Genomic DNA, 72089 nt, shown 5'->3' on the forward strand with positions numbered 1-72089 from the left:
GAGGCCTCGCACTCTGGTGCTATTTTGTGTGGACTTAAATCACAGTACAGAAAATATTGAACACCAATTGTGGTGATGGGACAGCTAATGCCAGTCTTTTGCAGGGTTTGCTTCATGCCCACTCACGCTCTCAGCCACACTTGAGGGTACCAAGAAGAAGGGAAAAAATGGGATAGCTAATGACAATGGCACTATTGATTAAATTAAATAAAGAACATGAACATATACTTTAGCAGGTCTGACAAGAGTAGACTGAGCTAAACCAGTGAGTGTTCAGACTTGACTAACATGGTGGGACTAGTGAGGTACATCATTCTAGAATTTTGATAGCCTGATACCTTTGCCTCCTACACTCTAAAATGCCAATGGAAATTTTAGGAGGACCTGCATCCTGTGATTAAATTGTGTACACTGTAGAGTTTAGATATTAATAGGTTCTATATAGTTTGGCATGTCGAAGCTGTTTATCATTTTATATAAATGAAGCAGGATGTTATCTGTGCTGTAAACAGGTCGATTTAAAATCAAAAACAAATTCACCTCAACCCATGAATAGCACACTTGTTGTATTATAGATGAGAACGTGTGACTGCCTCATTGTGTGGCTTTACTACTTGCACTTGATGTCAGCGGTCCACCTACGCTGTGGTTTGAGGCTTATTTCACCTCGCTGATCATCTAAAAATCAGACGTGCTGGTTTGATACTCGAAGTCAGTCTGGGGCTGCTGTGCCGGTGATATGATGAGGGTCTACTGGGCAACTATTGCTGCCATCTGCTTGGGGCATGCAGGTAAACCTCATTGAGGTACACCATTTGTTATTCGGCTAAGGAGCTTTACACACTCTTTTTTTTTTTTGAAAAATAAAGGTGATAAACTGTGATCACTTGGCATCTTATTTAGACAGGACCCAGCCTTGTGCCCAGCGCTGCCAGGTTGGGGGTCCATGATGAAGTGGAATTATGTTGGTTTGATGATAAATGAAAGGATATTGTTAAATAGGGTGAATTTTATTAAAAAAAACAAAAAAGAGAATGTAAGGGTTGTTAGTAATATGTTGCACCATTAAATACTCAGAAAATCTAACATAAATGTTAATGTATGGAGAACATGCAATGAAATATAATAAAGGCTCACAAAAAACTGTAGATACCGTGATATTAGATTTATTTGTATTCTTCAAAACAGTTATCTGAATTAATTCTGTTACATAAACCTTTGTATTTATGACTGCTTAGAGATTTATTTTTTCCTATGCTGTGGTGTGCAAGGGTGGTCCGAAGAATTAACAGAGTTTTAAAGAAGGCAGGCTCAGTTACTAAAAAACAGGGGAAAGTAGTAGTGGACAGAGTGAAGAAAAAAAAATTTATGGCCATTATAAATAATACTTCGCCTTGTCCTTATTACACATTAGCTTTGAAGTGTGTTAGTGAATTTTTCCAGAGCTCAGTCATGCCTAAGGAAGTCATAAAAATAATATCTCACTTTGTCTGCTTTCTTTTTCTTGAGGCAGACCCGAAGTCGTATGTGTTCCTTTTAGTGCCAAAACCTCCCTAGTTGGAATAAGTTCTTTTGTAATTGCGGCGTTTTAAGTAACCGAAAACTATATAGATATGATATTTAAAGGCGATATCCCTCCTATAGTGTACGGCGGTAAAAATCACATAAGGGAAAATAACTTAGCTTTCTTTAATGACAATTTACACAGCATTACAGACGGGAAGCCTATAGCAAGACAATACCAAGGTGGGATCTCGATGCATACAGTCTGCCATTTTGTCTTTTTATACTGTTTTCTCCATGTGCCGGCCCTTACTTAGGTTCCAACCAAGGGAAGGAGAGGATTCAGTTTCATCTCTAACATACAGAAATAGTACAATGCCTATTTTCGTAGTTGTACCTTCCCTCTTCAAATGCTTGCCTAGCAGTTCTAAATGCTGAGAGCCCCTGTGTGCTAACTTTGGCCTGGCCTGTACATGTGAGTGGATTTATAAAATGATTATTGTACAGAGCACAGTGACATTAAACTTACATTCTTATTACAGTATGTCTCTATGTGAGAACTGTATGCTTGTTAGAGAACTGGGAGTGAAGGGTTTCTTTTTGTAATATATTATGATGTCCTTCTGTCAGGCCTATATTTTCCCATTTGGTACCTATAGAGTATTCGGTTTTCTTTTATTTATTTATTTTTTACAGCAAATGTGCCTTTTTCACCTGTGGCCTTGCTTACAAAATATTTTCCTGCAAATCTGTTGTGTGGCCAAATTCAATGAATTTTTTTTTATTTAACAGTGCCCCATAATGCTTTGCAAGGCCAGTGTGACATCACAGTTCTGTAGCGGCCATATTTAAAACTTTTATGCATGCGTACTGTAAGACCACTGCCCCATTTTGCTTGGAGCTGGACCCCATTCAGCTGAGTGGTACCCCATAGGCATTTTAAAATAAAATGGCAGCATTTTAATTTGAGGGGTACATTAGCATATCCGTCTAATGCTTGATATGACAAAGTACTACCGAACCACCATGATATGCTGGGTGAATTTGGTCGTGTGAGGGTTCAGAGTGGTGCAACAGTAGCTGTGTGATAAAAAGGCAAAATAATTGCAATCAGGTTCAAGGACTAGAAAAATGTTTGTCCCCTAAGCATGTGTCACAATGTGACAACTGTTAATTATGCCTTGCACTGTGGTAGCCTGAAATAACACAAGGGACGCACCGATCATGCAAATCAGGTACTGACATTCTACCATTTCATGTGCAAGTGACAGACAAAATATAAGAAAAGTGCTTCTTGTGTCCTGATTGTAACATCAGGCTGTGCATTGGTGACTCTTTCAAAGAATACTTCATGAAGGGCAAGTACTCTGAGTGCGTCAGAACATTTATTTATTTTATGTATTTATACTGACATTTTGGTATTTATGTGTTTCTGTTACATGTAATAATACTTTTTCTTTTTTGTTTGTGGCTGGTTTTTCCTGGAGTAGACATAACTCTAAGGAGGTAAACAACACTCTTTACCTTTACTTCATCACTTCTAGTTTCACATTCAAAGGAATGGCCTTTTGGTTTTTCTTGGGCTTTTCCAATTTGTTCTCGATCTGCTTTGCAACCCTGATGTTCAGGATAACACGAGAAGACATGTCAGCAATGCACGTGACAAGGTGAGAGAACCGCTGCACATGAACGCAGCACAAGGACTCCTCGCTGCAGCCAGCGGCTCAGTTCTGTCCAGTTCGACAGTCTGCCATGTGGACAGTATTTGAACACTGAAATACTGCTTCTGTAATGGCACTTCACTGGATTGTTCGGTTTCTCATACACAAAAAAGGATTTCATTTTGAGAAGGGTTCTTTGCAAATTAATTTGGCTCTTTGGGCCTTGAAAAAGTTCCTGACATGTGTACAAAACAGGAGTCTTTCATGTTTAGTAGGCTGCTTAGTAGTATACTGACTGATCAAGGAAACCTGAACTTAGCCTGAGTTTTTATATGCTGCAAGAGGCTTTTTAAAACCAGAATCCCATTTTTTTCTACAAACTTATCATCAATTCATGATTATTTTTGGAGCCTGTTATAAATCTGTATGAAAGGTTCTTTGTCAATCCTTCATGTTCTTCAGGAAATCAGAGATGTCATCACGCTGAAGAACTGCTTTGGCATCTTTATTTTTAAAAGTGTATATAGGAACATCAGGTCTCAGAATGACTGAGACTGGGACCGCCCATGACCATCGTCCACCCTCGCCCCTCTTCCCATGAAGAGTGTCTGAACTCAGCATTTGCTCTGAGAATGATTGACACTGAGACTGAGACTATGCATATCCAACATCCAGTCCTGCCTCAAACATCCAGCCTCGTTCGGTCTGCGGGGCTGCAGCAAGGTACACTTGGAATGTTTGCACAGATAAACAAGTTGGTCTTGGTGCCAGTGGTGCAAATTTGGAAACCATCCCAAGTTTTCATATACACATATTTTCCTGAAGCTGGTGAAGGCCTTTTGTTTTCTGGTTTAATATTTCAGTAACAAAATTACCTAACAAAATACATAGCAGTAAAAGTAGACTTTTGAGTTTAAATAATATAGTAAAGTACAAGTAAAAGTAGGCGGAAAATTGTATATTCAAGTACAAATATTCTAAAAACATACTTAAGTACAATAATGTAGTATTTCTACTTGGTTATCATATTTGTGAATTTCCCCTTGGGGGTTAATAAAGTTTCTATCTATCTATCTATCTATTGTGGACTATGGCCGGCCAGTCATCCCGGCCAATACCCCCAGGCCACCAGGTGGAGCCCTCCCTGCAGCATGGAGGTGCCCCGAATGCCAGCAGGGAATTCTGGACATTGGAGTTTTCATCCACAGACCTGCTGGATACCACAGAGGCCCCTAGAGGACGCTGCAGGGAGGCCCAAGGATTGTTACGTGCCCTATAACCCGGAAGTACGTCTTAGTCACAGCGACAGGGGAAATTACATACTTCTGGGATGAAGAGGAGGACTTTTGATCTGACCCGGAAGTGATAGGAAGTCACATGGATTGAAGGATCGGAAACACTTTCGGGTCAGGGAATATAAAATGACTGTGGGAGATCCCAGTCATTGAGCTGAGCTGGGTGGCAGGGTGGCAACGCGTCTGGGAGAGTGGAGGATTTATTGTTATTGAGAATTGTATTGTGGATTTATATGAGTATAGTGGAGTGGAGGGTGCTTGTGCACTATAATATTGTCAAAATAAATAATAATTGGACTTTTACCTGGTATCTGGCATATTGTCTGAGGGTTCAAGGGGAAGACAGCGCCCCCTATCTATCTATCTATCTATCTATCTATCTATCTATCTATCTATCTATCTATCTATCTATCTATCTACAGCACCACTTTAACAGTGAGTGAAAGTTCCATAAAACAAACAAATGAAAAGGTCAGGTTATTGATGACCTACAAAGAGTGTACAAAAATCTTTTTTCTTTGTAGACTGGTCCTCAAGCCCAAGGTTTGATGGTTTTCCTCTCTCTGGAGAGGTATTTTGCTATATTTTGGGACATTTGAAGTATTTTGAATATTGTAAAGTGTGTTCCCCATTTTTGGAGCCTTGTCAGGCCAAAGCCTGCTAATAGAGTTTTGAGCTAGGCTGCCTGGGATAAGGTCTATCATTAGATTGGCCATGAAGGAATCTGGCCTGGTCTTGTAGGCCTGTTTAGAGGCCTCACACGGTTTTCCTATTTTTGTGTTCACTTGATTCACAGCACAGATGGGATATGGGACACCATCGTGCCAAGATAGCTAATTTCAGCTTATTGTGGGGCATGCTCATGCCACACACATCAAGGGAACCAACAGGAGGGAAAAAAGTGAGATGGCTAATGACAAAGACGGTGTTAATTCAAATTACTTTGTTAACATACAACACTAACAGTGAGTAAAATTTCCATAAAACAAACAATCAAAGGTCAGTCAACATTGATGACCTATGAAACGTTCACATATAATGAGAAAGTACATATTGTGATTGACCTGCCTGCCTGTCCATGTGTCTGTCAGCATGGCCCACCTGCCAGGTGGTTTTGCCTGCCTAAGGTAAAGTCATCCCTAATGGACGATCGCAGGAATAGTGTGGTAGAGGGGTCCTTTCATTGGATTGGCTGGCTCAGCGCTGTTTCAGCTATGGAATGGACAAATGGGGAGGCAGCTTGATGGCTGAGGTCTCCAGGACTCTAAACAAATGAAAATCATATTATGTGATATCATATACTGTTAAATTCTGCTCCGTACTTTTTATTTTTATACTGTATTGGGGATTTGTTCTGTTCTGTGTATTGTATTGTATTGACCCCCTTGTTTTTGACACCCACTGCATGCCCAACGTACCTGGAAAGGGGTCTCTCTTTGAACTGCCTTTCCCGAGGTTTCTTCCATTTTTTCCCTACAAGGTTTTTTTGGGGAGTTTTCCTTGTCTTCTTAGAGAGTCAAGGCTGGGGGGCTGTCAAGAGGCAGGGCCTGTTAAAGCCCATTACGACACTTCTTGTGTGATTTTGGGCTATACAAAATAAATTGTATTGTATTGTATTAAACAACTCTCATTAGATCAATGTTGTTTTTTTTTAATGAATTCTCACACCAAGGTAAGCCTGACCCTAGGAAGACATGAAGCTTCAGGCCTGCCTAGGCCTCAGAAGGAAGGTCAGGATTTGAATTCAAAACAATACCAAAAGTCTCAAAAAAACTTGAGAGTATGCCTTACCAGAGACAAAACTGTGAAAACTGGCTGGAGAAGAGACACGTCAACAAATGACCTTCATGAAAGTGAATGTTTATTAACAAAAAGGAGCAAAATACACAAAGGCTTTAAGGAGCAAAAAAAAAAATATATCGTCAAAAGGCAATCCTAATAAACAAAATCACAAAAAACAAAATCCAAAAGAATATTGTTAATCCAGAGCCACAGAAAACTGGCAACCAAATAATTAAAATCATAAATCACAAAGAGCTCAGCATTTACAGTTACACCAAATACCAGAACTCATTCGAATGAACCTTATGGACTTCATTTCCCAACTTGCCTTTATAAGGATGGGGGTGTTGGGGGTGGAAAAGGCCTTAAATGGTGATAGATGAGTGGCCCCCGCCTTTTGGGGATTCACCCACAAAATACACAGAACATGAGAGAACCACAAAAAACACATAGATAGCAACTACACTGTGTGCACAATTATTAGGCAAGTGAGTATTTTGACCATATCATCATTTTTAATGCGTATATTCCAACTCCAAGCTGTATTAACTTGAATGCTTATTGGATTTAAGCACGTCAGGTGATGTGTATTTGTGTAATGAGGAGGGTGTGGCCTAAGGAGATTAACACCCTATATCAAGGTGTGCAGAATTATTAGGCAGCTAGTTTTCCTCAGGCAAAATGGGCCAAAAAAGAGATTTAACTGACTCTGAAAAGTCAAAAATTGTAAAAGTCTTTCAGAGGGATGCAGCACTTTTGGAATTGCTAAGATATTGGTGTGTGATCACAGAACCATCAAACATTTTGTTGCAAATAGTCAACAGGGTCGCAAGAAACATGTTGAGAACAAAAGGTGCAAATTAGCTGCCAAAGATTTGAGAAGAATCAAACGTGAAGCTACCAGGAACCCATTATCCTCCAGTACTTTCATATTCCAGAGCTGCAACCTACCTGGAGTGCCCAGAAGTACAAGGTGTTCAGTGCTCAAAGACATGGCCAAGGTAAGGAGGGCTGAAACCCAACCACCACTGAACAAGAAACATAAGTTGAAACGTCAAAACTGGGACAAGAAATATCTGAAGACAGATTTTTTTCAAAGGTTTTATGGACCGATGAGATGAGAGTGACTCTTGATGGACCAGATGGATGGACCTGTGGATCAGTAATGGGCACAGAGCTCCACTCCAACGTGGAGGTGGGGTACTGGTATGAGCTGGTATTTTTAAAGATGAGCTAGTTGGACCTTTTTGCATTGAAGATGAACTCAAAATCAACTCCCAAACCTACTGCCAGTTTTTCGAAGACACTTTCTTCAAACAGTGATACAGGAAGAAGACCATGATTTTTATGCAGGCCAATGCTCCATCACTTGCATCGAAGTTCTCCACTGCGTGGCCAGCCAGTAAAGGCCTTAAAGATGAAGGAATAATGACATGGCCCCCTTCCTCATCTGACCTAAACCCTATCGAGAACTTGTGGGCACTTCTTAACGCTAGATTTACGGGGGAGAAAAACAATCCACCTCTCTGAAGAGTGTCTGGGAGGCTGTAGTCACTGCTCCACAAAAAGCTGATCGTCAACAGATCAAGAAACTGACAGACTCCATGAATGGAAAGGCTTATGACTGTTATTGGAAAGAAGGGTGGCTATATTGGTCATTGATTGATTGATTGATTTTTTGAAATGTCAGAGATGTTTATTTGTAAATTTTGAGGTGTTTGTTTATTATTCTCACTATAACAGATGGAAATAAACAAGTGAGATGGGAAAATTTTCATTTTTCCTTTAGTTGCATAATAAATCTGCACACTAATAGTTGCCTAATAATTGTGCACATATGTATTCCCCTGATGATGTTCACACTCACATTTCCATTGTGAAACATTCAGGTTTCAGGTTTATTAACATTTTGGATTGACTGATAGCACTGTGTTTGTTCCATATTAAAATTAATCCTCAAAAATACAACTTGCCTAATAATTGTGCACACAGTGTATATAAGAACTAAAATGAACAGATATCACATAACTGGACAAATGGTGAATGAACAGAACAATATAAAAAGAATGAAAAACTTGATCAATAATGAAAAGATCACAAGGAAAACAAAAATATGCCCTTTAAACAGGAGGCGGGGAAAAACTTTAGCTTGACTATAGCAACGTCATTAAAGTGCTTAACACATTATCTGAAAATGCTGGCGCATGTCATGGTTTGAGTTCTTTTCATTTTTGAACATTTTTCCTTTGTTGGAATTGTTCTTTCACTCTTGATTATTTTTCATTATTATCACAATGATATCATTTCCCTCCATGTGTTATGTATGTGTCAGCCTGAGTTTGTGTATTATTGTTGTCTTTGTTCATTTTTAGTTATAGTATCCATCCATCCATTACCCAACATGCTATATCCTAACTACAGGGTCACGGGGTCTGCTGGAGCCAGTCCCAGCCAACACAGGGCGCAAGGCAGGAAACAAACCCCGGGCAGGGTGCCAGCCCACCGCAGGGAACACACAAAGCACACACTAGGGACAATTTAGGATCGCCAATGCACCTAACCTGCATGTCTTTGGACTGTGGGAGGAAACCCACACAGACACGGGGAGAACATGCAATTTAGTTACAGTGTTGTATTTCTATTGAAGTTCTGTCAATTTGTGTTTTAACATCAGTATAATGTCTTTTAAAATATCCCTGTGTTCTGTGTAATTTGAGAGTGGAGCCCAAGAAGGTGGGCCTACCCTAATGTTACAGCCTCCTTTTGCCTTTATCTGGAGGCCTGAGCGAGCCCCCCATCTAGTGGTGTGTTAGGTTTGTAAGAAAATGTACAGCGAGTATTTCTTTTGCTTGGAATTTTTGTGGTTTTGTTCTCCTCTCTTTCTTGGATTTTGATCTTACATAATATTTTGGGGTGTGTTTGCCTTTGACTGCTTTTTAAGCAATTTGTTTTGCCTGAACATTTTGTTATTTATTTATGTCCTTTAATAAATATTTTCCTTACACAGGTTTGTTTGTGGGGTTTGTCCCTACTAACCACAGTTTAATGGTTTTCTCTCTTTTGTAAAGCAGTTCTGTAAACTTTTAGACTTTTATAGGCTTTATAACGTTTCAAATTCAGCCCCCTGTTTTGTGGCCTGCTAGGCTGGAAGCCAGCAGTTAGTTGTTGTAATGAGTCTCTTCTAGCCTGCCTTGTGGTCTGTTTTGGTGGCCTCTCCCCACTTTACTATGTATGCAACTGCAAATCACAACAGTATTTTGTTTCATGATTATCCCCATTTTGTATGGTGATACCTGTCTAGCTTGTAGAAATGCCAGCATTGCCAACCTATCATTTCTTCCATTTCATTCTAACCTTTTTCTTAATCAGTGACCTGTTTTTGCTGCTAATTAACTTACCACCGTGCTGCCTATGAAAACACTAGTGTGGATGGAAAACTTTCATTATGAGAACAGCGTTTTTTCAAATGTATTCTTATAGGTGTGGACTAAGCTTTAAAATATTTCTAAAAAGACAGGTATAAGACGATGGTCAAAGGCATCTAACAGAATAATAAAAATAGACATCCAGAAAAGTCTAAGTTCAGGCCAGAGTCAAAAAACATGGATAACTAAAATGTTTTACCTCACTTTCAGATTTTACAACTCTTAAATTCTTGTGATTATGGCGATTCAAACAGGTTTCTCACGCTTTTGCCTTTTTAAGCTCTCACGGAAGACACATGGAGTAAATTTGTTCTCACTTTAAACCTTAAAAAGCCTTAAAAGCCTTAAAAACCTTAAAACCTTAAAAGACTTACAAAATTAAAAAAACACTTCAAGGTAGACCACTTGGTGTATTTTTCTTCTTAATATTTTCAGTAAGGCAGCAAACTTCAGACGATCATCCACAGTGGGCAGCATCCACTGTCTTCAACAAAACTAATACTCTTCTTTCTTGCCAGCGAGTTCAAGAGACTGGATCATCAATGGACGTGAAGCAAAACCAAACAGTCGACCCTACATGGCTGCTTTGTATGGGGGATTAGAAACCACACGTTTTGTTTGTGATGGATTTCTAATCCGTGAAGACTTTGTGTTGACCGCTGCTCACTGCAAGGAAAAGTAAGTGTTATTGAATTCATCATGCTTAACTAACCTCCTGAAAATCCACTTTAAAAGCACAGGAGGGAGAGCATTGGGCACCGTGTATTCCCTCTGTCCCGATGAAGCTGAACTTTATTTTCCTGACCACCTTTATTATACAGAAGATTAATTTTATTTAAAACTTTTGGGATTGCTACAGGGCCTTGCCTTTCTGCTGGTCTTTGCGTTTCTTTTTATTTTCCCCACTTCTCTTGCCTTTCTCCTCAACCAGCCTGGCTGACCAGTACGGGGTCAGAGCCCCCCTCACAGAAGTAGTCCTTTGCTCCCATGATAGCATTGAACAGTTCAGATAGACAGTCAGAAAAGGCCACTGTGGTTGAGTCTTGTGGTTTAATGGAAAGTGTTGCACACCAGTAAGATAAAAAGGGAAAAACAAATCACTATTAACTATTTTTAGTCTTCCCATTTCATTAATTTTGTGTGTTGCTGAAATATAGTTGTACAGTATTCTGATCTTCTATTACAAGTAGTTTTGAAATACACAGACAAATTATCCACTCTGTTTTTTCATTTGCAGGTCAATGATTGTGAAGCTTGGCGTACATCGCTTGTCTAAACCCATGAAGGCCTGGCAAGTGATAAAAGTTAAAGAGGTTTTCACTCACCCAAAGTACACCTTGAAACCAATGAGGAATGACATCATGTTACTAAAGGTAAGAGGAAACGGTTCAGTCCGTCCGCCTCATTTGGTTAGTAAATGCTTGGCAGGCAAAGAATCACTTGCGGCCTCCTTCTACTGACAATGCAGTGTTTCTCCCACCTTCAGTGTTATTCTGAACCTCCCTCACCGATTCTCTTACTGAAATTTCAAAAAGACAAATGCAAAACTTTACAAACGTAATATTCAGTGTCTGTGTAAATTGTAAACCTTCTTGTTGTATCCAGACACAAAAATTCGTCACACTCGGGTTTTGCCCAAATGTTTTCTTACTGTTTTTGTATTTCATCCTTCTTTTACCCACAAACCATCAGTTCACCACACCCTCTTTATTCCCATCCTGCCTTGTCTTTTAGTAAATCAACTATGTACAAAGTCTTAAAGAAACACAGGGTTAAATTCTGGACATAACACTTCTCATGCTTATCAAGATTAAATGTAGAGCATTAATCTAATTTAATTTCAAAACAGCATTAAAATAAACAAAAATAAGATAAGGGACTCTGGAAAACTTGCCACTCTTGAAGAAATCTGGATTCTGCCGTAACACTACATCAGATGTTTTGTGTTAAGCCCTTCTAATGTAATTACTCCAAGAATTCACTAGTAAAATGTTTTTAAGTGAAACACTGTGGATGTTCTGGACTGTAGTCTAATAAGCATAAATAATAATCTAAATAATATCAGCACTGAGTTAAGCTAATGAAAACATTAGTTGACCAGTAGCCAATATCATGAGCACCTTTGATAGGCTGGTCCTGGATTACGTGAGTCCTCCTGTGAAAGTCCGTTCATCCCCCTTGCATTTTGCCTGTTGGAAAAAGATTGGAGTGGAAGATGCAATTATCTGTCTGCTCCATAAGGCTGGACAAAGCAGGCAGCACTTTGATGACTGTGTTTTTTGATTTCTCCAGTCTCTTTAGAACCATCCAGCCATCCCTGTTAATGGCTAAGCTTAGAGATATGCTTGTGGCATTCTGAAAAACATGACTAGCTAATGATCAGACTACAGTTTGTGATGCTGAAAGACTCTGTGAGCAAGACTGAACCGCCACAATGAATAGTCCATCCATCCATCCATTATCCAACCCGCTATATCCTAACTACAGGGTCATGGGGGTCTGCTGGAGCCAATCCCAGCCAACACAGGGGGCAAGGCAGGAAACAAACCCCAGGCAGGGTGCCAGCCCATCGCAGACAATGAATAGTCCAGTCTCCTTTTCTCTTTAGCCTGTATACTTCATACTATAAATATAACACCAGGTTAGGTCACACACAAAAGTTGAAGCTGTGATTCTTCACTGACAAGAGAGATGAGACAGAGTATGGAGACTTTGCAAATTGTCTGCAACTCAATTTCAGTTTAACCAGGGAATTGGTTATTGATTTTCATCACACCAAAGATCCTGTGTGCTCCATCACTATTCATAAATGAATGTAGAGGTAGTGCATTGCCATACTTGGGGGTCCACGTCAGTGACAGGCTGGACTGTTCTTGTAACACAGAGGAACTATGAGAAAGGGAAGATCAGACTCTTTATTTATTTGGAAATGTAGGTATGTGACCTCCTCTACATGTTCTAGAATTCTATGATGGCCATTGCAAATTTTTACTCTGTAGTGTTTTGGGACTGTAATATCACTTCAAGAGAGGTCCACCAGATCAACAAGGTGATTGCAGAGTCAGGCCCAGTTATGGGATGCACGGTTAGTAGTAGCAGAGGAGAGAATGAAGACAAAGCTGAGTGCCATTATGAACAATGCTGCACGTCGTCTTTAGGACAGACTAACATTGAGGAGGACTTTCAGCCAACGAATTATTCAGCAGAAGTATGTGAAGAAACACTATGAGGTCTCCTTTATACCAACGCCTCTGTAGTGCCTCACTGGGGATGCTCTTGTTATCTTTAGCCAAGTCAGACATTTTCTTACATTTTAGTAATTCTTATGTGTACTTGTTTATTAAAATATTTGTTTATTTATTTTTTGAGATTCTGTAAAAAGACAAATTTTTCCTTTGGGACAAATAAAGCTACATCTAAGTCTAATATAATGGGTAGAATGCTTTTAGCGATAAATTGTAGATAAACCACAATTAAGCATTTTCATTGCTTTGACAATTCCACTCTCCTTGTTGTCACACCTTTTTACTTCCATGTAAATGGAGGTTTGGTGATGAGCACAAGAATTCATATCCAGTTAAATTCACATTCTGATTCTGTGAAGTTCAAAACATCGAGAAAAGTTCATTTTTCACAACTTAAAATTACAGTTTTCATCAAAGAATTATGAATTATTTTTGGCGTTCTGCAGTCTTCCTGGATAACTACATCCAAGCAAAGACACCCTGAATGCATACACCTACTCACAGGTGGGTAGAGTAGCCAAAAATTGTACTCAAGTAAGAGTAGCGTTACTTCAAAATAATATTACTTAATTAGAATTAAAAGGTAGCCTTCCAAAAATTTACTGAAGTAAGAGTAATAAAGTATTTGGTGAAAAGACTACTCAAGTACCGAGTCACCGTTTGATCATAATAAATTATTTACTTTTTAGAAATGTTGTAATAAGACAGACAAAAATATAAAATAATGTGCAAATTCTGCTATTTCCAAATAATAAATAAAAAATGAGTAAAAATAAATAACATCTTTACAAAATAAAGATGCACAAATAACACAAAGTTCCAAATTTCAGTTTTTCACAACAAAGCTTTTGAAGCCAATACTTACAGTAGGTAGCATGTATGTTATCCATCCATCCATTATCCAACCCGCTATATCCTAACTACAGGGTCACAGGGGTCTGCTGGAGCCAATCCCAGCCAACACAGGGCTCAAGGCAGGAAACAAACCCTGAGCAGGGCGCAAGCCCACCGCAGAACATGTATGTTTAAACAGTGCAGACTGCTTACAGTGACGAGATATGCTGTACACTGACAGTATAATGCTGCATATTCACTTGCCCTCCAAATAGCACAGCTGATAGAAAATAACATTAAAACAAAGCAGCTTGTGCACGTACAAGAAGTCTCACTTTACCTTGACTGTCTATGTCTGTGCTTGTTTGGTTAAAACGTGCTTGTTCTTCACTCAGTGAAGTGATGGTTAAGCTTCAGCAGGAGTTGGCTCTCATTTTTCATGTATTCTTTCCTTCCCTGTCTGCTGTCTGTGAGAAATTTGTGCCATTATGCCGCCACATTTTGTGCGTGGTCATGTGACTGCATGGCTACATCTGATTTGTGAAACGGAGCCATGTGATTATTGTTGCTACGTCTGATTGGTGAAACAGAGTCTTGTGATTATTGTTGCTACGTCTCATTGGTGAAACAGTCAGGCAGTAGATCCACAGGCAGCTTCTCTCTGGCAAAAATATAGCGTATCTAATGGAAAAAGTAACGATTCGAGTGTTGCCCAATGTAGCGCAGTAAGAGTAGTGTTTCTTCTTCACAAATGTACTCAAGTAAAAGTAAAAAGTAAGGTGCAGTAAAACTACTCTTAGAAGTATAATTTTTTAAAAAAAGTCAAGTAAATGTAACAGAGTAAATGTAACTCGTTACTACCCACCTCTGAACCTACAATATTTCTAAAAAAATTAGCTGCATCAGGGTTGCCTTGTTACAGGCTCTGGGCCTATTGTTTTTGATCCAGTTTGGTCCAGAACTTCTCCGATTGCCCTTTAAAAACCATTTGACCTACAGTATGTTCAATGATAACTGCAATAGAAATTGTTTAATTTAACCGAGAACTTTGCAGTCTGCTCCATTTTGTCTTGGGATCTATTAATTTGCAAATTTTTACAAATTGTTTTTGAGTACATTATTTATTTAAATTGTTGCCACTAGATGACATTGTATAACCCCCTGTCCCCACACACACATAATTACATTCTATAGATGTTTTTCTCAAAATCCATGCAATTTTAACTCCACTTCCTTCCAACGTTGACTCCCTGTTCTGTGTGGACCACTCCCTTTCAACCTAACCTAGGAGTTTTTCCAGTGCCTAATTGTCACACTTCCAGGTCCGGTAGAATCACGACAAGACAGGGTACTCATCTCCCATTGGTGCCACCCGTTGAACCAAACAGTACAAACCCTATGTTACCACAACTACCACGCTGACCTTTGATTATCCAGACAGGGACAGGAATGCTGTCCCTTGTGTATAAGGAAGCAATATGAGAACAGGAGGCTTTTCACTCATCTTCACCTTCCAATCAGGAAAGGGAATGATAACTATCCTGACCGGGATGCCCTCACAGGGTAAGAAACTGCCAACCATCTGAGACCATCCATTTTTTTGACCTCCCTCCCATGTAAGAGAAAAATGGGATGCCCATCCATCTACGACATTGCCCCCTTCCAAGCTAAACAATAAAGGCCATCGCAGCAAGTCTTGCAAGGGTGTCTGAGAGTGCAGCATCTGATTTAGGTTTGCAAATGTCAGCTGATCTGTTTGGGGAAAAAACAGAGCCATTATAAGCATGCACTTCCCTGTGTCTCCTTCCTGACCTCTATAATCGGGGCTGTCGTCTACCTAGCTTTGGGTGCAGTCATGGGCAACCTCTTGGTTTGTATCACTGTTGGTACTAGTAATACTCTGCTTCCATTACATCTATAAGGAGCCCATTCATACTGCATTCCCTTATGCTTTACTGCACAGGATTATCTTACCTATACAGCCTAATCACCTTTTAGCAGCACTTCTATTCCCACCCTTAGCAAGCAGACAGTTACAGTTTCAAACAGTACTTTTGTGCATGAAGCGCTTGACCGTATTCAAGGTATGTAAAATGTGCAAATCAGCTGGATGAGAATTTTCACTTCACAGCTGACTTTACTTAGGCTGTTCAGCCCACCTGTCTGTCAGATTAGATTCCCTTCCACATACAGTATATCACAAGAGGGGTTAGGGTTTTTCTACTGGAACTTGCCAGCATGTGTGCATCCTCAGTCGTGAGACAAAGGGCATCCTGCAAGGTTGAGTCTAGGTAGCTTTTGATGTGCAGGTCCCTGTCAAGCAGATGGCAAAAAAATCCTGCCGACTACACCAATTTTGGAAATCACTCAGTCTTTCGTTTGGGGTTCAAATGGATATTTTTATTTAAAAAAAAATACCTCCCATTGGTTTGTTTTCATCAAAATTTATACAATCACAAAATTTACATTGTGCATTCATGGAAGTACATGAAAGTACACACATACACACATATACAGAAATTATCAAGCACAGATACAGTAGCTGAGAGCTTGTTTGGATTACCAGATCCTATTCTGGATGAAGAAGAGAAAGAAATGACCACACACAAACACACTCACACACACCACAGGAGATCTGTAAACACTCTAATGGACAGAGGCATTATGCCACCTCTTACCAGTCTGTCACTTTATGCATCTTGTTTACTACATTTGACCCAAAGTGTAGTTTGAAATAAAAAAACAAATCTGGCTGTTTACTTCTTTCAGTTTCCTGTTTATTTCTAGCTGCATTTATTAATATTGTGACACCTGCAGGGGGCGTGCCAGCCACCCAACCTGACACAGACAGACACAGGAGGCACACTTGTAAAAGCACATGTGATTTTATTTTTCTCTCTTGTGGGTAACACCTTCCCCGTTCCCAAAAGTTGAACACAGTCCAAAATAGCACGCACAAGCACAATACACATTTTATATTAATTTTTCTTTCTCCTCCACTCCTCCTCGGCAAGCTTTGTCTCCCTCCTATTGACTCTGGCTCCCTGAGTAGTGTCTGCTGGCTACTTTTAAACGTTACCCAGAAGTGCTCCTGGTGCTTGATGACCTACTGCTACTGCGAAAGAACTGCCCACACGGGCTCAGGAGCAGCTGTAACACCCCCTGGCGGCGCCCCCAGATCCCAACAGGGCTGTATGCAACTCCAACTCCCATGAAGCCCATCGGGAGTCCGGGGCACCGCTTCAACCCAGGGGGGCAGCCATCTTGGGATTAATAAAGTATCTATCTATCTAGCTTTCCAGAGGAGGTAATGCTATGACCACGCTTGCTCCCCTGGTCATTCTGCCGTGGTGGTGTCCCGGCCGTCCACGACAATATACATAACAAATATTAGACGTTCACGTATTTGATTGTACATTACAATCGGTTTTATTGTATTTTAAAATCTTGCACTGAGTTACTTCCTGTGGTATCACTAAAGTGCAGTTTACTGTACATGATAGTACTGGACCATTCCATACCGATTTCTTCTTCATATCCTCATTACAATTTTCTGTTTTCTTTATTTATGACATTCTTAGTTGAAGTTTTCATTTCACAGAATTTGTACTGAATACAAGTTGTATTTGATTATTATCATGTGATGTTTGTCCTACAATACAATTCTGGTGCAGCCATTGTTATGATGCAGTGGCCAGTTGCTAGGGGTCGGCTACAGGAAGTCACACCTGGTAACGTCATAGATGCAGTGATATTTAAACTGGCATCGCACCAAAGGTAACTATCTAAGATGATGTAAAGATTTTTGCAGTAGTTAGGAGTGAATTAAAATGTGTTCAGAATAAAGACGTATTCATGTTTTGCTGACTTTGATTTTTGTTTTGGCTTGGCTTAATTGTTTCTGAATTTTCTGTCTCCTGATTTTGACCATAGCACTCCATAACCCCCAACTCCTGTCCCATTTGCCTTTGCTTCAATCTCCCAATTTCCAACATAGCAAGACAAAAAAATGACGTTAGCAAAAATATCAAAAAAGAAGCACAAACAGGTACTAATACATGCTGATGGAGGGTCTAAGCTACTCACTGGTGTGTCTCTGGTTTTCTTCTCCATCAGCTCGCCAGTCCTGCCAAGTTGAATCAAAATGTGAGTCTACTTGCACTTGCTGAGCGAAAGGACAAAGATGAACGAACTGGAATGTCCTGCTTCATTCTAGGATGGGGTACAAATGAAACGGGTGGGTCACCAAGTGACGTCCTGATGGAGGCAGACATCAGCATTACTGACCAGAAGAAATGCATTGAGATATGGAGCAAAGACTTAGTGACGGCAAATATGATCTGTGCTAGAGGTGCTCGTAATCAAGGGATCTGCCAAGTAAGTGCCAGCATTTCTTCACTCTCTATACAGAATAATCACATGCATACCCTATTGCTTTTTCAGGTTTTCACGCATGTCACCACTCATACTTTCATATGTTTAAACACCTGGACCTACGTGATCCTTGGTCTTTAGCCCTGTACCAAAGAGTTAAGGGGGCTGACAAGAAATAAGAATATGTGTGCACCAAGATCTTTCATCACATGAAAACACTTTGAATCTGTGATGTGTGGTACTGCATTTATCTTAAAGCGCACCTTACTTTTGAGAAAGTGCCTTTTAATAAAATTAAAAAATAATTATTACAAGTTTTAAAGGAATCCTCCATGTATTTTGTAATGATAGCCAAAAACAATTTTTCTCCTGTTTTCATGGAGAATGGAGATAAAGTTTCTGATAGAACGGGACCAAAAGGACACAATAAATAGTATAAAAGCATTCATGAAAAAAATCTCATGTTTTTCATATTCCATAATCCACGTCAAGTCATCCAGTTGTATGCTCACACCATGTACAACATGTATTTTTTTGCTAAATATTCCTAATGTATACCTCTGGAAAATGAATGCAGTACACAAACTGGAAGCACCTTTACATGGGATAGCTCCATTGAATTCAACTCTCACCTCATCCTTTGGTTAAGAATCCTGTTTAAAATTTAAAAATGAGATCCCATTTGAAAGGGCTTCCTATTTGAGTGCTGCTATCATTTTCAGTTTTTTTTTTTTTTATATCTTAGCCAAAAGTTCATTCCTTTCATGAACTGATGTATGGATTATGCAACAGCTAACATATTTTTTTCATGGATATTTTTATATTGTTTGCTCTTCTCCAGCATTGGTCACTATTGGGTCCTGTTCTATCAGAAATTCATATGCTCTTTCTCCATGTTTTCTTCACCATTTATAGAAAGTACATGGGGTCAGTATCATTTGAATATTTGAATATTTTTGAATATTTGAACAATCTAGACGAGAACAGGCCATTCAGCCCAACAAAGCTTGCCAGTCCTATCCACTTGCTTCCTCCAAGAAAACATCAAGTCGAGTTTTGAAAGTCCCTAACGTCTTACTGTCTACCACACTACTTGGTAACTTATTCCAAGTGTCTATCGTTCTTTGTGTAAAGAAAAACTTCCTAATGTTTGTGCAAAATTTACCCTTAACAAGTTTCCAACTGTGTCCCCGTGTTCTTGATGAGCTCATTTTAAAATACAAGTCTCGATCCACTGTACTAATTCCCTTCATAATTTTAAACACTTCAATCATGTCACCTCTTAATCTTCTTTTTAAACTGTAAAGGCTCAGCTCTTTTAATCTTTCCTCATAATTCAACCCCTGTAGACCTGGAATCAGCCTAGTCGCTCTTCTCTGGACCTTTTCTAGTGCTGCTATGTCCTTTTTGTAGCCTGGAGACCAAAACTGCACACAGTACTCAAGATGAGGCCTCACCAGTGCATTATAAAGGTTGAGCATAACCTCCTTGGACTTGTACTCCACAGATCGTGCTATATAACCTAACATTCTGTTAGCCTTCTTAATGGCTTCTGAACACTGTTTGGAAGTTGATAGCTTGGAGTCCACTATGACTCCTAAATCCTTCTCATAAGGTGTACTCTCGATTTTCGACCGCCCATTGTGTATTCAAACCTAATATTTTTACTTCCTATGTGTAATACTTTACATTTACTGACATTAAATTTCATCTGCCACAAATCTGCCCAAGCCTGTATGCTATCCAAGTCCTTCTGTAATGATATAACGGATTCCAAATTATCTGCTAATCCACCTATCTTGGTATCATCTGCAAACTTAACCAGCTTGTTACTTATATTCCTATCTAAATCATTTATATATATTAAAAATAGCAGCGGCCCTAGCACTGACCCCTGTGGAACACCACTCTTAACATCGCCAGTTCTGATGAGGTTCCTCGCACCATCACCCTCTGCTTCCTGTGTCTGAGCCAATTCTGCACCCATCTAAAAACATCACCCTGAATTCCCACTTCTTTTAACTTGATGCCCAACCTCTCATGTGGCACCTTATCAAATGCTTTCTGAAAGTCCAGATAAATAATATCATAAGCTCCACTTTGATCGTATCCTTTTGTTGCCTCCTCATAGAATTCCAACATGTTAGTAAAACACGACCTCCCCTTCTGAACCCATGCTGACTGTTCAGAATAACTCCTGTCCTTGTCATGTGTTGCTCAATCTTATCCTTAATAATTCCTTCCATTAATTTTCCTGTGATGCTTGTTAAGCTTACTGGCCTATAGTTGCTTGGATCTGCCCTGTCACCCTTTTTATATAATGGGATGATATTTGCCATTTTCCAGTCCTTTGGAATCTCTCCAGTGCACAGTGACTTCCTAAAAATATGTGTCAAGGGTTTATATATGTACTCACTAGCCTCCTTAAGAACACGAGGATAAATATTATCTGGGCCTGGTGATTTGTTTGATTTCATCTTATTTAATCTGAGCAGCACTTCTCCCTCTACAATTTCCAAATCCCTCAGTACCTCCTTAGTAGTTGTGTTTACCTCTGGCAGGTTATCCACTTGCTCACTTGTAAACACCTCAGAAAAATGTAAGTTTAGGGCATCTGCTATTTCATTGTCTGTATCTTTTAATTCCCTTTACTATTCCTGATGAACTTGACCTCCTCCTTAACTGTTCTTTTACTACTAAAATACTGAAAGAATCTCTTGGGGTCTTCTTTCGCCTTATCTGCTATATTCCTCTCCAACTGTCTTTTAGCCTCTCTGATATCCTTCTTAATGGTTGCCCTCATTTTCTCATACGCTCTACGGTTCTCTTTGCAGTCATTAGTCTTATATGCCTTATACAGCAGTTTTTTCCTTTGCAACTTCTTTTTAAATCTTTATTAATCCATCGTGGAGTTTTTTAGTTTCCTATTACTTCCAAATTTAGGTATGTATCTGTCCTGCATTACATGTAAAACATTTTAAACCTGTTCCACTGCTCCTCGACTGTCTCCACATTTAAAAGCTTATCCCAGTCTATCCTACTTAGACTTTGTGCATCTGCTCAAAATTAGCCCTACTAAAGTTCAACTTAACAATTTTAGTCTTTGCATCTGTACTCTTACAAAATACTGAGAATTGTATTACATTATGGTCACTTGACCCTAGTGGTTCAATCACCTCTACACCCTCAATTCTATCCTGATTATTACAGAATACTAAATCCAGATAGGCTTCACCCCTTGTTGGTGCTTTAACATGCTGTGTTAAAAACAGTCTGATTACTTCTAAAACTCCTGCTCTTGTGCTCCTCCATCTGTAAGGTTATCCCAGTTAATATTTGGATAATTAAAGTCCCCATGACTATAATATCCCCTGTAAACTTGCCTTTTGATATTACTAAAAGATGTGTGTTGAAATTACTGTCTGAATTGGGTGGTCTATAACACACTCCTAAAATGAGACCTTTTTCCCTAATATTTTCCAGGCGAAGCCACATGTCCTCACTAAGATGGGGCTCATCATCCAACTGAAGATGACTTACATTTAATTCCTGTTTGGCATAAACAGCAACCCCACCTCCTTTTCTGTTCTGTCTATCCTTCCTAAAAAATGTGTATCCCTCTATGTTACACTCATCCCCATCTTTGTTATTTAGCCAGGTTTCCGTTATTGCTATAATATCATAATTGTGCTCTGCTACATACAACTCCAACTCACTTACCTTATTTTTGATACTTCTAGCATTAAGGCAAGCTATTTTTAATGTGTTAATCCTTCTATCTTTACGTGTTTGCTTAAAATTTACATTACTATGCATTTTTATTTCTACACCATTGTTTGTTCTTCCATGTATAGATCTAAACTCCCTGCCCCCCCCCATTCCCTAGTTTAAACAATCCTCGACTAGCCTACACATACGCCTCCCCAATACATTGGTGCCCCTCCGGTTCAGATGTAACCCGTCACGCGGAACAGGTCCCATCTGTTCCAAAAGGAGTCCCAATGCCCCATAAACCTATACCCTTCTACCCTGCACCAAGATTTGAGCCACGCGTTAAGCCTTCTAATCTCCTCAATCTTACCTGGACTGGCGTGGCACAGGCAGAACTTCGGAGAAGACTACCTTGTCAGTTCTGCTCCTCAGCTTGGTACCTAACTCTTTGAATTTGGATCGCAGAACTGACAGACTACCCTTATGTATGTCATTTGTTCCAACGTGGACAATGACAACTGGATCCACCCGCTCTGGCCAAGAGCCTATCCACCCTTCCAGGAGGTCTCCCACCTGTGCTCCCGGAAGGCAACACACCGTCTGAGACTCTCTCTCTCTGGAGCACACCTGCGCTTCAATCCCCTAATGATTGAGTCCCCAACTATCACTACCTCTCTCTTTTTGGGAACTGGTTTTGAGGTGGCCCGTTGGGGCTCCTCAACCCTGCCTACCACCTCAGAATTATCAGAGTCACCGTCCAGCTCCGCCAGGACATGATAACGTTAGACACTTCTAATTCTGGGGTTGATGCCCCGGACAGTGTGCACCCTTTACCTTACGCCTTGACCGTGACCCACCTATTCCTACCTGTCTGGTCTGGAATCTCCTCCCGCACCACCTTAGGGGTGCACACTATCTCTCTAAAGGACACCTGGGCCAAGTCCACCAATTCTCTATTACACGCAGGTCAGCCAACTCCTCCTCCAGTTCAGCGACCCTGAGCTCGAGGTGCTGGATCAGCTGGCATCTCTTGCAGATGTAGCCCTCATAGACAACTGGCTCTTCCAAACCATCATCTAAAAGTCCAACATCCAACAGGACTTGCATTGCACTGGCCTCATTATTAAAATTTGATTTGGGATTACTAAGCTGCCTTAACTATTTTTTTTTTTTCTTAAAATTAAATTTCTTCTTCTTTCAGCTGCTCCTTAACTTAAATGGTAACACTAAGATCTGCTACAGATATTTTACACCTTTTCCCCTTAAGCTCCTGTACTGTTCTCCCTCTCAGCTGCCTGCTGTTTGCCTTTCTATGAGGTTAACTTTACTTTTCTCTGTCTCTTCTAGCTTTGCTCTTCTTACTTATAAGCTCTTCACTCGCACTGTTTGTATTCCCCCGTATTAATGAACCAATACGCTGTCGCCCACTTAACTGTTCTGCCTCTGGACCGCTAAGGACTGTTTAATCTAAAATAAACAAATAAATAAAACTTTACTACCTTATTTGCTCCTACTGCTCCTTGTGCCTGATCGGTGTCTTAACGCAGGCCGCTTACCTGCGCACTACTGAGTTTCCACCTTTTACTGCTTTGAAGTCAGCCGCGGCCTTTTTTTTTTTTCCTTTAAACTAAGGAATCGCTGTTACGACGACGCGGTTATTTATTTACAAATGCCGATATCAGTTACTGCTGCTTTCTACCCTGCCGCCTCGATGCTAATTCAAATACAGATAACAAGAAAAAAACAAACAAGTACAAATAACTTTTCCAAGCGCACTTCCAAACACCCAGCTACTTTTGCTCTTGTGCGGGCAAAAAAGCAAAAACCCTTCTAAAGGGAAAAAAGCTTTAAAAATTCCCACACGGTTCCTTAGAGGCAACCAAAACCCAAGTTTTTAAGAGCAAAATGTATTTTTTTAATGTAAATCTCACACCACAGAACAAACCAACACTCTCAACAGACTCTAGCGTTTGCAAAGCACACGTCAGCACAAAGCACACGTGACTCTCAGCTCTCCAATCCCAATCTCCCAATTTAAAAATACATATAATTTTTGGGCTAAGTATTCCTTTATACAGGTATTTAAAAAATGGTGGTGAGTTCCTGCCCCAGCTCCCAACCTACAGTTAGTTCCTGCCTTGGACCCAAATGATGAGCTCTTAGCCAACTCAATTGAGGGAAACAAAAGTTAATCGATATTCTGATAATCGATATATAAATATATTATAAACTAGCTGTGTAAGTCCATGCTGTAAAAAGCCAGTGGCTCCTAGAAACTATTGAAATCGTCAGAAAAATAATTGAAAAAATTGAAATGCAGAGTCAGTGGTTTCGTTTTGCTGACGTGCTCAGCCCTGCTTGTTTATCAGCGACTACGCAAGTTTCTCTCCCGTTTGTCTTTCCTCTGTGGTTTCACTTTTGTTTTATATATGTATATAAAACACTCAACCTGACACAGACAAGCATGGGAAAGAAGTTCAAGGCACACATTACTTATTTTTTTTCTTTTTACCTCGTGGGAAACGCCTTACCCCATTTCCCACAAATCTATCACAGTCCAAAGCACAGCACAGCACAGCACAAACACAATACTCTTCCTTCATTTTCTCTTCTTCTCCACTCCTCTGGGCAAGCTTCATCTTCCTCCTTCCAACTCTGGCTCCCCGAGTAGTGGTTAACACTAATTTCTCTTCAAAACTGTATGTCATATAGTATACATCTATATATCTTTTTTTGTCTTCATTAGGAGAACATAACAATGATACTCGCTGTCAGTACAACCAATTTAATGCACATACATCAAACAAAATACCTTACATGCATTCACTCCACTAAGAACAGTAGTAGTTCAGTTGTGTGTTAGTAGTTGACAAATAAAGCCTATGTAACAGCACACACTTACAAATTGTAAAACTGCACAAACATTACATTGCAGGAGAAGTCGTATTCCTTTCACATATTAAGTTAGATGCTGGTGATTCTTCACCAATTAGATTACCATTAATATTTGATAGACAAAAATTTAAAATATTTGTAGCATTTTCTGTAAATATAAATAACTATAACTATAAATAAATCTCAGTGCCAGAGATCTGACCGCGTCTGAATATACCTGTGTACCGATAGCGAGCAAAGCTCACTATCTAGGGGGTTTGGGCTACCATAGGTAGACAGGGGACACCCCCCCATAGTATTAAATAAAGTATATGAAATAACACAACAAAATAATATTATCCAAGCTATTTAATACAGTTCAGGGTTGTGGGGGAGTTTGAGTCTATCCTGGCAGCCTTGTGTCAAAGCAAGAAAACAAATCAGTACAGAGAGCTGGCCCATCAGTGCTTGTCATATTTATTATACATTGTTAATATTGTGTTTTTATTATTCAGAAGAATGGGAAATTTTCTTAACTATTAACAAGTCAATGACTGAAATAGTGGTTGGTCAAAATAATATAGTGGTAACTGAAGTTTAAGTCCTCTAGTGACCACAACTGCAAGTGCATAGAAAGAATAAAAAATTATGGTATTTCAATTTTAAAGCAGCTGTACACTTTGTGACTTCTAAAATGCTTATTAACAGTCCAGGTTAAAGAAATATTAAAGTAAAAATTCTGGCTGTTGTGGAAAATTGGGGGCACTCTTGAGTCATCCCACTACCCAACTATTGCCATGAAAACAAAAAAAGCAAAAGGATGAATAAATATAAGAGATGGGTATTTTGTGTCAGGAGAACAAAATGTATAAATGAACAAAGTCTCTCTCTGTCTAACATTACAAGATTCTGTGTTGTACCTGTCAATGAAGGGTGGTTGCTCCGCTTTCCTATTTCGTAGTACATTAAGTAGGATCTTCTCCTGTCCTCATCTGCCAGTTGTTCTCTTCTTTCTGCAAATTGAGTCTGTGAGAATTGCTATTAATAACTTCCAGGCATGTCTCAGAAATAACATTCAGAAGTGACCATGCAAATTAATGACGCCTTCCTTAGAGAACAAAATCTTGGCAGCTCCAGGTGCCCATGGCTCTGTGGTCAAATAGGCAATGTATGCAAACCTTACAAAGCCGCTCTGCTTCTACCTATCTGACTTACCTTTGATGGGTGTTCTCCATTCCCCCATTACGGTACAACCACAAGGTTCTCCTAAGGTTCCTGCATAATTACAGTATATCTAGCACCATTTCTATGGCCAGAAGAGTTGCCAAAACCAGTATACAATCTTGTATGGCATCTTATTTCCCAGTTCCTGTCCTGAGCAGTCTAATCTCAGTTTATATGGATAGACTCCTACAACCAACAATTGGATTAAGCAGGTTCAAAATTGGATTCAAGTTTTTCTGTCTCTAATTCAGATTAGTCATTAAACCGACTGGTGTCCCAATATTCTATCCACTCTTTACTCATGCCTTTATAACTTTTTCTGTTTACCAGTAGAGTCTTTATTTCATACTACATATGATCCCTGCTAGACATCTACTTTTATTTTCTATCTAGTAGCATGAGCTCCTTTCCTCTAAACTAACTATATACTTGTACTTAACTTATACTTAGTAACATCTCTGTATCCATTACAATCCCAAATTATCTAGACTTGTTAAGAGCGAGAATACTTTCTTTCTCCTTAATTCATAATTGAGACCCTTGACATTTCAGCTCACGAAGTTCACTATTTGGTCTTAGAAATATTTCTTCTTCTTCATCTTCATCATCATCATCTAGTATTTAGTAGATAGTAATAATAGTAATTTTATTTATAGGCACCTGTCAAGGCACACAAGAACACCTTACAGAACACATTAATAGCAATCGAATATAAAATTTAAAATATTAAAGTACAATAAAACTGGAATAAATAGAAAATGAAAATAAAATTTAAATTTATCAACTAAAATTTATATCAAATAGCATAAGCCAGATTAAAAAGGAAGAGAGTCGATATTACAAATGTCTTGTAGGAGAGAGTTCCAGAAGCGAGGGGCCACTTGACTGAAAGCTCTAAACCCCATGGTAGTCAAGCAAGTAGGAGGTATAATAAGATTAATAGATGAAGAAGATCTAAGAAATCGACAAGGAATGGAGATATGAAAAAAGGTCAGGAAGATAAGGAGGAGCAAGATTATGGAGGGTCTTGTAAGTATTAAGCAGAATCTTAAAATCAATGTGACATTTAACATGGAGAGAGTGAAGCTCCTTCCTGAAGGACAAGAGTAATGTGTTCTATGTAAGGGGTTCTAGTAATAAGATGAGCTGTAACATTCTGAACCAATTAAAGTTTGTGAAGAAGTTTGTGAGGAAGATTAGAGAGGATAAAATTACAATAATTAATACAAGGTGTAACAAGAGCATGAACAAGAATAACAATGCTGGTAGCTGAAAGACATAGGCATAAACAGCTGATATTACGTAGATGGAAATATGCTGACCAAATAATATTATTAATATGTGCCCAACATTTAAGGTGCTGTCAAAAATTACACCTAAGCTTTTAACCTGGGAGGAGGAAGAGATTAGAGAATTTTCAATGGTCAACAAAATATTAGCACATTTGCCCAAAACAGATTTAGTTCCTACCAGAAGAACCTCCGTTTTATCACTATTTAAGAAAAATAGCAGATAGACATGATTTAACTTCAGAGGGAAGAGGATGGAAAAGTGGAATCAGGTTTGGTAGACCGATAGAGCTGGGTATCATCTGCATAAGTGAAAATGATTATCAAATTTCATAAAGATATGACCAAGAGGCAGGAGATAAATAATACTTGTTAATAGAAGAGGATCCAAGACAGAGCCGTGGGGAACACCACAAACAAGTGGACAACCTTGTGATCTGAAATTTCTTAGTTGTACAAGCTGTGTATGATCCGAGAGATAAGATTTAAACCAGGCATATGGAGTGCCAATAATACCATTCAATTTTAATCTCTCTAGGAGAATATCATGAGAGATTGTATTGAAGGCAGAGCTCAAATCAAGAAGTACAAGTATGGTTAACAGCCCAGAGTCGGCTGCCATCAGCAGGCCTTTGGTGATTTTGACCAGGGCTGTCTTTGTTCAAACAAATGATTGTCAGTAAGGTAAGAGTGAACCTGCACAGCAACAGTTTTTTCTAGGGTTTTTGAAAGAAAGGGTAAATTTTAAAATTGGACAATAATCATTTAGGTTGTAGGTATCCGCAGCAGATTTCTTGAGAACTGGAGCTATCACAGCCATTTTAAGAGATAAAGGAACAAGACCAGACATAAGGGAAGAATATGTGATGTTCGTTATTAGAGTGGAGAGAGAAGATAAACAGAATTTAACCAAATAAGTAGGAACTGCATCCAGCTGACAGGTAGAGGGCTTGGATTTTCTAATAATACCAGATATTTCCACCAGTTTAAAACTAGTAAGAAAAGAAGAAGGAGGGGATGCACAAACCAGTGTGTTTCTTTGTGCCGGTCCCAAGCCCGGATAAATGGGGGGGGTTACGTCAGGAAGGGCATCCGGTGTAAAATTTTGCCAAATCAATTTGCGGACAACAATACAAATTTCCATACCGGATCGGTCGAACCCTGGGTTAACAACGACTGCCACCAGTACTGTTAGCCAACAGGGTGTTGGCGGAAATTGGTCTACTCTTGGTTGAAGAAGATTTTGGAAAAAGATGATCCGCTGTGGCAACCCCTAACGGGAGCAGCCAGAAGAAGAAGAAGAAAAGGAAGTTCATAAAATGTTCCATTTACACAGTTTCCATGACAAGTCAACTGCTGGTGGATATTTCCAATTTCCATAATAAACATGTCATAAAAGATTTACATTGATAAGTGCAGTAAAACTGAGCTGGAAGATTGTCTGGAGGCTGTAGGATGTTGTTTACAGTTTTTAATAAAGCCCTAGTATTCCCTTCACCAGATCCAATTAGTGTTGTATAATATGTAGCTTTTCCTTCAGACAAAGTATCCTCATAGTCACTCATGTGTTCATCATACATATTCTTATGGACAGCAAAGCCCGTCTTTTTATGAAGGCATTCCAAACGTCGGCATTTAGCTTTATGTTGGAGTTCTGGAGTAAACCAGGGGGCGGAGTGGGTGAAAGAGACAGTCCAGGTTTTCAGAGCAGCAAAATTATCTAAAAGGATATAATCCATCGTTACTGTATATTGGGAAACTAATTCACCAGGGGTAAATAAATTGTCACTACTGGGCAGACTGTTAACTCCATTGGAGAAGGCAATTAAATCAACATTCTTAGCATTATGAAATGAGATCGATTTGATTTAGATTACATTAAGTCGACAGTGAGACACTAGTTTGTGACTGTATATTGACAGGTCAGATGCTGTACAATTATAAGGAGTAACACCAGAGCAACAAATAAGATCCAGAATATGGCCTTTAGAGTATGTAGGAAAGTCTGCAAATTGCTTTAGACCAATATTATAGAGGCATGATATAAAATCCATCATTAAGTTATTAATAACAGTGTCCATATGTACTGTATATTAAAATCACCCAACAAAATAACATTAGATGACATAAAACAAAGGGAATTTATAAACTCAAGACAATTCATTTAAAAAGTCCTAATTCACCTTAGGTGGTCGATACATAGAGGCACGTACAGTATAGTTGGAGTAGGTCCATTGATTTGCAAGGTAATGGATTCAAATGAGACATACTGAGGCATAGTTTTAGAGGATACTTTCAACTTCATGCTGTAGAATATAGCGAGACCTCCACCACAACTAGAGGAACAGTGCTGGCAAATGTAAATGAACCCTGGGGGAAGAGCTTGATTAAGCTGCAAAAAATCACTGGGTTGCTGCCATGTCTCAGTTAAACAAAGAAAATCAAACTTACAATCATTTAACAGATAGAGTATATAGAATATAGGCCCCTTACTTGTGAGTGAACTGAGGTTGAACAGCCTAAAGGCAAGTTTGATTTTCCCAGGTGATGCCATAGCCAACCTCTCTAGGTTAGCCTCTACACTATGGTCAACAGTCCTTCCAGATCTCCATGAATGTTGTGGAAAAGTAGACCAAAAACACTGTATTGACTTATGGTCATAATAGTTGAAGTTCCATCAAGACCCACAGTGAAAGTATTTCCAACGAGAAAGGGTAGTAGTATTTAAGATTTTTACAGGAGACTCGCTTATTAAGCAAAGAAGTTTTGTTTGCAAACAGAGTGGTCTGACCAAATTTTTCACTCTACCTACACAAAGAAAACTAGGGTTGTGGGAATCTTAATACACAGAACTATTCCATTTGTAGTGCCAGATGTAATATCTGATTCTGAAGGGTGATATGTCATGGTGATGGGCAATTTATCTAATACTAAAATGATTTTGATTAATATCTACATACCTAACGCAGATAATAGAGCTTTCTTCCAAAATGTTCTTGCATTTATCACTAACGTGAACAATCACACATTTATATAGGCCGGAGACTTTAATTGTGTTTTAAATCCAGTCCTGAATAAAACCTCAGATACAATGGTGATAACATCTAATACTGCAAAGATAATTACATGGTTTGTAATGGACCATAACTTATCAGGCCCGTGGAGGTTTTTAAATCCTAACCTAAGAGCATATGCTTTCTCTTCTCCTGTACATCATTGTTCCTCAAGAATTGATTATTTCCTTATAGACAATAATTTTTTGCTCACTGTCAAATTTTGCAAGTATGATGCTATTATTATGTCTAACCATGCCCTAGGCGGCACGGTGGCGCAGTGGTAGCGCTGCTGCCTTGCAGTTAGGAGACCAGGGTTTGCTTCCCGGGTCCTCCCTGCGTGGAGTTTGCATGTAATCCCTGTGTATGCGTGGGTGCTCCGGTTTCCTCCCACAGTCCAAAGATATGCAGGTGGGAGGCATTGGCTATTCTAAATTGTCCTGTGTGTGTGCCCTGTGGTGGGCTGGCAACCTGCCTGGGGTCTCCTGCCTTGCACCCTGTGTTGGCTGGGGTTGGTTTTAGCAGACCCCCGTGACCCTGTAGTTAGGATATAGCGGGTTGGATAATGGATGGATGGATGGATGGCTAACCATGCCCTTCTGGTCATGGAGTTTAAATTACTGGGTCCTACACACTTATCTCATAGTTGGCTTCTTAACCCCCTTGTCATTAGCTGATGAGAACTGTATAGAATTCATATCCAAGCAAATTTATTGGCAAATCCTTAAATTGGCATCCTCAGAGGTCTCAGCAGGTATACTCTGGGAAAACTCTGAAGGCACTTTTAAGAGGACAGATTATTTCATATCTTTCTCACAAAAATAAATTGGAAACTAAGAAGGCATCTGAGTTAATCAACAAAATTAGTAGAATAGATCTAGATTCAGGTCTCCAAATGAGGCACTCTATAGGAAAAGACAGGCTTTGGAATCACAATTTAACCTCTTAACTACTAAAGAAAGAGAACAGCTTATCTTGAAATCATGACCTCATTATTATAAACAAGGAGGAAAGGCCAATAAGATCTTAGCCCAACAAATCCACAAGCAGGAAGTCCATAATGCAATAACAGCAACCCAAACCCAAATTATCAGAGTTTTTAACTTAAAGCTGTATATTGCCTATACCTTACCTTACCATTTAGTTGCTGATTCCATTTGTCGTTGTTGTCTCTTAAATGTTCTTTTCACATTTCCTCATATGCACTGTATTGGGGTTGTCCTCCAGGCTTTACCTTTTTTTCTGCCATCTCTGACAGCCTGCCTTCCACTCTCTATTACTACAGTATTCCCTTTCTACCTCAGTCTATTCCCTTTCTACCTCAGTCCTTCACCTACACCTCTCCACACCTACCTTCACTTTATCCAGCGTAATTACTGCTAAATTAATTCATATCCTTTCAATGGAAATCTCCTGATTCTCTTTTCATGGCTGTTGTTTTCCTGTTAAGCTTTGTTTAATGTAAAATGCCTTTCCCATCTGCAACTTATCCTCAGCAAGACCAAGACAATAGCTTATCTTTTGCCGCACCAGAAAGCCTCTACGCTTGAAAACTTTTCATGGAGTAAAGGTGGTGCGCTGCTACCTGTATTTGAAGGTCCATATCAATGACAGGCTGGACTGATCTCATAACACAAAGGAAATATAAAAGAAAGAGCAGAACAGACTCTATTCTTTGGAAAAGGCATTCCTTTAATGTTGGTACTGACATCCTTTATATGTTCTACAACTCTGTGATGGCCAGTAGTGTTTGCTGGACAGGTAACATCACTTCAAGAGATTCACATCAGATTTAACAAGGTGGTTAGTTATGGGATAGACTCTGGACCCCCTGGAGATCGTAGCAAAGGAGAGAATGAAAACAAAACTGAGGGCCATTATTAACAATACTTCACATCAACTCTTTTTGATATATAGACACTGAGGACTTCCAGTCAAAAAAACATTCAGCAAACGTGTGTCAAGAAACACAACTGGAGCTCCTTTATAGCAACAGCAATACGTCTTTAAATTGCCCGTCCAAGACTGCTTTTTTATCTTTGCCCAAGTCAGACTTTTTTTCTTTCTTTTTTTTTCTTTCTTTGTATTCATTTAGGTGTCGAATTGAGAAGGGGTGTGTCATAAAATAATAACATTTAGTTATTCATTGAGGTATTGAAAAAACACATTTCCTCCAGTGGACAAATAAAATGCTTATCTATCTATCTATCTATCTATCTATCTATCTATCTATCTATCTATCTATCTATCTATCTATCTATCTATCTATCTATCTATCTATCTATCTATCTATCTATCTATCATATAGTGCTTTTTCATTATCTATCTATGACACTCATATAAATATTAACTTATTTTTTACTTATTTTCAGGGCGATTCTGGTGGCCCAATGGTATGCAAAAAGAAATCTATTGGCATTGCATCTTTTACTGGTCCAAACTGCAATAATCCATGCTACCCTAATGTCTACACGAGGGTGTCTTCATATCTGGTCTGGATAAAGCAAATGTTGAAGAATCATCCCCTTAACTAATGCACTTTCATCTTTTAATTAAAGCTTCTGTTCATCAGTTTTGAAAATCATTCTCTTACGTTCTGCTGCCACACAGCTCCTGGGTTCTGGCTTCAAATCCCAGTCAGGGCACTCATTGTGTGGGATTTGCATGCTCTCCTTGTGTCTGCATGAGTTCTTTTGCATAATGACTCACTCTACAGACAAGCAGATTAGGTGAAATGGTGACTCTAAACTGGCCTGGTGCCTTGTGACAAATTCACATCTCATACAGGGTTGCATTTTTCTCTAGCACCCAGTACCACCAGCAAAGGGTCAGCGCCCTACAATCTTGATCTGGCGTTTATAGATGACAAGCCAGAAGAGCTCCTTTGCAAAAGACCTTTCCACTTTTGAAAAGACTGTGCATTACTGTTGTCTCAAAAACAAGTTATATAAAATTAAAGAAAGCAAGGTTTACTGGTGTATGTCTTTTTTCTTTCATTATAGAATATAAATAACAAGCTGTTTAAGTTTGCAGAAGATGCCGAACTAGATAGAATAGCAGAAAATCTAGACTCAGCCTAGTCACTGAAGAGGGATCTAGGGTGAATACACATTGGGTATGATTTATTGCAGACAAAATGTATTGTAAGTTCAATAAAAATAAGGTGTTAAAAACATAGGAAATGAAAATGTTAGATATGAAAAAACAAGTGTGGCAGGTGTGAAACTTGAAAGCACGCCTTATGAGAAGGACCTAGGAGTCATCACTATCTACATCAATACAGTAGACAGAAGTGATCATAAAGTCTAAAGGGATGTTAGGTTACAGTATGTAGCACGCCTGATGTGTGGAGAAGTCAAGAGAGGTTATGCTTAAATTCTGCAAAAGACTGTTGACGCTAACCCAGAGTGTTATGTACAGTTTTGGTCTGAGAGGTAGGAGCTTTGAAAATTACTTTCAATTTACTTTATAAAGAATTCAACAAAAATACAGGGACACAGGTAGAAATGGGTTTCACACAAATATTAAAGTTTTTCTTCACACACAGACCCAAGTAAATCAGGGACCTTTACAACCCATCTTGACGTTATTGTGAAGAAATCAGGCTGCTAGGATTAGCAAGATTGTTGAAATAAAAGTACTGTTCTAATATTCTGATATGCAGATGGTGTGTATCCTGGAGGATCGTGAATTCAAATGCTGCTATTTGTCCTCATTGTCAGTCTGTCAGACTTTACTACAACAACAAAAAAATGACAAAAAATTATGTGGTGCTGAGAATTTCAAAAATATCTCCCATGCCCCACTATACTGTATTGCTTAGCCTTCTAACCTAATTGCTAAGCCAATTTAACTTCCAAGCTCTTCTGCTCCATAAATGCCGGTCAGCATGAAAAGTAACACACGTGCACGCACTTGCTGTCCCACCCCGACTCCACCCATCATTTTGCATATTTTAATATGCAAATCAAAATGACCCGAGTTCGCTTCCCTGGTCCTCCTCTGCATGGAGTTTGCATGTTCTCTCCGTGTCTGCGTGGGTTTCCTCCGGGTACTCCAGTTTCCTCCCACAGTCCAAAGACATGCAGGCTAGGTGGATTGGCGATTCTAAATTATCCCTAGCGTGTGTGCTTGGTGTGTGGGTGTGTGGGTCTGCAGTGGGTTGGTGCCCAGGATTGGTTCCTTAAGCGAATACGATCTGGAGGCAAAGAAAAACATAGCATTTGTTGGTGGTATAAACAACAAAAAGAAATTGATAGAGTGATACAGAGTAGCTAGATACTTGGAAGTTCAAGTTCAGAAAGTCGTACAGTGCCTGAAGTAAAAAAGAGGTGGTCGGATATCAAAGTTGCCGTGAAAAGGCGAGTCGTAGCTCAACGTCTGATTGTCATATTGAAGAAAATTACAGTACAGAGAAAAGAAAAAAAATAGGGACACACTGAAGAAAAAGGTTGAAATGTCGACTTTAATCTTGTAGTTTATTTTATTATTAAAGTAAAACGTCGTTGTAAAAAGGCTTGCGTGTCTTTAACGTCTTTTCATGTGAAAGCCGCAGAGTGTGGAGTGAGCGAGTGAGTTTGAGAGACGAACCACGTGAAAGCCGTAACTACTGGAGACGCTAGAGAAAGTCATTAAAGCAATGTTCCTGCAATGGTTTGAATTAGTTCCTGTGTTGAAACTGGCACACCACAGTGACTACAGTGAACTGCAAGTCTGCCTTTTCACCTTCCTTTCCAATAGTCGTAAACTTAATCTTAATATCAATGTTAAATTTACTACACTTTCTCAGATCCCATCTTAACTAAAGTACACATTAAATGCTTTGTATTCGGTGTATTCTGTGCAATGGGATGGTGCAAAGTATAAAAGTGCTTTTATTAAACAAATCAGAGTCAAGTGTTCAAAAAGAAAGTACAGTGCTTCAACTGCCAAATAAATAATCCATTAAAACGGGTGAACGTGGAGGTTAAAAATCCAGTAAATAATTCTATTAAAAGTGAGGTTTAAATGACTGGCAAGAAACTTCCCATTAAAAATGAGCCATGGTGCAACCCTTCAAAACCATTGTCTTGCAACTGAGGAGATGCCTCCTCGACAGACACAGCCTTCCGTCTATGCGGTCAACAGGTCCGGGTCCCTGCCGCTTCCATGGCTCATTGCAGGACTCCCAATCCCAATCTGGACCCAGGCTCGGGTCCCTCTCGTCCATGTACACGGTAAGACTCCCTCTCTGATCCTTTCTCGCCAGCTCCCACTTGCCTTTCCGGCCTTTAACGGCCAGCGGCACAACTCCTGGTCACTCTAAGCTCTCTATATTTCTCAGCTACAGCAATCCAACACCGCAGCCACGAGTGTCGCCCACTCTCTCTCTCGTTTTCCTACACCTGCTCTCCCTCACTCCTGCCTTCACTCCATGTACTTTCCATCCAGACTATTCCTTGTTGATCTTTCTGTTCATTGTTTTCTCTTTTTACAACACCCTCTCGTACTCACGCTGCTTCTTTTAAAATAGGGACATGGCAAATAGCAGCTCCCAGCACTTAAGTGTGGGAATGCCCGCGCCTGCATTGCGCATGAGAACAGTTCTAACCATGCTACCACACCCCCTTTAAGCTGGGAGTGCGGTGATTATTTATTTAAAAAAAGATGCAGATCAGCTGCGGACCTGCCTTTACCACAATTACATTCATAATATTACAGCTCACTGAACAATTTAAATACTAAGATGTATACTTGATATCATTTTCATGATGAAATAAATTAAAGTATGTATTAAACATGGGGGCATGGTGCCGCAGTGTTAGCGATAAGATGGCGCCCCCACCAGAGATTGTTCCTGCCTCTGGCAAGATGCTTGCTGGGATGTGCGCGACCTTCGATGAAATAATCTATCGCAACAGTACTGTCTCTTTCAAACGTACTAACCCCCAATTCCTATCCTTCTATTTGTTCCTCCATGTAACCAATCGCCACACAATAAATTCTTTAATAAACATCAAACTATCTGTAAGTTTACGCTGATTCTTCAAAACTTTTAAGAAACATTAAAATATCTTCGTAGTACTTGTTTAATTATTCCATCCATCTATCCATCCAGGGCCACTCCAGGCCCATCAAGCACACAGCGCAAGACAGGAACAATCCTTGACGGAGAGCCAGCTCATCGCGATCGCTGCGCCAATGTGTCCACATTTGTTTAATTATTAAGAGTATCAAAATGAAGTTAAAATGTATCTGTATAATATAATATACATACTTTAATGCATTTCATCTTAAAAAATCTAATTCGACTTAGAAGCCAGGCATGATAATCTGTAAATATGCACTCTCTTCTATTGAATTGAATTGAATTCGTTTATTATTATTGTATGGTACAATGAGATTCAATATGCAAATCCTCCATAAACTTATTTTCATGTACAATGAAAAAATAAAAATAATAAAAACATAATAATAAAAATAATAATTTAATAAAAAACAATGAACAATATTCAATATGAAAGCATGAGTACAATATACATGTACATATAATGCAGATAGTGCATTATTAGTTTGTAAAGTGCCTCAGCTTGCGCAATATTACAGTTGTAATGCAAGTTTAAAGTAAGGTAATTGTAATTCTAAGTACAAACAGGTCTACCAGGAGCACTTGATGGATTGATTGAGTGTGTTTATAGCTCTTGGGATTAAACTGTTTCTGATCTGCAAGGAAAGGCTCTGAAGAGTTTGCCAAATAGGAGAAGTTCAAATTGACTGTGTGCATGGCTGAGGCAGCATGTGCTTTAAATGTTCTCCAGGGTAGATGCTGTACCCCGATAATCCTCTGCATTCTCGACACAGCACTTTCCAATCAGCTGCTGTAGAGCTGTGGTTCCACACTCAGATACAGTCAGCTAAAATACTCTGAGTGGTGCACTGAGACTAACAATGCTAAAGCAGCTATGGTATTTGGAATAGTTTGACGATTTTGTGGACCATTATATTGTTACAGGTCGATTACAATCAGATGTCTTAAATTTATAAACGATATGCAGCTAATTTCATTGTATTTGATAAAACTGCATCAGTGATGTGAATCTAAAAAAGAAACGGAAATCACACAGGAACAATAGCACTGCTTTGACGCTGGGTGCCAGTGTGGAAAATGGAACAGAAAACGTGCGTACGCAAGGGGGATGTTGTTATGAGAATGTGTGTGGCTTTCCGACAAGTTTAGTTTTTACACATCATGATGTAGGTGTGGACACGGGCGTACACAACATTTTTGAATGCACCAATTATACATGAGGCCCCAAATACCCTAGTTGTTCACCCCATACATTTCCAGGCGACTTAGTTAAAATCCTTGTCTGCTCGCTATCTGTATAGATTTTGTATGACTAGCCTGTACCCTCATGGAATTTTTGTCAGACTTCTTGCTTCTTCCTTTACAAGTCAGCTTGACTGATGACTCTGAATTGGCCTGAGTGACGGTGCCTTGCATTGGAGTTCATTCATGAATTGATCCGTACTTTAGTATCAGCCTTAGCAAACATTCTTGACAATCCTTTAGAAAAGCCTTGAAGGAAAGACATGTATTGATAGGTGCTCTCGATATCAACAAACTGGCTTGTAGTTCTAGTTGTGCTAGTAGCAGCAGCAGTAGTCACATTGCCATGTGTACACAGTGCAGTGAAATTCTTACCTGAATCTCTAACCAACGTGTAACACTCTGCCACTACGTGGCATCATGAAAGACAATTAGAGTATGCATCCTTCATGCTTTTCAGATGAAATATGACATTTCCACATGCGAAAATGCCACCAAGTAGTTAGCTTTTCGATGATGGTCTAAAGCAGGGGTGTCCAACTCAGGTGCTGGTGGGCCACAGTGGCTACAGGTTTTCATTCTAACCATCTTCTTAATTAGTGAGATGTTTTTGCTGCTGATTAATTTGTTTTGCCTTAGTTTTAATTGATGTGACTCAGACCCCATAGTTGTTTCTTTTTCCTGAGCAGCCAAACAATAATGAGACACAAAATGACCCGTCTTGTTAGCCATTAACTTGAAAATAAAGAAAGGTGAAGATCTCCGTCACATTGGTCTGCTCAGGTCACCAAAACATCTTGATGGTGGTCTTAGAATAAACAGAAAATCAACAGTTTACTGTGGCAGAATGAGAGCTGCAACAAGTCATGATATTCAATGACGGCTTTAATTAGCAGCAAGAATTGGTTTCTTATTAAGAAACTGGTTTGAGTGAAATTGGCTGGATTAGAAATAGAGGAGAGAATCTGTTTCCTCATTTTAAAAGCTTATTCTAAAATGTTACTGATCAGATCCTGACAAGTTTTGAAAAAGTCCTGCACAGATCCTCTAAGTGAGAATTAGATTTTTTTTCAATTTCAAATAGTACTTAGACTTAGAATAGGTGAGTTAGCATTCTTCCAGTTGAGCAAGATAAGTCTACATGCCAATAGTGTAGTAAAGGCAATTACAGTTTGTTTGTCCTTCTCCACTTCAAGTCCATCTGGAAGCCCACCAAACACAGCCTTTAGTTGATTAGGAGGGGTTGTGATACTAAGGCTGTCTGAAAGGCATTAAAAGATTTTAGTCCAAAATGATGTTAATTCGGTGAATGCCCAAAACATGTGACCCAGTGAAGTTGGAAGTTGATAGCAATGTTCGCAGGTTGGATCTTGCCCTGGAAACATTTTGGACAAGTTTAAATGAGAGAGATGTTAACCTGAATAATTGTTATTGCTATTTCTACTTCTCTACAATCACATTGACATTAAATACATCAGACCTGCTAACGTTATTGAGATTAGCCATTGCACTGGTTTGTATTGTGATAGTTAACGCTCCTTACTAGGTGTTGGGGGAATTAAAGGGCTTTATACAAATTATAATACTTTTTTGTGACCAAAACATATACACTTGATTTTCTAAAAAAGGAGAAGAAGAAATGACATCCATTCACAACTGAATCATTTTTAAAAATAGCTATGGCTATGAGGGGAAGGGTGTCACAAGACTGAATACAGTGTTTTTAACTATCAGTTATTGTCAGAAGATGCTGAGGCCCAAACAAAGGATACAGAGCAGTGTCAGAGTTCAGAAGGACAGAAAGAGAGACCCTCACTGGCAGTAAGGTAAAGGGCTGTTAGCATGTTGTTAAACTTTATCATTCATGGTACGTCAAAAGTGAAGGCTTTCTATGCAAGACAGAAAGTAAATGATGCTCGGTAAAAAAAGCATGTGATACACTTCAGGCATACAAGTGAGCAGGTAAGCAACTAGTGGCCAGTGTTATCTGGCTCTTTACAGAGAGAGTACAAAAAAAGATTATGGAGGGTCCAGCAGAAGTCCACAACACCTCCTATGCAACAGGTAGAAACACCTGACAGATGTTAGGACCATGTCGCTCCTCACTTATAAAACAAGGTCAGGATGGATTGACAAGTGTTGCAGAATAAAATCCCAAACCAATAATATCCAAAGTCAGGAAATCACACAGAGTCAGGAACAGTTGGTTTTCAGTGGCTTTATTAACACATAGTAAAGCCGTATTCTGTCAGCGGAGAAAGTCGCTAGTCCTGTGTTCAAAGATATTTTTATGTATAGCTTAACATAGCTAATATACTGTCATTGTGTAAAATTATATATTTAAGTTGATAAATATTTTCTAAGTCAGAAGTCAAGCAAAAATTACACATGTTATTGGCTAACTAAAAAGACTACAATATGCAAGCTTTTAAGACAACTCTTCAGGCCTTCTCACTATACAATGGCTAACACGCTACAACACCCTAGTACTACATTTATGTGTAAGTCAGACAAAGTAAATGTAATATTAGTGTTTTTTTATTCATATGCTTTCATGTCTGACCAACACCCGCCACCTGCAACCCTAAGTCTTAGGACTGGCTTAGGAAGTGAATTTTGTGACAGAGTTTACAGAAGTGTCTAAAACCAGTTTGGCAAGTGATTCTCTCCAGGACTCTCTCAACCAATCCCCACACTGAGGCCAAACCACCTAACTGGCAAGCTTGACCTCTTGACCTGAACAAATGGTATTGGGAGCAGGTGTGAAACCCATTGTGTTGCACCGGAATTCTATTTGTTTAACGTTGGCTGTTTGGTTTGGAATCAGAAGCCATTCTAGACCACAACACTCTATTGGCCATAGGATTTGAACAGAAAGTGTCTAAATTCTGTTTCTTTACTCATCCCTTTCTCTCTTGTTACCATGAAATGGACAACACAATGAAGAGCACAGCTCAGCAGCCATATTGAGACAGGCATGCGGCCTGTCCTGAAGAAAGGTAGAAATGAAGACTTAACTAAAGACATTTCAAGTAATTACAAGTCTGTGTGCCACCTGAAACTACACATCAGCATTTATCAGGCTGCATGGTTGCCAATATTCACATGTACTTTGCTTGTAGTTTTTATTTTATTAGTATTATCAATAATGCAAACCCAGCCGCAGGAGATGCACAAACCAGTGTGTTTCTTTGTGCCGGTCCCAAGCCCAGATAAATTGTGAAGGTTATGTCAGGAAAGGCATCCGGTGTAAAATTTTGCAGACAACAATTTTGGATGATCCGCTGTGGCAACCCATAACGGGGGCTGCCGAAAGAAGAAGAAGAAGATCAATAATGCACTATTTAAGGTTGTAACTTAATTCCTGCTCGTCTTTTACTCTATATAATTGCCTGAGGCTATAAATGTAGAAGGGAACGTGGTGACAAGTTAAAAAGAACAATACCTTATTAACAGTGGTAAATATATGGGATTTGAGGCATTCTGACAAAGGATACACAATAAATAATACAAAAGTGGAAAGTAGAGTAAGATAGAACTCTACTAAGACAAAACAGATACTTTGACACTGCTTATGCTAATGGACAACACCTAATGGCATTTTGTCATGTTTGTCTGATCACTTTCAGTCAAGCCCAATTTCACTTTAGGTCATGCATTTCTATGCCCAGTATTTATTAAGTTAATAGTGTGGACGAAACTCAGACCCGACAGCAGGTGCGGTTATAAAGCAGCTTTATTTTCAGAGTCACGGTGAGAAGAGTTTCAGAAAAGTAGACAATCAAATATACATGACAGCGTCAGGGCTCTTCTGAACCCCGTCTGTTGGGTGGGGTCCAGTTTTATACCCCTAGAATGCGTAATTTAATATCATTATAAAATGTAACAGTCAACACATTTATTATACACAAACCTTGAGCCCCTTTAACGTCCCTTGTAAAACTTGATTTCTTGGCTGCTTTTGTTATGGCGTTCAGATGTAAGCTAAGGGAAAACCTGATAAGGCAGACTCATGTGTGGAATGCTTAGACCTTGAGTCCTTTGTACAAACATTTTTCTGTTTGCTAAAACAAAGCATTCTATTACATGGTTTTGTAAGGCTTACTTCTCAGACATGAATTAGTACAAGGGAACGAAGAGAACATTCGTCTTCCACATTCCCCCCTTTTTTAGCAAACAAAAAATATTTGATCAGGGAGAGTTGAGTAGGAGAGGGGGATGGAGTGGAGTGGGTGGAGGAGTGTGGGGTGGCTTTGCTGATCTGAAGCATTTTGTCTTTGTGTAAAAAGTAAGCCTTTGCCATAGAGGCAGTAAAATACTTGGATACAATGTATCTTATCAAGGGAACAATACAGTAAGCTACAAGCAGGAGAACGATTAAAGGAACTGTAAGAGAGATGAAAACTGACTTAAGCCATTTAACCAGGTTGAGTGGAGGTGTGTTCTGACTCAGGACCCACAACAGTGGCTACAGCTAAGCTAAATGAGCCACCAGAAACCTGCAAACAGGAACAAAGCACAAGAAGTCCCCGGTGACTTGAAAATAAATCACCCTAAAATGTCCAAATATAGCTGAAAGTGCATACAATTTTTACTATTATGTTCTAGAAAATAGTCTGTAGGAAGAACAAAAAGCCAGTTTTCTTTCAAGCTGTGCTTAATATAGCGTCTTTCATACATTTATCAGTCTATCCATTTTCTAACCCACTTCAGTTCACGGTCATGGTCATCTGGCACCTATCAAAGTTGTGGGCACTGGAACCCTTGAACTGGATGCCATCCTATCACAGGGCACACTCGTTCACATGTCCATAAGAAACACCAGGCAAAAGTAAATTATCCAGTTAACCCAGTTTTACATCTTCAGGATATGGCAGCAAACAAGGATACCACAATCAAGGGTGCCATCTTTTGCAATGTGAGATGTGAATCCAAGCAGGCAGTCCCTCAACTTTAACAGCGTGTGGTGTTAACAGCAGAACTTGGACGGTCCTCTCCACCGAGGGTGATGCCAATGTTTCCTTCGAGTATCTCTAGCCAGAATCCAGGTTCCTAATGGAATCGGGGAGTCCTTTGATGGAGGACTAGTTCTCCAGGCCTGATTCACCTGCTCGTGGACTTCCTTCAGAGAAGCTCGGAGACCTGTAAGACTGGAAAGAAGATCATTGTCCACAGTATGCAGTGTAACATTACCTATGACCATGCCGACTGGCATGGGCCGTCCGGTCAGAATTTCGAATGGCGACAGCCCTAACTGCCAATGTGTTCTTCCCCTTAATCCCATCAAGGCCAGAGGCAGAGCATCAGGCCAAGTTAAATTTGTTTGCTCACAGATTTTAGCCAATTTAGATTGCAAGGTACCATTGCATCGTTCCACAATACCTCCACTCTGGGGGTGGTATTTGCAATAATGATGCACATTTATCTGGAGCCAGGTGGTTAATTCATTTATAATGGAATTTAGTGGGTGCCATTATCAGTTTGTAATTTCTGTGGTATTCCCCATCTAGGAATGATTTCCTTTATCAAAGCTTTTGCCACAGGTTTGGCATCTGCATGTTTGGAAGGGAAAGCTTCCACCCATCGGGAGAACACATCAACAGTTACTAAACAGTATCGGTACCCCTTTGATGGTGTTAATTCAATGAAGTCCATTTGAAGGTGTTCGAATGGACCCATTAGGTTAGGTGTAACGGTGGGACTTACCTGGGTGCCCTTTCCTACATTAAACTTTTGACATAATGCACAGCACCTGCAGAACTGCTCTGCATATGTAGAGAAACCTACAGCTTCCCAATGTTTTTCAACATCTTGAACCATGGCGTCTTTTCCAGAATGGTCTAGGCCATTGGGTGATTTTTGCCATACCTGGGAAAGAAGCTTTGGAAGGAAAGGTTTGTTAGTTTGCTTATGGGTCCAAACTCCATCAGAGAGGAACCCTTCTTTGGACCATTTTCTCTTTCTGTGTCCGTGGCTGCACTCTGTAAAGAAATAATTTGATTATCAGTGTCCTGGTCATTTCTCTGTTGGAATAAAGAGATTGGTGTGTTATTATACGCAGCCCGTTTAGCAAAATGATCAGCTAATTCGTTTCCTTTGCTGACAGGATCCTGTTTTCCTGTGTGAGCTTGACATTTAACGATCGCTAGCTTTGATGGTTTTGTTATGGCCTCTAAGAGGGATTCTTTTAGTTTTTTATGCTGAATGGGCTTGCCAGTACTGGTCTTGAATCCCTGAGTTTCCATAATGCCCCATGATCATGGCAGACTCCAAAAGCATATCTAGAATCAGTATAGATAGTTACAATTTTTCCCTCTGACAACTGACAAGCTCGGGTGAGAGCTATCAACTCAGCTGCCTGTGCGCTTAAACTTGAAGAAAATCGGTTGTTTCCTGTAGGTCTGGTCTAGGTTTTATAACCTTAGTTATTTCATCATGACAGTTGTGGGGCTCCCCTTTTTCAGTTAAGCAGTAGCTGGATTTAAGGTGGAGCACCTTTCTATGGTAACGTTTGACAATGTACAGAGTACATTTTGATAGTGTATTGCCCTAGCAGTAGTGAGATGTGAGGTTTTAGCCTGTACTAAAATGGAGTGTACGGCGTGAGGCACTTTTACCACTAGGGGGCTCATGAGCACTATATCTGTACTGGCTAGCATGGCCTCTGTTGTGGCTGCTACAGCTCTGAGACAGGTTGGAAGTCCCACAGCCACTGGATCCAATTTTTTTAAAAAATAGGCTAAGCCTTTGTTTTTTCTCCATGGAGTTGTGTAAAAAATGCATTCATATATCCCCCCTTTTCGTCCACAAACAGAGTGAATGGACGAGATAGTCAACAGTCCCAACGCATGCGCAAACAGTAGGGCACTTTTTTTTTTTTTAAGTCACATAGAGCCTTCCCAGCTTGATCATTCCATGCCACCTGACCAGAAAGGGGGAGATCAGGGGTGACCGCTAAAGTTTGCAAAAGCTGTGCTCTTTCATTGAAGTTTAAAATCCATTGCCGGCAGTATCCTATAATGCCTAATACAGACACAACCTGTTGCTTTGTAACAGGTCTTGGTCTAGGAATGGTATTTATACGATCGCTAGAGAGAGAGAGCTCTTGTTTCACAAGAAATGTCATGACCTGAATATTTCACAGTTGTTTGAATTAACTGCAGTTTTGTTTTAGAAACTTTGTGGCCATTTTCTGCTAAAATAATAACAATTGCTGAGTATCCCGTGCACAATCTGCTTCGTAGTACTACACAACATTCCACATACTGTATCAATACACTGTCTTTTTCCGGCCAAAAGCCTTTTAAATTTTGAGCAAGAGCTTGTCCAATACACAAGGGCTACAGTATATCCCTGAGGCATAACGGTCCATGTCCAATGGCGGTTTTGGAAAGTAAAAGCAAACCAGAATTGAGAGTCGGGGTGCAAAGGAATACAAAAATAAGCGTTAGCAAGGTCAATAACAGAGAAATAACAGGCGGACGAGGGTATCGTAGAAAGAATAGTGGAAGGATTAGTAACAATAGGTGCCCTAGGAAAAACTGCAGAATTAACGTGTCGAAGATCTTGAACAAAAACGCCATGAACCGTCAGCCTTTTAAACAGGTAAAAGGGGGAGTTGACTGGAGAGTGTTTAATTTGAATGATTGCTCCACATTTCACGAGATCGGAATATACGGCAGGAGATGCCAGCCTCTGCTGCTGGAGACAGAGGATACTGGGCGATCGGGCGGAAGGACGATTTTTGGGTAAATCACCAGTGGCTCACAGTGCGCTATCCTTCCATAATCATTTTTTCCCCTGGGACCAGAGTGCGTCGGGAAGTGAGGAAAGCCAAGAGGGAGAGTGGTTTGCAATGAAAAAGCAGAAAGGGAAGGACGGCACAATGCACGATGTACTAAAAAATCATTTTGAAGCACAACTTTAGTTATCAAATGATCTGAGGTATCAAAATACCGAAGCAACATGTAGCCAGTCCGTCCTATTGAGACATTGTTCCACCCATTCCCCAATTTCAACTCAGTGAACGGTGCTAGAATTGGCTAAAGAAAACATGGGGAACCGAACCTCCTAAATAGAAAACGCTTTGGGAATATGTGAAGTGCACTGACAGCAGCAGCTGTGTTGGCATGAGAAAAAATGCAAGGGATATGAAGGGTCTCTGGGCTATTACCTGAAGAGAGAAAAGATTCTAACCAAGGTGTGTCCACTTCAGCAGGGAAGTACTGGGCAGTGCAGTGGAGGGTGTTGGGGACTTGCAAGTGGGGAAAAGAATATAAAGGAAAAGAGTGTAGGGCTTTAAGGAGAATGGTGTGTGAGGAGATGTTCAGGATCCAGGCTGCAAAAGAGGGCTTAGTGTGGGGGAGGTTTGGCACAGGAATTTAGGAATAGAACAGTGAAACCCTCGTTTGGTTAGAGAAATAGAGAGGGAGAGCTTAGTCATCATCCCTTCCTAACAGATTAACAGGGCAGAGCTGATTTAACAAAAACCGGTGCATCAAAGTGGAACCACTGAAATGAAGCTGAACCCGAAGAGGTTTAGACACCAGCAAAACATGAGGTTGTCCAGAAGCAGTAAGTACAGTCAGTGTATCGTTCGAGGCAGACTAGAAAAGCAGTTTCAGTGCCATTCAGCAAAGTCAATAAAGGATCTGTGTCCGCATGGCAAGTGAGCAAAGGCAACTGAAGAGAGTGGCTGGGGTCCCTGTGAAAGGAATATCCTCAGGTTCAGGTAAGGAAGGCGGGGGAGGAAGCTGATGTGTCCCATCGTAACAGGCAAGATGTAAGTGCTTGATCTGAGGGGAGAGGCGGCTGAGCAGACGAAGAATTCGGATTAGGGAGTAAAAATCCACGACCTCTCCCCCGGCCTTGCCCCTGTCCTCGGAAAAATCCACGTCCTTCACGTCCTCGACCCCTGCCTGAGGCAGCTCCACCTGCATAATAATTCATTTGTGCCGCGATTAACTTGGTCTGAGTGTCTGACTCTTTTTGCTTAGTCTGTCATTCAGCATGCTCCGTTTGTCTCTTTTTTTTTTTTTAAACTTCATCAAAAGTGGCACTTTCCCATCCAAATACAGGACGTGCGTACTTTATTTTGGATATCACTTCTGAGTCGTGACAGAAAAGGAGGAACTGCTGCCGGTCGTCTGGGCTGTTTAAGGCAGAATGGTTTGTCATTAAGTCCTGAATGCGGTGTGCCCATTCATCTACCGTCTCATCTTTCTTTTGTTTGGCAGCTGAAATAAGGTAGTCGGTGCCCTTTTTATATTTTGCAGTTATTGCAGTTTTCACGGGTTCCCATTGGGCAAGGAAAAGACCCTCATTATTTTGTCCACGAGGCAATGCCTCATTCCACTGCCACTGTACTCCATTATGCTGCCCATGATTGACAGTAGCCCAAGTAGTGCCCAACTTTCTGCGTAGCACTTGGGTCCACTCAGCTGCACTGGGTTTGTACATATTATCTAGCTGCTGCACCTGTTCCACAAACTTCACCCCCCCCCACCCCCCTTACGATCAGGCAATTCGGACACTACGTCTTTCAGCTCTTGAATATCCCAGTTACGATGTATCATTACAGTAGTGGGGTTAGCATTTCCTGGGGGTAGTGTGGGATCGTGTCGGGGGTTAGGGACCTCAATTAAAGGGCATGAAAATGTGGATGCTAAAGGTTTGGGGACTTAAACGGGGTAAGGTTTTCAGGGACTTATCTCTGAGGGTCTTGCTTCTAGTACGTTGTGAAATGGAGGGCTTTTTATGCAAGTTAGAAGAGCCTCCCATAGCCCCTAACAAGTGGCCGTCAGTCTCATCATCAGGATCTGTAAGTGAGGAGGGTCGCATTGATATTGTTCATCAAAGAAATCATCAGTAACTGGGGCATCGGTAACCACAGGAGCCGTTGGGGCAATGAGTGAATGTGGCAGTGGAAGGGGTTGTGGGTAAAGTGTTGGGGAAGAGAGCACGGGATATAAAGGGTCTTTTTTATCACTCCTTTTCCTCCTTCCTTCAGACTGGGGTCCCGTATCAGCCTACACTTTCTGTAAAGCTATAAGCAGCTCTTCTTTTCCTTTCTATTCTTAAGTTCAGCAACTAAAAGCTCATTCCGTTTCTGTGCCGCTTCCAACGTACGGTCTTTAATAACCAATTCCCATCTGTCATAAATATCCATCCGATAAGGACCTCCATTACAACAACCCTGTGTATTTCTGCACAGTATTTTTCTAATTCCTGTATCTCATTCATATCTCAGTTCCTTCCACTGGCCATCTACCTCCACTGTCCTTATTCCACTTCCTACATGCTTTTTTTAATCTAATCCTGTCTTCTTTTCAATGAGCTTTCTAGGGGACCCGCCTTTCGATCCCGACAGCGCACTAGGAGCCTGGCGATCCCCCGAAAATAATCCTTCTAACGTTAGGTTTTTAGGACTCTTGGGGGACTGTTTGACTGGCTACTGATTGTTTTTCCCATAGTGAGTGGCAGGATCTCAGCAGAAAGTGACTCAGCCCTCGATAAACCCCGTTCCACCCGCCATCCGCTCCTATTCCCGGATTACAGCTTCAGGTGACTTTGTGTCCGTTTATTCGCATCAGCAGAATCCTACATCAATACGCCCCGTGGAGTCCAGGATATGGAGGTTTTACCCGATCCCTTCATCAGACGGTTTGTATGCATCAATCTGCCAGGGTATTGTCTCCGTCACCTTAGCAACCCGTTGAAACAAAAGTATGACCAGACAGCGGATGAAAAACTCGACCTCCCGTTTATTTAGACACACATTCTCTAAATACGCCCTTTCACCCCCGTTCCTCAAATTATTATAGGAGCGTGCCACTCGCCCCTTTTCTAATCATTTCCACAGGGGTGACTAGCTAACATTCACTCTGTGCCGTTTTCCGTAGGGTCCCAAAGCCACTTTCCGTGAGCCCCTGGAACCCTCCTATGTATTTTCCATACAGTATGCTTTCTTATTCTTTATTTTGCATATGCTTTCTATTCCTTTTCCTTCTATATTCGTATTACTTCCAGCACACCAGTCAAACTAACAGGAATCCCCCGATCTACTCACCGGGACTCCATTCACCTGCATGGACATGCCCATCAAGTCGTGCCTCGTATCGGCTAGGCAGGCCAATCCTACATTTACCGAAGATGGACCCGACCCGGCCGGAATCGGCTCCACCACGGTCATCTGGACGATCCTGCACGAGGAGCCGTCTGCCGTCTCCACAAAACTGTGGACGAAACTCAGACCCGACAGCAGGTGCGGTTATAAAGCAGCTTTATTTTCAGAGTCACGGTGAGAAGAGTTTCAGAAAAGCAGACAATCAAATATACATGACAGCGTCAGGGCTCTTCTGAACCCCGTCTGTTGGGTGGGGTCCAGTTTTATACCCCTAGAATGCGTGATTTAATATCATTATAAAATGTAACAGTCAACACATTTATTATACACAAACCTTGAGCCCCTTTAACGTCCCTTGTAAAACTTGATTTCTTGGCTGCTTTTGTTATGGCGTTCAGATGTAAGCTAAGGGAAAACGTGATAAGGCAGACTCAGGTGTGGAATGCTTAGACCTTGAGTCCTTTGCACAAACATTTTTCTGTTTGCTAAAACAAAGCATTCTATTACATGGTTTTGTAAGGCTTACTTCTCAGACATGAATTAGTACAAGGGAACGAAGAGAACATTCGTCTTCCACAATAGCCAACAGCTTTTGACATTTTGCCATCTTTGTCTGGTATCTTTCAGTCAGGCCCAACTTTACTTTAGGTTATGCTAATCCATGCCCATTGATCATTATGCTAATCCTCCATTCAGTCTTTGGCATCAGCGTTCAGGGTGTGATTTCACATTGATGGAGTGGTTACATGTAAGACTCAGTACAGATCAGTGCATTCCAGTTTTTTTAATCCCTCTAAGGCTCAGTGTATTTAAATGCTTAACATGTCTAAAATATATACTGTATTAGTCTCATTGCAATATCCTTAAAATATATTAATGTCTTATGGGGTGCAGAATTGCATAGTAAAACAAGTGCTTAATCATAGTATACATTCTAATTTCTCTGCATACTATATTCTAATTATCCAGTGTGTGATTGTATATAGGGCGGCATGGTGGCACAGTGGCTAGTGCTGCTGCCTTACAGTTAGGAGACCCGGGTTTGCTTCCCAAGTCCACCCTGCATGGAGTTTTCTCCTGGATACTCCGGTTTCCTCCCACAGTCCAAAGACATGCAGGGTAGGTGCATTGGCGATCCTGTGTGGTGTTTGCGTGCCCTGTGGTGGGCTGGCACCCTGCCTGGGGTTTGTTTCCTGCCTTGCACCCTGTGTTGGCTAGGATTGGCTTCCACAGACCCCCATGAGCCTGTAGTTAGGATATAGTGGGTTGGATAATGGAAGATAGTATATAAAAATATCTAGTAAATATTCACATAGATACATTTTAACTGTGATGGGCTGGCACCCTGCCTGCGGTATGTTTCCTGCCTTACACTCTGTGTTGGCTGGGATTGGCTCCACCAGACCCCCATGACCCTGTAGCTAGGATATAGTGGGCTGGATAATGGATGGATTACAGGTGGCTACAAAATTATGCTGCCACCTTTTGATGCATTTTCAGCCATTCATGGCCCCTTTCTCATATTACAGTGAGGGCCTCAAAGTCATAACATCTGCCACTCTCTGACATGCCTGGGTACATCATTGATACCATTAACCACTGGAGTTATGGGGCACAATAACATGATTGTCAGCGTCCTAACAGTAAATTTTTAGCAGCCTTCAGTGATGCTCTTGGATGTGTTTCATAATAGAAAGGAGACCCTTCTGTGATACTTCCTTGTTGAGACAAAAGGTTCCCAGTAAACCTGAGCAACAAATAGTGAAAAAGAGATAACACTCATCTAAGCTGTTGCTCATCTCATTTGGTTGCTGATACCCTGAAAAGACAAACAACAAGACATCTTCCATTCTTGTTACTACACCTCCACAGGGACATGTCCTTGTAACATCAAGACACCTTTCAAATCTCCAAAGACATACTGGTTCAGTTAACTGTCAGTTCTAATCTGGCTGTACTGGGACCTGCGATGGTCTGGAATCTTATCCAGGGTTGGCTCCTGCTTTGTCAGAAGTGTCTGGTTAGGTACCCCATGGATAAACTAGCTTAAGAATGTTATTTTAGCACTGGTAATAAAAAACGCACATTTTCATACAGGCAATGTAGTTCAAAGTGCTTTACAAGAAGTCAAAGAAAAAGTTACAAGAAAAAACTATTAAGAAAAGACAATAAATTTAAAAAATAAGTAATGAAAGATAAAGGTAAGGTTGGAGAGATGGGAGAACTGAAAAAAACAACAAAAAAAAATTCAAGTTAGGCTGGAGAAAAAACAAAATCTGCAGGGGTTCCAAGCCCAAAAGTCCACCCAGCCCTTACTGAGCATTCTGCCTAACAGAAATGTTCTTAAATCAGTCCTCCTTTTCTTCAGGCTTCACATGAGAGGATATGATGAAGTTGGTCTTGTGGACAATTGAGACATCCTCTTCATTCCAACAACTCAGGGGGCTGCACGGTCCCGTGATCAGGTGGTGGCACCGAAGAACCAGAAAAGACAGCAAAGAATAGTGGGAATTAGTAGAGATTGTAGATCCCTGAAGAATTAGATAATGTTACGCCCATACAGTCCATTAGGAATACAACTAAAATGTAACTATGAAAAAAATAAATTAAAATAATGGGTTTTCAGTAATGTGTAATGGTTATCCATTGATTCAACCTAACTGTAACGTTTAGGTTCCTGTAACACTGACTAGCGGCTCTACTTCTGTGAATTTCTTCATCTTCCTATTATAATAATTGCCAAACAAATAGCAGCTGCTATAAGTTGCACTCATTTGAATATTCATTTTACACTCCTGGGTGGTATTTGACTGTAAGGGTTCATTTGCATCCTACGATAAGCATCACTGCTTTTAAAATGAACAAGTGAGGCTTATGAGAAAGACTGAAGCACACTGACAATGATGTCCCTCATCCTGCTGATCTGGACGGCCGTGCTGTTTGCTCAGAGTAAGTCAATCCATTGACTGTCAGCTTGCCTTTATACAGTAGTAACTTTTATGGTACTCATAAGAAACGAATGCCTTTAAGCCTTTACTTATTAAAAAATACATAAGTTTAGCTCCTTGGCTGGTTGGCAAGTGTCTGGTGATGGTTATGATATTTTGGAAAGTGCTTACATTTTACTTTAAATGATTTTGAATCTACATAGAGTCAGACAAGCTCAGGCTGAAAGCAAGTCAAATGGTGAGGGTCAAGTACAATAGTGAAGAAAATATCACTGACGTTTAAAATGTTGCCACCATGAACCTCTATAGGAAAAGTACATTGAAAATGAATGAGTGGGAGAAACAGTATGTTGTTTGCACAGTTTAATCGTTTTAACTGCTGTGTAAGATGCTACATAAGCTGAATGTTATTCTTGGTAATTATAAATATTACAACATTCCAATGATGCAGTTTTTCTCCTTTTCTAGTATTGTTATACAAATATCATAATGGTGAGTCCATCCTTGTCTTTTTGTCTCCCAGACAGCAGTGCCGATATTATCCTCAGTCAGCCCCAGCAGATCCAAACTGCTCTTGTAGGACAGAGCGTCTCTTTCAAATGCACCACCAGCACCTCCATTAATCAGTACTTGATGTGGTACCATCAGAAACCAGAGCAAGCTCCCCGGCTCCTGATTTACGATGCTGTTAACCTCTATACTGGGATTCCTGAGCGCTTCAAAGGCAGTGGATCAGGCACAGACTTTACTCTGACCATCAGTGACGTCCAGGACGAAGATTCAGGATATTACTATTGTCAGCAGAGGCAAAGTTGGCCCTTCACACAATGATAGACAGCCATACAAAAACCTCCTCGACTTAACAGCAGTGCGGTCATACAGATGCTGAGGTGAAGATCACTAAGTCATGACGGCAACAAGCAGAGCCTGACGTTCTGTCACTCATGATAAGAGGTTCAGCCATGAAGGAGAGAGTATGGCAGGGTGGTTTTGCTGAGCTCATAAATATCTTTTTAATAGTGTTAATTTTTAGGTTGTTCTTACTTGCACATGTAATCTACATAAAACAATCCCTGGCACATAATCAGTGAGCACTTGGCATGTATTCATAGGAGTAAAAGACTCCCAAAGGGTTGTAAACATAACATAATGCTGGAGCACTCCCATCACAATAACCAATGCAGCAATCGATCTCTAACCTCTCACCTAAAGTGCACAATCAATCAGACCCGTTCTGTTATCTGAGAATAGCTGATGGCAACTGCTTCATATTCATGAAGCTGAATGTCACATTCTGAATGCTTTCCCTGATGTTTAAATGTGTTTGTCTATCAAATTAATATTCAATATAAATGATTGCACAAACAAAAATAATAAAATTCTATATTTATGATGAGCAACACAAAACACATTGCCACTCTCCGGTGCCACATTTAGTTACACAGGTCATTAATTAGAGGTAGGATTGTTGGCTAATGGAGACATCCGTGCTGCAGACTGGAGGTGGTGTAAGCTCATAATTCCTTATAAATAACCCAGTGGTGCAAGTGGTATGATTTGAAGACTTGTGTACTAAACAAAACACAGGTTTAAATACTTAGCCTCACTTAGATGTTTAATGAGCATGTGCAAGTACTTCCTGTCTGATTCATAAATCTTGTTCATTTAACTTTGGTTCTCTTGAGTTCAAGGGTCCTGGACCATCTGTATTCTGTGGGCCCTTTCTTCACCTTCCCCTTGGGATCTCCTTAGTATAGTTATACCCCTTGAGGATGGAGCTAGCACCCAGTCTCCCTAAACCGCAGCATGCGTCCTACCTCTGGCTATTCAGGTACGGTACTCTCCCAACTGACTGTTAATGGATGTTGATTCTTCCTGGTGGGTTGCTATGTCCTGCTCCTGTGACTATTGGGAGTCAATCATATTGCCAAAAATGCCAATGTCACACCAACAAAGACAAAAGGAGTCAAACAAAGGTTTGGGGTGGCCGCCACTTACATTATAGGTAGCTCTGTTGAGGAAAAGAACTGATTCTTTTTGTAGTTGAAAATGGAACTGCTTTACATGCTGCAAAAAGGTTGGTTTTGTGGTGAGACAGAGGAAGTGGCGTCATCAGGGCTGGAAACAGGAGTGGCATTACCAGAGCCAGGTGGAATTTTCCCATATGTGGTCTGCAGAGAAAGGGGGAAAAGGGTTAGTGCACTTCACCATCTCTTGGTCTGGCGTGGAATTACTCTCCCTCAGACTCTTTAGCTGCCTCCCATGCACACATTTGTATATATATATATATAAATTAGATGTGGTTGTTCTGTTGTCAATCTTAATGCATAAATGTATAAATATTTTAATTAGAAAACCTTTTTTGATAAGAGTGCAAAATTGTTTTGCACTTTACTGGTTAACTTTTGTTTAACAATACCTGGTTGATTTTGTGTTTAGTATCCTTACATTTATTAGAAATCATCATAGTATTAGTTAATGATAACAATTCAAGTAAATGTAGTATATCTTAATTTTTGTTGATTAATCTGTTCACTTGCATTTAAATGTATGATAAGGTGCTATATTAATATTAATTATTATTTAAATTATAATAACACACAGCCAATACTCTGATTGTTGAAAGCACTTCCAGGTTGTTTAGATACCAGGGGTGACCATGACGCTACCCAATGTGCATTGCCTGCCCAATCCACGCACACATGTGCAGAAGGACTGCCCACGTGTGCAGACATTTACTGTTATGACAGGCCTGGTTTGCGTTTTTTTATTTTGTGACACGAGTCCCCTTCCGATTTTTAATGTGCATGCACTCTCTGCATAATAAAATTTACTTTCATGACACTACCTGATTTGTACTGCGCATGTATAATGTTTTACAGCACACGTCACTCGTCAGATTTGAATTGTACTTGCAAATCATTTTTGTATTGCCATTTATCTCCATCTATAAGTGGACTCTTACAGGAAAAGATGAGAACTTTTGAATTTTATGACATCTTGAAAGAATTTTTGTCACTTGAAAAATTTAACTCCAGTCGAATATAGAGGGTGCGAAATGAAATATGACGTGTTTCTGTGAACTTGATAATGTGGGCGTACAGCTTTTTGTGAGTAGATCGTATCAATGAAAATGGCAATAATGATTTTGATTTTCAGTTACAAAATGAACTTCATAATCTCGTTGTGTAAAGGTAAACAAGTCACAGTCATTGTTTCATAACACCCTTTAGCATTTGCTGGTATGCTTTTTTTTAAACATTTATCCACATCTTTTGATTTTTAAAGGGTGAACTACATTCTAATTATTAAGCAGAACAATGCAATCTAAGTGTCGAATTAGGAACAGAATTAGGAGTGCGCGTCTGACACACGATCGGTGTAAAGTGTGCCCTCCAAAGACCTCAGTATATTTTTTATTTTGTTTATATCAGATTACATCAGTACAACAGTTTATTTATAATATAGATAACAAATATATAATGATGATGGCTAAATTACATACAGGAGTAACAGCTAAATTATTACAAGAAAGAGGGATGTGGATAATAACATTGTTATTTATTTAGAACTGTTTAATAAACCAGCTCAGAATCTTTCACGTTTTAATTGCTTTAGTGTTTTTTCTATTTTTTTTTAAAGCTATTTCTAGCATACTAATGTCCATACAGAAAGATGTAACAGAGGGTCTAACATTCTGCACTTTACATTTACTGTATGTATATGATTTTTACCAAGTAAGGAAACCAGTTAGTTCATTTGTGTCTTAAAAATCGTACACAGAACAAAAAACAATAATTAAACAGACAGTGATAGATTTTGTTTTATCATTCAAGACAGTAACATAAATAAATCTTTTTAAAATATTTTAGAATATGATCTGAAGTAAAATAAATGTGAGCTGGGATTCATCTTTATTTGTACAAAAACTACATTTTGGGGATATATTAATGTCATACTTATGAATTAATTTATTAGTTGGGTACTATTTATTCATAATTTTGAAATGGATTTCTTTAATCTTGTTTGGTAGAAAAAACATCTATGGTACAGACCAGGCAAATTTAAAATTTATATCCACAGCAACATGCAACACAATGTTACAGTCTTTTCTTTTGTTGAAAAATGACCATTTATTTCTATAAAACAGGTAGGCTACATTAGGTTTTGTAAACCTGATGCCTTAAGGCAAATAACAATGTTATTAATAATAATTAATATCTAAAGATAATTTTAAACAAACACAATTTGTCCATAAAGGGAAACTGCAACAACAGATCAAAATGAAAAGGGAGCTTTATACAATCTGCGGTGGGCTGGCACCCTGCCGGAGTTTGTTCCTGCCTTGCGCCCTGTGTTGGCTGGGATTGGCTCCAGCAGACCCCCGTGACCCTGTGTTAGGATATAGCGGGTTGGAAAATGACTGACAGACTGGCTTTATACAATGCATTATGTGACTGGAAAAATAAAAAGATTACATATGCACTAAAGATAATAAAATGATGAGGAATTCATGAAAATGAATAGAAGTGCAGAAATACACAAATCAATTTTCAGAATTATTTTACAGTCAAGCAGAGTGGCTGGTCAAGTCCAAAATCTATTTTTTTTAGAATTACCATTTCTTCATAACTTTACACAACTTACATTCAATTTTTTACCCTGAGTGTGCTTTATTTACTTGTGTCCATGGCTTTTTTAACTTTCGTGTACAGCATAGAGGGAACACTGGTCTGAGGATGTCAGCTGTCTGGCAGTGTTGTAAGCTGCTAGGAGAGTTTTGATGATCACCCCAACACTTTACAGGCAGATATTGTCCTTGAGCCAAGTGAAAAGATATGGGCAGATGGTGCTTGGGCTGTGTCTGGGTTCTGGCAGACGCATTTTGATCTTATTGTAGTTATTGATGCTTCAAACCACAATCTATTGAAGCTGAAGCCAAGGGGTGAGTTATTACAATGAGTTCAAGATCAAGTTGGTGGCATTTGTCATCTATATTCCTATTTAAATTTATATTGTATCTTATAACCAACTGATTTTTTTGTATTATTTTAAGTTATTTGACTTTATTGGGGGAGATAGAATGGCACATTGGCAATGCTGGTGCATTAAAAGAAAGTAGACTGCAGTTTGTGTTCTAGGTGTTCCCTGCATAGAGTTTGCATGTACTCCTCACTTCCAGGTGCTCTGATATCATCTGAGACAATCTGAAGACATGTTGGTTAGGTGGATTGGCAATGATAAATGGTCCCTAGTGTGTGTTTTGTGTTTTCAGCCTGTAATGGACTGTTACCCTATTCAGGGATTGTTCCTACATTGTAACTGATATTTACTTGGATTAGGCTTAAGCTTACCTGCAGCCCTAAAGACACTCCAGTATGCTTCATTAGATTCTACTTATCCCAAGAAGCTTTCTTTTTTAAATAAGAGAAACTAGCCAACCCGCGGCGTACCATACGCCGCATAATCAGGCCGGTTTTTTAATGATTTTTAAGCACAGGGAGAAATTTAACATTTGAAAAATCGGTAATGTAATAAATCAGCAAGAAAAGCAACACTGTAAAAATGCACGGAACGAACCAACACACAATCGTCCGTGACTGAAAACTGACGAACCGTCCTCGCGCGTTCTCCTGCCAGACGGAGGGATGGGGTTGCGCTCAGGCGTGGAGTGTGGAACGGGAATAGAGGAGAAGGACGTCCATTCAGCTCCGTCCGTCATGCTAGTCTGCTGATTTCTTGTTCAGTATGCACTGCCCGCTCATGTGCCCACCTCCAACTCGTCACTTGAGTCGTCTTTACACAGTTCAGATGTACCTGTGACTGACATAGACTTTTTATTGCTCTGTGTGGTTTTGGCTGCTTTTCTATATATAATCCACCAAGACACCCGACCATGGTAGTAGCAAGGTGGGAGGGAGGTGTGTACAAAGGGTAGGGACGTAATGAGTGGGAGTGTATGAGTAGCACTTAGTGGGAATTCCACGGTTTGCAGCCCGAATGGGGTTCAACGGCTTACCCACGCCTCTCTGTGCTGGGTAGACACACGCTCAATGTCATGCATAATTATTTATTGAATGCTAAACACTTCTGGAAAGACACGGTTGTCTAAAATGGGTTTGTGTGAGAATACAACAGTAAGTGAATAAAAAGATGGAACTCTGGAGGGAGCAAAATACAAGACAATAGTGAACCCGCGGCATAACAAACGCCGCATGATTATTTATTGATGGCTGAACACTTCTGGAAAGACACAGTTGTCTAAAAAGGGAGGGTTTGAGGATACAACAGAAAGTGAATGAAAAGATGGAACTCTAGACTTTTCATTGCTCTGTGCGGTTTTGGCTGCCTCTCTATATATAATCCACCAAGACACCCGACCATGGTAGAAGCGAGGTGGGAAGGGGGTGTGAACAAATTTCAGGAGCATCTAAGAAGACACGTTTGTCGTGGATGAGAATTGCTGTATGTAGCGTGTAAAACAGTTTGCTATGGTGCACGCGGTTGTGCGTCGTAACCGAAAATTCGCTTTTTAAAGACTGCTTACTTCATTGTGTTTTAACCTCAGTTGTAAAGGAATGTTTTAAGGACCTCATGGGATACCCCTCGGTTTTGGTTGCTTTTCTATATATAATCCACCAAGATACCCAACCACGGTAGGAGGGGGGTGTGCACAAAGGGTAGGGACATAATGAGTGGGAGCGTATGAGTCGCACTTAGTGGGAATTCCACGGCTTGCAACCCGAATGGGGTTCAACGGCTTACCCACGCCTCTCTGCGCTGGGTAGACAAATGGTCAATCTCAGGCATAATTAGCCGCGTGGCTCAGACGTGCATGTGGACTCTTCCCACAGACGAAAGGGACTAACTGGGTGGTCGGTGAGCTTTTGCGTCCGGGCAAATAGGCAGGCAGTGTGAATGCCTAGAAAGCGAGGGTAGACACCGGCCGGTGAAATAGGAGTGTTGGTGGGCAGGAAAACGTCTTCCGGAGGGTCTATGAAGACGCATGTTTGTCACGGATGCGAATAGGTGTATGTAGCGTGTAAAACAGTTTGCTATGGTGCATGCGGTCGTGTGTCATAACTGTAAGGTCAGGTTTTAAAGACTGCTTACTTCATTGTGCTTTAACCTCAGTTGTAAAGGATTGTTTTAAGGATCCCATGGGATACCCCTCGCAAACCGTTTCACACACTGTATATGGCGATTCACCTTTGCGAGAAACATGCCTCTATGAACAGTCAACGTAGCTTGAAGGTACATGACATTAACCTGACCTGCACTGCATGTGGCCTCTATGACAGACGAATATAAATGATGCCATTTTTTCTGTGTCGTCGTGTCTGAGTTGGTGGGCGTGGCCTTGTGAGTTGTCGTCGTATCCAATGGTCTTGGAGTTGATGGGCGTGGCTCCTTCATGCGTGCGCCATAGGTGTCTCACTTGTCGGCGGCTTAGTGAATCCACGCCCCTTCCGGCGTGCTTTCCATGGTTGTCTTGCCTTAGTGAATTATATATATAGATGGGCATGCATTTGAAATTAAGTGAGCAACCCAGCATGTGCTGATGTCCAACAAACTGCAAGTTGAAGGATAAAGATGTAAATCTTGGACACGAGTGTACAAAATGTGAACAAATACACACCAGTGCATTTACACAAGAGATGACTATAACTGAAACACAGGCTCACCCACACCTGTTGTTTTATGATAAACCTCAGGACAATGCATAGAGCAGGGCCTAGAGATCAATTGCACATCTACAAACACCTCTTGTGCAGACGTGTGAGTGGCTTTTGACTTCCTGTCGGGTCACAGCAGACTCTGTGTGTTCAGAATCCCAAGAAAAAAAAAAAAAAAAAGTAGTTAGTGGGCTTTTGGTCATGTTGTTTGAGTTAAAGCAAAAGAACATAAGAAATCTGAGAACACATTTATTTTCATCAGGCTTGTTTGTTTAGTTAGCAGCTAAAATGTTTCAATATCTCATCCAGATGCTTCTTAAAGGATGTCGAGGTTTTTGCTTCAGTTTCACTACTCTGTAGTTTGTTCCAGAGTCCCACAACTGGCTGGCTTCAGACCTAAATGCTGTTCCACTTAATTTCTGCTTGTGTCCTCAAGTCTGTTATTCACCCTTAAGCTGAAAGAATGTTACTGGATCTGTGTTATCAGTGCCTTTGAGGATTTTAATTATTGTGATGACATCCCCACACTGTCTCCTCTACTCGAGACTAAACAGGTATAATTCTCTTGAGTCTGTCACAGAAGGCCATGTCCTTATGTCCCATGATGCATTTGGTTGCTCTCCTCTGCACAACTTCAATTGCTGTTATGTCTTTCTTGTATTTTGGTGACCAGAACAGCACAAAATACTCCAGATGTGGTCTCAGTAGTGCATTATATAATCTGGGCATAACATCTTTGATTTATATTTAACAGTTTTCACAATAAAACCTAACATTATTTGCCTTTTTTCTAACACTTTAGTTTAGGACTAAACAGCCCATTCCATAAATGTAACTTCTCGAAAAAAAAAAAAACAACTCAACTCTACAGTTTTTCCAATTTGGAAAAAAAAAGGAGCTGAAAATGTTTTCCGCCACGAAACAATGACAGAACAGAAGCAAGTATGGACTCACAGAATAAAAAGCTCGGTATATTTAAAGAAACTTTAAACAAAACTAATGAGATGTACGATTATATACTGTATAGCAAATCCAAGTGTTCTCTGTTTGTTGTCATTACTAACATATCCTATTTTTAAGCATATCGTTTTAATTATTTTTACCTCTTGTATTATTTCTTTTTTATATTTGCCATATTACTTCATCTATATTAACTTTTCCACTTATTTATGAGATGTTATGTAGAGAATCTGCAATGTTAGTGTACAATATGAAAGGTATTTATGCTTATCGTCGTCATTAACGTGTGTTAAATATTTTATTTAACTTGATTTTTTTGTAGTTAAGTTAGGTATTTATAAAAGCACATTAGCACTTGTGAACGCTGGCCCGGACACAGACAGACGGACAACATAGTTTCACCCAACACACCGTTTATTTACAATATTTACAAAGTCTACCGTGCTCACAAACCCCAGTGCCTCTTGCACCGATTCTCCCAGTGTCCAGGCCACACAGTCCTGTGCCTCTCTTTCTCCTGGCCGCCTCCAGTCCTCTCTCCAGCTCTGTCTACTACCACCTGACATCCACTGCTGACTGGAGGGAGACGGCCCCTTAAATGGGAACCCGGATGGGCTCCAGCTGCTTCCCGGCAATCAGCCCTAGTCACACCCCAGTGTGGCGGAAGTGCCGGCTGCGCACCCGGAAGCCGTCCCCTGTCGTCTTCCCCCAGCACTTCCTGGTGTGGCGGAAGTGCTGGGCTCCAGGGTTCCTCTGGCACCGGGGCGCCGCCTGGCGGTGGCCACGGGTCCCTACAGGGCTGGGCTTCCAAGCCCTTTACCCGAGGCCCCCCACATAACCAGTATGGACGCCCCCTCGCGGTCTGGAGGAGGCACAAGCCCTCCTCTGGTCCTCCTGGGCATCTCCGGCCGGGGACCACACACTTTCTGCCAAATTAGTATTACATATTATTTTTGTCTTGATTTCCACAGTCACATTTCTCCATAAAGGCAGAGAATATAAAAATAACTTTGATTACATTGATTAAATATTCAAATGAATCCGTGTCTACTTTGTAAAAAGCAAAGAGATTACAGCATCCTGCTGCCTGCCTTCAGAGTCATGAAGACCACATTGTCAAGTATGCAGGTAGTTTATGTATGTCAAGAGTGTGTGCTTGCAAACAATACTGACATTTAGATTTCTGAACTGGAACTTTTTTACATATAGTTTAAAAAGCTCAGCATTTTCCGTTGATTGCCAGGTTTTACTATTTAATGTACAGATGTAACACAGGGTGTGTCCCAAGTGGCCAATTCCATTGTTGTTTTTGTTTAAAAGTCATTGTCAACAGTTTACTGTATGTCAGTATTTAATATTTTTCTTTGATTAATTATTTTTTTACCCCTTGTTTTAGGGCCTCCCTAGTGTTTGCTTGGAGTGAGTGTGTGTGTGTGTGTGCCCTGCAGTGGGCTGGCACCCTGCCCGGGGCTGGTGGTGGTCGGAAGGATTGGTGGCGCCAGTGTTCGGCAGCCTCACTTCTGTCAGTGTGCCCCAGGGCAGCTGTGGCTACATAGTAGCTTATCATCACCAGCGTATGAATGTGTGTGTGAATGGGTGAATGACTGTTGTGTTGTAAAGCGCCTAGGGGGGTTCTTGAACTCTAGTTAGGCGCTATATCAAATACAGGCCATTTACCATTTTTACCATTTTCTGCTTTGCACCCTGTGTTGGCTGGGATTGGCTCCAGAAGACCCCTGTGACCCTGTAGTTAGGATATAGCAGGTTGGATAATGGATGGATGGATGTATTAGGGCCTTCCAAGTCAGATGAATAGCCGTGACTATGGAATTTCCATGTTGATAGTATGACCATTTCATATTGTAACTATCATTTTTTGTATGTCTGTATTTAATGTTGTGTCCAGGTTTCCAATGGACCGTTTTGTTGTGTCTCTGTATTTCATCCTCGAGCCCCCTTCAGATTTAACAAGGTGTGTTTCAACTTTAGTCCTCTCTTCTTTCATTGTAGTATTTGTAGAGGGAGGATTATATCTGGTTGCCGGTTCCCATTTTTGTCACCTTCTACAATTTGTGTTGGATATTTGTGTTATGTTTAATTTATTTTATTATATATATATATTTTTTTTTTCTATTTCAGCATACTGTCCATTCTGGAACTTTTGAAGTTCCAGAAACGCCTACTATTCAAAATCCAGATATTTTAAATGTATGTTTATAATGGTTTGCATAGATACTTTTGTAACATTAAACTACTTTTAACAATGTGACTCTGCTCAATCCTCTTTAGAATGACATGCTGGCTTTGAGGAAGTGCTGCTGTATATTTATATATATTATATATATATATATATATATATATATATATATATATATATATATATATATATATATATATATATATATATATATATATATATATATATATATATATATATATTACTTGAAAACTCCAGCCCCAAGGGGTAAATGAAACTTAAATTTCTTTTAATAACTTGTATTCACTTCTGCGGTAATGTGGCAAATATACTTAGCTATATTGTAAATCAAAGACAAATAGTCAAAACGTTTACCTTTATAAACTTAGTGCTTCTTTTTGAAATCACTGAAGTAATTGCGCACATTAAACTGAGCGAGTAAACGCCCTTCTAAATGAAGGCCAAGAACCAAACAAAAAATTAGAAAGTACAGAAATAATGGACAGCCAGGACTTTGTCATTTATTGTGCTTATTCTTTTGGTTCTTTTTTAACATTTCCTTAGGTAAATATTATTTTCTCTGTTTTCAGGTTTAGACTTTATTGAGCCATTAATGAGAAGACAGAGTAAAGACTTGGCACTACATCTGAAATGGAAAAAAAATGTCTTGCTATTCTGTTCCATAGCACTGCGTTTTGCAGGTTTCACATCTTTTAGAATAAACGTCAGCCACCCTTCAACAACATCCAGCACAGGGCACTGATGAGCAGATACAGACACCTCATTTTATAAACTTCCATAAGAAAGATGAGTTACATTTTGTTGATGCTGGCTTACAATGCCTATGGTATAGTGAATAAAATGTATTAAAAGACTTAATGTTTGTCTCAGATGTCTACTGTTAATCATTAACCAGTAGGAGTCAAAGCCCAAAAGACTAAAATGTAACAAACATACATGTCCCTCATTGTTCAGTTACAACCTACAATTCTTGTTCTACATTTTATATATCTTTAACTTTTATAATAATATACTTTTTTTATAATATATATATAATAATAAATGTTGCAAACCAACTTCATCTTTACAGTCCATTGTCTCAGATCTGCACTTCTTAGTTGTTATGTATTAAAATAATGTTTTATAAAGCAGGGCAAGGCAATTTGTATTTATAAACCACATTTACAACAGCAGCCAGAACTGAACCAAAGTGCTGTACAAGAAAGGGTAAAAGAAGCAGTTCAAATATACTGTATGTACACGTCACAAAACTACAAGAATAACTAACCATTACATAAAGGATAAACTTAAAATACACATACATACATATTTTTAATCATGAATGTGCATGAGCCATCATATACAAACAATGTCAACCTCTTGCAGGGTCAAATGGCAGCAAGAAGAAATAAGACTTTAATGATGACTTAAAAATGGCCTGTACTGGAGCAGACCTAACATAATAAGGGGAGCCATTCCAGAGAAAAGGAGCAGCCACTGCAAACACCCGATTCCTCCTTTGCTTCAGTCTCGACCTCGGCAACTAAGAGCATCGGGCTAGTAGACCGCAGGGCTCTTGTTGGCACATACAAGTGAAGAGGTTCCAAAAGGCAAGATGGGACAGGTCCATACAAACATTTGAAAACAAGAAATAGAATTTTAAAATCAATTCTGAAATGGACCAGAAGCCACTGAAGCAAGGTCAGTATTGATGAAATATGGCCACACTTACGAGAGACATTCAATAAGCGAACAGCAAAGTTGTGGAATAGCTGTACGTGTCGTAACAGGGCCTGACCAACACCTATATACAAAGAACTGCAATAGTCCAAATGAGATGTTGTAAAAGCTTGGATGGTCTTTTCAAGATCACTGAAAGAAAGGAAAGCCTTTACCTTAAAGTCTCAGCTGGAAAAAGCTTAATTTAACCTCACAATTTATCTGTTTGTCGAGTTTGAATGAGCTGTCACAGATCACACCTGGGCTAGCTGAAACTTTAGGATACGTATATGGCAAGGGGTCCAAGAGCAACATCAGAGACTTTCTTAACTTTTGGACACCATGATCACAGTTTTATTATCATTTAGTTTAAGAAGATGCATTGCCATCCAAGTTTTAATATCATTCAAGCACGCATGTAGGGTCTGTATTTTTTTTCTTTCATTTTAGTGGCAAATATATTTAAGTGTCATCAGTATAGAGAAGCCATACTTGTTAACAATGGAGACTAAAGGTAACATGCCTATCAAAAAGATAGCTGGTCCAATGATGTAATCCTTCGGAACCCAACAAGTAAGAGGAGCTACAGAGGATGAGAACTCACCCAAATGAATAGAAACACTCCTATTTCTTAGATAAGATTGAAACCATTTCAGGGCATTACCTTGGGTGCCTGCATACTGTTCAAGGCAGGATATAAGAATCATAAGATCTACAGCATTAAAAGCTGTGGTAAGATCTAGCAGTGCAAGAATGGCAGAATCTCCAGCATTAGTAATTGGGAAGAGGTCACTGTTAACCTTTAACAAGGATGTTTCAGTGCTGTAAGAACATCTGTATCTGGATTGGAATTTTTCCAGAATACTATTTTCATCTAGAAATGTTTAAGTTAGGACAACTTTTTCTAAGACTTCAAATAAAACAGGCAGTTTAGAAACTGGCCTGCAACTTGCCACATTAGAGGGTCCTTATTTTGTTTTTTATAATACGTTTCTGCATCACAGTGTGTTTCAAGGAAGCAGGAACACAACCAGAAATCAAGCTAGCATTTATTAAGATAACAATACTTGGTCTGACAGAATCAAAAAAACCCTTAACTAATCAAGAGGGGACACTGTTCAGGGCCAATTTGTTGCACCAAATCAGACAACAGACACGATGACACCCACTGGCACAAAGTGGTCAAAGACAGCTGAACACACTATGGGAGAAGATGAATCCTTAACAAGCAGTGAAATCGATGACCTGATAACATTAATCTTATTTACAAAAAAGTAAGTCTTCGTTTGGAGAGTAAGTTGGGGTACGCGACAAATGACAAATTCCTAATACAAGAAATGGTATATGGCGATTAAAGGATTTAAAATCACTAAAAAATGGATTTGTAATTATTGAATCAACACAAACAAAACATTTTTAAAGTTAAGTTTAAAATCTGTTAGTTCAGTTCCAAAATAAATAAAAAAGACGGCTTATGGAAGTGCAACTTTCAATAATGCAAATTTTTACATTTCTTTAGAAAAACTAATGATATAATATCTATTAAGCAGTTTAAGAGATTTACTTCACTTTTTTTGATAAGTACATACTTTAAGTTAGGGTCCCAGGGAGAACAATTATGCATTAAAGTTAAAAACCAGGTAAACGTTTGAAAGTTTAATAACTCCACTTGAAATTTATCAACATTATAGCAGCAGCGAAGAACAAAATTAAAAAACACAATTCAAGACAGACAATGGAAATGAAGGTACTCATGAACTGTAGAGTAAGCTGGATCATTTAAAAAATTGTTCAATACAAACAATTTCAAAAGTTTCTTTTACTGAGAACTCGAAAGTTTAGACCTTTATTTTCATGCCTGTTGATTGTTAGGTTGTTTTATTGATCATCATTTATTTTGTAACATAATAAATTAATGTCATTAACAGAATTGTCTTTTATTGAACAAGATTCCAGAAATAATGTCAGACATGCCAATTAGTACTAAAGTACCATCAAAATAATTTCAAATATTTTGAATTATAAAATTCACTATAATAGCAGTTAGAGCAACCACATTCATATTTAGTATGGTGTTTCCTTAATCTAAAAATATGTTATGCCCTCTTTCTTTTAACTATATCGAATCCTGACTCATAAATTATAAAACTGTTTTTTGTTTCTAAAAGCAAATATGAGAGTAATACCGTAAAGAAAAACTCGGATTCTTGCCTTGTGATTGCAGGAAGTCATATTAATACCGTCTTTTAGGGTTACATGGTAAATCAACGTTACTAGTTTTTCAACGAAGCGATGTGACAGAGGACGGACGCGAATGCTGGGGGTGTGGTGTGTAAGACAGGAGGCGTGGAAGGCCAAGTCTGTGACCTGCACCCGGATACAATTGCAATTTTCCCGGGTCAGCTTGCCTAAATACAGGAAGACACCACTTCGGTCCTGCAGGGGAAAATTACACATCTCAAACAAAAAAAAAGTATAAAAACAACAAAATAAACATATTTGAACCCTAAATAACATATAAAAATTTTGTTTTAACTAACTTCTAGGTTACTAAGATAAAAAGGTAACGCGACATAACACATCTACTATTAAATCACATTGGACTCCCCTGTCTAACTTTCTGCTTTCCAAAACATCCGCAACCGCGCTTAGCTTCGGCACCACCTTTAAAAACACCATCTGATAAACGTTGAATACTACGCACAAGGCTTGTAAATGAACTGAATGGTGGAATATTTGAAAAAGCAGGGAGACGTGAATCCCGTCGTGAAGCAAGGTAGGGAATGTAGATACCGGAGCGAAGGACGGCCTTGTATAGGCAGGCAGCCAACAACGTGGGAGTCGTTGGGATGGGGGACCCAATGCCGTCTCACAAGGTGACCGAACTGCAGGCTATATACTGTATGTACGTAAGTAGGATTCAGTTAGCACTGGGAACCCACGTACCAAATTTCTTGAAGATGGGCCCATAAGTAACAAAGACCATTGGAAAGTTCAATATGGCGGCCGACAGTGGCATCATACCACCAAAATAAGTACATACATCAGTTTCGGTTAGCACAGGGAAGCCGCCTACTAAATTTCGTGAAGATGAGGCCATAAATAAGAAAGTTCAACATGGCGGACATGGTCGACCTTTATGGACGTTATGCATAGAATTTCTAAATGAAACCTGCTTAACTTTTGTAAGTAAGCTGTAAGGAATGAGGCTGCCAAATTTCAGCCTTCTACCTACACGGTAAGTTGGAGAATTAGTAACATTGAAAAGTTCAAAATGGCGGCTGACAGTGGCGTCATACCGCCGAAATAAGTATGTACATCGGTTTTGGTTAGCACAGGGAAGTCGGCTACCAAATTTCGTGAAGATGGGGCCATAAATAAGAAAGTTCAACATGGTAGACGTTGTTGACCGTTATGACCGTTACGTGTAGATTTTCGAAATGAAACCTGCCCAACTTTTGTAAGTAAGCTGTAAGGAATGAGCCTGCCAAATTTCAGCCTTCTACCTACATGGGAAGTTGGAGAATTAGTGATGAGTGAGTGAGTGAGTGAGTGAGTGAGTCAGTCAGTCAGTCAGTCAGTCAGTCAGTCAGTCAGTCAGTCAGTCAGTCAGTCACTGAGGGCTTTGCCTTTTATTAGTATAGATTCAACAAAAAAAGGGACACAGATAGAAATGGGTGCCACACAAATATTATAAAGGTTTTCTTCACACACAGACCCAAGTAAATTAGGGACTTTTCCAACCCATCTTGATGTTATTATGAAGAAATCAGGCCACTAGGATTAGCAAGATTGTTGAAATAAATGTACTGTTCTAATGTTGTGATGTGTAGATGGTGTGTATCCTAGAGGATCGTGAATTCAAATGCTGCTACTTGTCCTCATTGTCAGCCTGTCAGATCACTTTAATACAACAACAAAAAAAAATGACAGAACAATTTGTGGTGCTGAGAATTTCAAAAACAGCCCCCACGCCCCACTATACTGTATTGCTTAGCCTTCTAACCGTGAGTAATCCAACTTCCAAGCACTTCCCCCATAAATACCAATCAGCGTAATATGCAAACCAAAATAAATAATCACCTTCCCAGTTCAGTGTTTGGTTAAAAGACAATGGCAAAAACATTTGAAAAACAATTTAAGTGAATACGATCTGGAGGCAAAGAAAAATGTAGCATTTGTTGGTGGTATAAACAATGAAAATAAATTTATAGAGTGATACAGAGTAGCGTAGATACTTGGAAGTTCAAGTTCAGAAAGTCGTACAGTGCCCGAAATAAAAAAGAGGTGGTCGGATATCAAAGTCGCCATGAAAAGGAGAGTCATAGCTCACTGTCTGAGTGTCATATTGAAGCGAATTAGAGTACAGAGAAAAGAAAAAAAAATAGGGACACAATGAAAAAAAAAGTTGAAATGTCGACTGTAATCTCATAGTTTATTTTGTTATTAAAGTAGAACGTTGTTGTAAAAAGGCTCGCATGTCTTTAACATCTTTTCACGTAAAAGCCACAGAGTGTGGAGTGAACGAGTGAGTTTGAGAGACGTACCACCTGAAAGCCGGAACTACTGGAGACGCTAGAGAAAGTTTAAATTTGTGTGTTTGTAAGTTCTTATTTACATGTTTTGAAGTAAAATGTTAAACGTTAGTGAGGAAACTGTTCTGAATTAATAGTCATGTTAATATTTTACATCACCTAGTGTTTATTCTTACCGTAAATACCTTCAATATCATTAAGTAAAACAGGATGTTTATACTGTTTAATATAGACCCAGCCTGTAAATTATTGGGATATTGCATTAAATCTTTAAGACATGTGTATTAATGTCTTATATATATATACTGTATTTCTCTTCTGGTTCGTCCTGCTTCCTTTTCAAACCCGGTCCCGCCCACACGCAGCCCACATGGCATTTCTTGATTCCTATTCGTTCTCTTCCAAACCCTTCCCCACGCTGCCTATGGCCTCTCATACACTCCAACGCCGCTTTTCTCGAGTCCTATTCCTACTTCCAATTCTCTCTCATGACCCCATTGGTGTCACGTCACCTCCCGATATCTAAACTGACCGTGTGACCTTTCACTTCGGCCATGTCTGCACCTGGGAGTCTTTTCCATATCCTGCTTGTGGAAGGTACTCACTCGACCATTGGCATTGGTTTCACTCCTTTCTATTTTTGTTATACTGCAATGGTTGTTTCCTAAGCCTTTGTTATAAAATGAACGACAGTATCTTCTCTGTCAACGGGTTTTTGAACAACGTCATCTGTATTCCAGGATCCGGCAACTGCCTGTTCCTATCAGTGGGTTATTTCTTGACACAAATGGATGACGAAGGCAATGCACTCTCACTATGACATAGATTTTGTTGCATCATATTGGGACAGATTTGGAGACGTTCTTCCTGTTATTCTTTCCAACTCAAGCCAAGTTATCACAACAAGTCACGAGTACTATCAATACATGGAAACATCTAGAGTTTATGGTAGTGAAGCTGAAATTCAAGCTCTTTCCGAGATTAGATCTTTCGACTCATTATCTGTCATCTCCAGCAAAACACTTATTCACAACTGCGTCTTTCAATAAGTATTTCTTTCTTCTTGATTTCTGAATTCCTTTCTCATCGTTTTCCGTTCCGTTACTTTGACGCATTATGGTTGTAAATACAAAATACCTTACATTTATAGTGTGTGGCTATACTGCCATCTATTGGACGTTTTATATATTGCATAGTGAAACAACATTTATATCCTTGTATATAAAAGCGGTCGGGATTGTCCTTCCGTCCTGTGAGTGCTACGCAGGTGCGGAGTTTCACACACGCCTGTCCATTTTGTAATGCACAATGGGATTTGTAGTTTCGTTTTTCCAGGAAAAAGATGATTTTCTACTCCAGACTGTGCGATATCTTCTTCTTCTTTCTTACTATATAAAAGTGGTCGGGATTGTCCTTCCATCCCGTGAGTGGAAAGCGTAGCGGTATTCCGCTTATCACAGACTTACTACTTGCAGCTTGCGGATGCAAGCGACATGATGTGAGCAGAGTTCTGGTGCTCCCATCGTTCCCTTGCTTTTGTGCGCGATGCGCTGGAAAAATAGACAACATTATGTCTCTGGAAATAATTAATGTGGATGGAGTACAAATGCCTCACCGCGTAGTAAATATCAGGGGGGTTCAAAAGGGTGACCTCAATATAGAAAAAAAGTTTAAATTTCATCACAAAAATAACAGAAACTACGAGTATTAAAGTAATACCGCTCAAACGCAATATAACCAAATTAATGAGTTTGTATAAAATATCAAATTGAATTACATATTGAATTGCTTTAAGAAGTGGTCAACTTAAAAGTCGGTCATTTTAAAAGGCGGGTGAGCCAAGTATGTACTAAATGTTTTATTTTGTTGTTTGCCTTGTTATAACCACACACACTCAACTACCTAAATGGTTGTTCTACCTCATGTGTATTTCTGGCTTTTCAACATTAAAGCAATGTTCCTGCAATAGTTGGATTAGTTCCTGTGTGATAACTGACACACCACAGTGACTACAGTGAACTGCAAGTCTGCCTTTTCACCTTCCTTTCCAATAGACGTAAACTTAATCTTAAAATTAATGTGAAATTTACTAGAGTTTCTCAGATCCCATCGTAACTAAAGTACACATTAAATGCTTTGTATGTGGTGCATTCTGTGCAACAGGATGGTGCAAAGTGCAAAAGTGCTTTTATTAAACAAATCAGAGTCAAGTGTTCAAAAAGAAAGTACTGTGCTTTAACTGCCAAATAAATATTCCATTAAAACGGATGAACGTGGAGGTTAAAAATCCAATAAATAATTCCATTAAAAATTAGGTTTAAACAACTGGCAAGAAACTTCCCATTAAAAATGAGCCATAGTGCAACCCTTCAAAACCGTTGTCTCCTCAGCTTAATCCAACTGGGACCCTAGCAACTGAGGAGATGCCTCCTTGACAGGTCTGGGTCCCTGCCGCTTCCATGGCTCATTGCAGGACTACCAGACCCAGGCTCAGGTCCCTCCTGTCGATGGACATGGAAAGGCTCCCTCTCTGATCCTTTCTTGCCAGCTCCCGTTTGCCTTTCCAGCCTTTAACAGCAAAAGGCACAACTCCTGGTCAGTCTTAGCTCTCTGTATTTCTCAGCTAGAGCAATCCAACACCGCAGCCCCGACTGGTGCCTGCCCGCACTCCTCCTGGGGCTCTCCGCCTCCATGCTATCTACTTCCTTTCTCTCTCGTTTTTCTGCACCTGCTCTTTCTTGCTCCTGCCTTCACTCCTTGTAACCTCCATCCAGACTATTCCTTGCTGATCGTTCTGTTCGTTTTTTTTTTCTCTTTTTACAACACCTTCTCATACTCACGCTTCTTCTTTTGAAATGGGGACATGGCGAATAGCAGCTCCCAGCACTTAAGTGTGGGAATGCCCGCACCTGCATCGCGCATGAGAACTGCTCTCACCACGCTACCACATCCACTTTAAGCCGGGAGTGCAGTGATTATTTATTTAAAAAAAGATGCCGATCAGCTGCGGACCTCACTTTACCACAATTACATTCATTAAATTACAGCTCACTGAACAATTTTATACTAAGATGTATACTTGATATAATTTTCATGGTGAAATGAATTAAAGCATGTATTAAACATGGGGGCATGGTGGCACAGTGCTAGCGATGAGCTGACGCCCCCACCAGAGATTGCTCCGGCCTCCCGCAAGAAATAATCAATCGCAACAGTAATGTCTCTTACAAATGAACTAACACCCAATTCCTGTCCTTCCTTTTTTTTCTCTATGTAACCAATCGGCACACAATAAGCTCTTTAATAAACATCAAACCATTTGAATGCTTACAATGCCGATTCTTCAAAAC

The 72089-nt window shown here is 39.8% G+C and overlaps 1 protein-coding gene and 1 gene segment (V, D, J or C); both read left to right on the top strand.

The window, feature by feature from the left end:
• Nucleotides 1–652: 652 nt before the first annotated feature.
• On the top strand, nt 653–33242 carry LOC120528010 (granzyme B-like). Of its 2 annotated transcripts, none has more exons than XM_039751980.1 (5): nt 653–791; nt 10185–10344; nt 10904–11039; nt 17862–18122; nt 32643–33242. In XM_039751980.1, the coding sequence occupies exons 1-5, from the start codon at nt 740–742 to the stop codon at nt 32802–32804; spliced, it is 771 nt and encodes a 256-aa protein (XP_039607914.1). In that variant the 5' UTR covers nt 653–739; the 3' UTR covers nt 32805–33242. The 2 variants fall into 2 exon arrangements, with proteins under 2 accessions (XP_039607914.1, XP_039607915.1); XM_039751981.1 differs by having other exon boundaries at nt 661–806.
• Nucleotides 33243–51564: 18322 nt separating this feature from the next.
• On the top strand, nt 51565–52530 carry LOC120528019. The segment is given in 2 exon segments: nt 51565–51653; nt 52176–52530. Coding segments are annotated over 2 exon segments (357 nt in total).
• Nucleotides 52531–72089: the final 19559 nt, after the last annotated feature.

Source organism: Polypterus senegalus, chromosome 4 (genome assembly GCF_016835505.1).
Source record: "Polypterus senegalus isolate Bchr_013 chromosome 4, ASM1683550v1, whole genome shotgun sequence".
NCBI lineage: Eukaryota > Metazoa > Chordata > Cladistia > Polypteriformes > Polypteridae > Polypterus > Polypterus senegalus.

Coding starts and splice junctions, on each gene's coding strand:
- LOC120528010 (XM_039751980.1), top strand. CDS start 740: ATGATGAGGGTCTACTGGGCAACTATTGCTGCCATCTGCTTGGGGCAT. Junction 792..10,184: donor CATCTGCTTGGGGCATGCAG/GTAAACCTCATT, acceptor CTTTCTTGCCAG/CGAGTTCAAGAGACTGGATC. Junction 10,345..10,903: donor GCTGCTCACTGCAAGGAAAA/GTAAGTGTTATT, acceptor TTTCATTTGCAG/GTCAATGATTGTGAAGCTTG.